General features: G+C 38.0%; 1 protein-coding gene, 1 non-coding gene and 2 pseudogenes across 2 annotated transcripts; 1 reads left to right on the forward strand and 3 right to left on the reverse strand.

The window, feature by feature from the left end:
• Positions 1-3,774: 3,774 nt before the first annotated feature.
• Positions 3,775-6,727, forward strand: LOC120291738. The gene is made up of 3 exons (XM_039309445.1): positions 3,775-3,792; positions 5,013-5,721; positions 6,413-6,727. The coding sequence occupies exons 1-3, from the start codon at positions 3,775-3,777 to the stop codon at positions 6,658-6,660; spliced, it is 975 nt and encodes a 324-aa protein (XP_039165379.1). The 3' UTR covers positions 6,661-6,727.
• An 870-nt stretch (positions 6,728-7,597) lies between these two features.
• On the reverse strand, positions 7,598-10,921 carry LOC120292248 (annotated as a pseudogene).
• Positions 10,922-11,965: 1,044 nt separating this feature from the next.
• LOC104445396 lies at positions 11,966-14,380 on the reverse strand (annotated as a pseudogene).
• A 20,941-nt stretch (positions 14,381-35,321) lies between these two features.
• On the reverse strand, positions 35,322-35,426 carry LOC120292354. Its single transcript, XR_005550149.1, has one exon. It is a non-coding gene; the product is annotated as a small nucleolar RNA R71 (small nucleolar RNA).
• Between the last annotated feature and the right edge of the window lie 36,663 nt (positions 35,427-72,089).

Genomic DNA, 72,089 nt, shown 5'->3' on the forward strand with positions numbered 1-72,089 from the left:
TCGAAGTAATCAAAGTCCTGTTTTACTCTACCTTTTAGCCATTAGTCCTGCCTTGCCTATGGTACAATCCGGTTATCGATTTTTTTTTTTTTTTTTCTGTTAGCGTTCATGTCGATCCTATAGTTCTAATGTTAGGAGGAATACTTTTCTCTTCTTCTCCTTTTACTCTGTCTAAGTAATTGTTTCACTTTATTTGAAAAAGATGCTTTAGAAAGAGAACCATCTTGTTCAATTTTTACTCGCCTTCCTTTATCTTAAGAAACAATTTATTTTCCTATTTTTTTCTATTTCGAGAGAGTTAGTATCTTTCATTGTTAAACGCTCAAACATTCAGCGTCAATTGCTTCAAAAATAGTATCAGCATTGAGATTTGAAAATATATATGCTTTACCATTTAATGCATAATCCATAAAAAGAAAAAAGGTCTTTTCGCGCTTCATGTTGAATTCACTGTTCACCATCTACATACCTGTCCCTCCAAGCATGTTGTCGTTCTAATGGTCCATCTACGCCTTAAGGAACCTCTACAACTCATTCACCCATCTAGCCTTAGATACTCTTCACGTCAAATATCTTATTCACATTCTATGGAAGTAGAGCACTACTAACCCTTGGACATACTTGTTCCACACTCCATCTGTATATTGGTTTGTGCACCGACAAATTGATTCTACACAACCAATACTCATATTAATAGCCTTTGATTATTTTGTCATCTTTAAAACTTCATAAAGGGAATTTTTCACAAATCTAAAAGCAGATATTTTATTTGCTTTTCATAATCAGAAAAATGATATTGATTGCTCTTACATTTTCTTTCTTAGCCACAAAACTGATAATTAGGTCTCAGAGCCTTTGAAATTTTTGTGCAATTTCAATGACAACTGCATCTCATTATATCCATGACCGTCCCTCTCATGTCCTGTGATAAGAGGTAAGCCTTTCAAAACTGTCCTTCAGCAATTGGTATTTGCTTACGTCTATTAAACTAGTGGCGTTTTTACTACTTTCGTTAGTTCTAGCTAATTGACATCTATTTTAACTATAAAAATCACTTGTGAAAGTAATCATGGAACAATAAAATAAATAAAGTTTTAAGGAGCATCTGGACATGAAAAATGTTGCTCACTAAAAATGGTGTCAAATAAATATGGATAATTTGGCATAACAAAAAAATTCTAAAGAAAACGTTTAAATAAATTAAAAGCGAGATGAATGTTTTTTTCTTTTTTTTTTTATAAATGATAGCAAAAATACTTGAATCCTAGCAGCACTCTATGCGCCGTTTGAATATGTTTATTATTGTTTTTCAATTATAAACAATAAAATCATTTAACTTGTTTTAAGAAAATCATTCAACTTATTTCTAGCTATTTAAATGTTTCTTAATTAAAAAAAAACCTGTAATCGCACTTGATAATATATCTTTATTTAACATCATTTTCATTAAACGATGGGTTGTCCCTTGTCACCATGCATATTTGCGCACTTGCGTACTTGAAATCTGGCTAACCCATTGGATTAAAAAAACATCAAGATTGTAATCGCTAATTTCTCCTTCACGGGTAAAGTATGTCGTTTCTCATCTTCGCATCACGGGCCGTTTTTGCATCATACACCCGACGCAGCCCCAGCACAAGTGAACCATAGAGCACGCGAGCCTCATGCGAGACTCATCGAATCTGATGCTTCACCATTATCAGGCGCATGCGAGAATTTCCCTTGAAGCATTGCCGTTGCCAGAGCATCTTTAGGTACTTTAATGTCTTCACTCCGTTTACGCAATGGTCTCATCCAAACGCTCTCAGGATCTTCGTACCCGTGAATCGTTACGACGTCAGTCTCTTCGTCCCTCGTCGTAAAAGCAAAAACGAGAAGAAAAGGGCACCTCTGCGAAAACATTCTACAGACATAGCGATGATACCAAGCATAGGATAATACGAACACCACTAAAAGCCAAGCAATTTACATTTCGCAAAAATGAGATCAGAACAGCAAGACATAGTTTCCGCTACTGAAGAAGAGTTCCTCTAATGTACACACACCTGTACAAACTTACTCATCCAATCTTAACCGACAAGTACATCTTCCGAAGATAACATAGCCCATTGCGACGACGGCATGCTCAAAATCAAAAGCCAGTCATCATGCCAGATTGAAAATCCAAGTAATTTGGTAATTCGCCGAATGGACGTTGAAACTAATTGATGATTTCATACTAAAGGCGCGAATGCTAATCATTCTACTCCTAGAAATAATTTCTAGGTAAATTTAGATTTTTCAATTTATATTCCTTAAACAAGTTTTTGAGTAAAGATACGCATTTGATAACAATACAAAATTTCCGTTCTCGTTTGATAAGCCTTTTTCTAGGCAATGGCTGGCAGGCAACGGCAACGGCGAGCGATAATAAGAGTTTTTATTTCTATTTCTATTCAAGAAATAGAAAAGTAAAAATTTGTAATTCCCATTTTTGTGCCAAACCTATTTTCAGGGCTAAAAATTTGTCGTGGAAATAAAAAAAATTATCAAACAAGTTTTTTTCCAAACTTGTTTTTGAGAATAGAAAAGTAAAGAAACAAAATGGTTATTATTCACTCCCTTAGTATCTTTTTATTGTTAAACATTAAAAAATTCAGCATCAACTGCTTCAAAAAATTGTATTAGTACTAAGATTAGAAAATCTATATGCTTCACTATTTAATGCATAATCCAAATATAAAAAAGTCTTTTCACCCTTCACTTGAATTGACTGTTCACATTCTACATACTAGTCCCTCCAAGCATGTTGTCAGGCTTCTAGTTCCACAAAACTAATCACCTTCTACTAGTCCATCCAAGCTTTAAGGAACCTCACAACTTGTTCACCCATCTAGCCTTAGATACTCTTCACATCTCATATCTTATTCATCTTCTATGGAAGCAGAGCACTACTAACCTTTAGAGATACCTGTTCCACACTCCATCTACATATTAATTTGTGCGTCGACAAGTTGATTCTACATAATCAATACACATATTAGTAGGCTATGATTATTTTATCATTTTCAAAACCTCATAAGGGAATTTCTCACCAATCACAAAGGAGAGATATATATTTATTTTTTTTGCTTTGCATAAGCAGAAAAATTATTGATTGTTCTTATAGTTTCTTTCTTAGCCACAAAACTAATAATTAGGTTTCAGAGCCTTTGAAACTTTTGTGCAATTTCAATGACAATTGCATCTCATTATATTCATGATGATCCCATTCATATCATGTGATAAGAGGTGAGTTTTTGAAAATTGTCTTTCAGTAATTGGTATTTGCTTACATCTATTAAAAAGTAACGTTATTTTTTTTTATTGAAAATCGAGTAATTTGGCAATGTTATCAATGTGCTATTTTTGTTAGCTCTAGCTAATTGAAATCTATTTTAACTGTATAAGTTACGAGTGAAAGTTATCATGGAACAACAAAATATATAAAGGTTTAAGGAGCATTTAAACATTGAAAATGTTGCTCCCTAGAAATGGTGTTAAATAAATATGGATAATGTGGCATAAAAAAAAGTCAATTTTTTTAATTAATTAAAAGATTTTTAATAAACGAAGGTAAAAGTACTTGAATCCACCACCGCCTATGGTGGCCTAACTGGATAAGAGCCCCATGACATCTACCCAAGATGGAGGGGTTCAAATCCCTTGAGACGCACGGGATTTTAAGCGCGACGTCGGGGTGGTGGGTCATCCGCTAGCGTCGCTCCCGGGGTTTACCCGCCGGTTGCCCGACCCATGTACGGGGTTCCACAGGTATAAAAAAAAAAAAAAAAGTACTTGAATCCTATATTATTGTTTTTCAATTATAAACAAGAAAATCATTTAACTTATTTTAAGAAAATCATTCAACTTATTTTTAGTTTTAAATGTTTCTTAATTAAACACAACCTTTCATCACCACTTTGCGGAAAATTGTTAAATGTGAATATATTAGATACTTGTGACTCAATTGGTGAAACTTGTAATTGCGCCTGATAATATATCGTTATTTAAGATCATTTTCATTAAACAATGAGTTGTCATCATGCACATTTGGGCACTTGCGTACTTAAAATTTGGCTAACCCATTGGATTAAAAAAACGTCGAGATTCTAACAGTTACTATCTCCTTCACGGGTAAAGTATGTCGTTTATCATCTTCGCATCACGGGCCACTTTTGCATCATACACCCGATGCACCCCCAGCACATATGAACCATAGAGCAAGCAAGCCTCATGCGAGACTCATCGAATCCGATACTTTGCACTATCGGGCGCATGGGAGAATTTCCCTTGAAGCATCGCCGTTGCCGGAGCATCTTTAGGTACTTTAATGTCTTCACTCCGTTTACGCAATGGTCTCATCCAAACGCTCTCAGGATCTTTGTACCCGTGAATCCCTATGAAGTCATTCTCCTCGTACCTGGTCGTGAAAGCAAAAACGAGAAGAAAGGGTCACCTCTGCAGTGAAGTCAGTCCCTGCTCTGATCATGGGAGAATCACCGCTCATCTTGAAGTGAATGTCGTGGGTCAAACTGGAAGGTCTATCTAGCCACTATCATGAAAGTTTGAAGTACCATTGATGGAAAACAACACCCATGTTTCTTTCCAGGGCAATTTAAAAATATATATATAGACAGCAGCCCCAGGAAAGGTCTTGTACCGTAAACTTTGCCGAGGATTGCTAAATCCAAGATTACATAAAATCTAAGAAAAACGACGGAGCTTCACTTTCGGCGAAAACATTCTACAAATATAGCGATGATACCAAGTATAGGATAATAAGAACACCACTAAAAGCCAAGCAATTTACATTTCACAAAAATGAGATCAGAACAGCAAGACATAGTTTCCCCTACTGAAGAAGAGTTCCTCTAATGTACACACCTACAAACTCACTCATCCAATCTTCACTGACAAGTACATCTTCTGAAGATAAGAGAGCTCATTGCGACGACGGCATGCTCAAAATCAAAAGCCAATCATCCTGCTAGATTGAAAATCCAAGTATCATCCTGATTGGGAACCAGGAACCGGAGAACCGCACCGGAGGGTCCGGTTCGGTTTCCGGTTCTAAGGGACCGGTTCCAGTTTCCGGTTCCTTTTTTTTGGGAACCGGAACCGGAACTGGAACCGGAACCGGTTACTTAAGGCAAGGAAGAAAAGAACCGGACACCGCAGGCCACGCCCCAAAACCTGTACACCTCTCGCTTCGCACGTTGCCGCCCCCTCTCTCTCTATCTCTCACCGCCCTCCGTTTTCCGCGATCTGGCCGGCGGAGACGGCGGCGCCACTTGCCTCGGCCAGGCTGCCCACCCACTGGGGCGTCGACTTGGCTTAGCCCAACCCGTGGTCTTGGTCCTTGGCTGGGCCGTCACTCCTCAGTCGGCATCCCTGATCGCCCGAGCTCCCACGGCGGCGGCAACGGGACCACCCAGAACAAACAAAAGAGAAGCCGAGCAAGACGTGAAGGGGGAGAAGGAAGGGGTGGCCGGTGGTGCCCCACCTGGTACGGCGGCGACGCAGGCACGGCGGTCTCGCTCTTTCCTCTAATCTCGGCGCTCAAGTTTCGCTCTCTCTCCCCTACCTCTCGCTCTCACAGGCACGCACGCAGCGCCCGTTCCCGCCCGCCTCCGGCCGCCGCCGCTTCCGCCGAGCCTCCCCTCGCTCGCCCCGCAGCAACCCAGCCCCAACTCTCTCTCGGTACCTCATCTCCTCCTCTCGCGATCAAATTCTTGATTCCTTATGAATGACGGTGTTCGATTAAATGTGATTCTAGAAGATCATCTGTTTTGAGCAAACTGTGAGGAATTTGTAGATGCTTTGATAGGAATGCTTTATATGATGATTCTCAAGGGAAGAAAAAGGGGTAATTTTTGCAGCGGCTGTACTGGTTTTGTGCGTAGTTGCTGGGTCAAAATACTAGCTTTTGTGTTTTGGATTGGGATTGTTTGATGGGAAGGGGTTTCCGGTCGAGATTGGCTGATGTATGTTGTGAATCCGAGTGACAAGAATACTCCTCTGGGAGATTATACTGTTTGGAGCGAGCGATTAGCTAGGACTGAGAAATTTGAGGGTTCTGTAGATGCTTTGATAGCAATGCTTTATAATGTAATCCTCAAAGGAAGAAAAAATGAGAAATTTCGTCATGACTGTAGTAGTTTTGTGTGTAGTTGCCAGGTCAAAATACTAGCTTTTCGTGTTTTCGATTGGGATTGCTCGACGGGAAGGACGTTTTTTCTTGTCATTGGAAAGACGTTTCCTCTTGTATGCATTTGCTAGTAAAGCTTTCACTTTATTCCTTTTAGAGACAGCGAACTAATTGCTAGTTAAACTCACCGAAGGGAAGGCTAGTTTTCTTTGATTGTCTGATTATGTTTCGTCGACTCTGCAGAGGGCATTGTCGCTGGAGGTAGTGCTGCTGCTGGTGTTGCTGTTGAAGCAGCGCTTTGCCCAATTGACACCATCAAAACTAGACTTCAGGCAATATTAAATCCTTGTGTGCCCAATAAATCCAATTGTTTTCCTGTCCTCCGATTGCCATGCTGCACGAACTTGGAGTGTAAATTGATAGTTGGGAGGCTGTTGCAACAGACAATGTTGTTTAGCTCTTATTGCTGCAACTCTAGTGACTGGAAATGAATTTTCTTTTGATGAATATTGGGCTGTTTGCTGCCACCCACCGAGAAGCACATGTTTATCTGGAATACTGCCTTTTATTGCCTTTTTTCTCCCCATTTTACTTGCATGACCAGACATTAAAGCAATGGTAGTTTCAGACAAATACAGTTTTGTTTGATTACAGCTGTGTGCTTCAAGTTTCTTAACTCTTGAAGCCTTTCTATGTCAATAATCTCAACAGAAACAGCTTTGGTAAATCATATAGATAACCTTTTTGATTGAAAAATGTATGTTTCATCCTTTTTAAAGCTATCGCTGAACGAAGTTTGTGATTCATCTTGTTTTGGAGCGTATATGAGCTAATTTTGTGCACCATAACTCTATTGTGTTATATATGTAGAGAAGTTGTATATGAGCCGGAGCGCCTCTTCTCCAATATGCGCGTACGTTATATGTAGACAAATACAGTTTTGTTGGCACTGGTATGTTAAGATGTGGGAAGTTACTGTAAAATATGCGCTTACGTTATAGTCCAAATCTAAAAAAAAAAAAACTGTTGGAACCTGGAACTGATCCTAGAACCTGAGGGTAGGTTTCAGGTTCTTGGTTTTGACGTGGTAGGTTTCGGTTTCAAAAAATAAGGAACCTGTACCCAAGGTAGGTTCTAGGTTCCAGACGGAACCGAATCAGAAGTTGGAACCGCTCATCAAGATTCTTGACAAATTCTTCTCTCAGCACACTCAAATTCTCATAAAAATCTGCTGTAGCACCGACTCTAACTACAAAATTCTATAAGAATTATATCGACTTAATGACGTGCACTTATTAACGGTTCTGCCCCGATAAGAGATAGAAGGTCGAGGAGATTTCCTTTTCTTTCCCTTTACGAAGAATGTACATGATCTCAATGCCAAACAAGTAATGCCAAACAAGTAGTGCCAATACACGGCCACAAACAGAAGAAACTGCCAAATATGTATAATAGAAAATTTTGAAATAAGAAAATCAAAAGAAATCAGCTTAACAAGCAAAACATTGTTGGCAAATACTACTGCTACATGCTACCAGCTCTGCTTGGAGTAGATTTTGCAGACGATTTCACTTTAGCCATATCAACGAGATCTCCAAATAGCTTGTCCTCCGGCTTCGAAGGCTTCATGGGGAGCACATATGGTGAAGTGGACACCTGGTATGAAGAGTTCCTTAAGCTACTGTCATCTCTAACCGATAGCCCATACATCCGCTGGTCAAGGTACTGAGCACCTTGTTGGCCATAGCCGTAGGCTGCCACTTGGCTGCCATACATTTGCGGGGATATAAATAAGCCATCTGACCTACTTGCATTGGCTGAGGAACCATCCCCATATAAGGACCTCCTTGGATGGGCTGAGGTGGTAAGTCCTACCATTTGGTTTATCCGAACAACCTGGCTATTCAGCAATGGCATGTGGCCACCTGCGACTGGTTGCAAGTACATGCCCATCGCTTGCTCATTCCCCATTGGATAAGGTACCTGGAGATGCAATCCACTCAGTGCAGGTTGTGCATGCAGGATGACCACCTGTGAACCTTGCATTGGTTGGGGGTACTGAGTGCCCATCACCTGACTGTTTTCCACTGACTGAGCTTCCCAAGGGGGTGGTGGTAGCGAATCGCTAGTTTGAGCACCTTCGAAACACCACAAAACTGTAGGCTCAACAGATTGTAAGATTGTTTGTTAGGAGTTCAGCTATGTCCACAAAGAAGAGGTCAACGCTTGCCAAAAGGACTTAAGTCTCATAGCAACTCAGTAATCTGTAAAAGAATACCAAGCATGCCCCTAGTACATGCCAAATAAGGTTGTACAGTACAAGCCAACCGACAAAATATGCATCACTAAGAAAGTAATGTCAGGTACTGATGAAGAAGCAGAAGTGCACCATAGACAGGAGAGGGAGGCCATTGCTGCTGCGCAATATGGCCATTCCAAACAGGAACAGAGCTTTGAGAATAAGGTGGTTGATCATGCTCGTTTGATCCCATGTTTGGCATGTTGCCATTAGCATAAACCCCAAGTTGTGGAGCTTGCAGATTCTGCTGCTGTTGGAATTGAGGAGTAGAATGATTGCTTTGTGTAGTTGGATAGCCACTCTGGGTATTGATAGTATTGGGCTTGTTGTTACTGTCCGAAAACACATCGAAAAGAACAAGTGCATTCTGCTGTGACTGAGATGCAGTTGACTGTGGGTGTCCAACAGGCACTAGTGCTAGTGAAGTCTCTGCCTTAGGAGAGCTGTAGTCCTCTCCACTGAGAAGGTCCATTTTTGGATCAAGTTTAGCTGGATCCTGTACCGGCACTTGATGTTGATCTGCAGAAAATCCCACTTCTTATGGCTCAATTGGCCAGAAACTGGTGTTCAATAGTTAAAAATTTAAATCAAGATCATCACCGATCCTCTAATAGTAAATTACTGGTACTTTTAGGTAAAATGCACATATGTACATGATTTTCAGTTTTACTTCCCTCTCCTGGGTGTTTGCTGAACTTGGAACTTATTTTGTATCTTATTATTAGTCTATTAAGGATATAACATGCCAATTATCAATAAGTGATTATATAGTATCACATCCACAAGAACAAGTATAATATTCATATTAACTTTCATAAGATAGCACAAAAATATAACAAAATTCAATTATTAAATATAATATTTTTACAAAGTCTGTAATTTAAATGGTCTTATTCTACCACGTAAAGCTTTTCCGTTAGAATAGAATTTGTGTGATGTCGTGATAACTTCATTTTACACTCTATTATAGTAAATCCGAATTCTTATGTATACTCATGCTTATCCTGTATCAAATAAATTTCTTTCTGTATAACACTAACAGAACTGATCTTTGTGTAAATCTCAAGTAATAAGTGGAGAGAGACAGCAGGTGTTTAACCCAAAAAAATGGCTGCTCTCTTGTCAATCTAGACTAGCTTTTTAAGTATGATCCCTAGCGATCCTATGAGCAAATTGGGAGACATAGAAACACTCGGAACTCAAGAACCGAATGCACAATGTTGGACAGCAATCTCCCAAAGTTTAATCAGCCTTTTAGACACAAAGTTTCAACAGCAAATATTTGAGATCTTAGATCAATTTAAGCCACAAGATAAATGTTTAGTGCAGCATGCTTCAATCATTTTGTACTTGCATATATATAATGAGCACATGTACAAGATGCATTGGTACATTTCTCCCTTTCTCTCCTTTCTTCTTCTCTCAAGACCTAAATCACATCAATAGTACTACTAAGGATCTGCCTGGTAAAGCTGTGGGCTGCATTGTAGCACATGTGGTGGTTGTGCTGTGAAGCACTGTAACTTCTATGTTTGGAATATATCCTTTACAGCTGCAACACCTCAAAAATGGGCAAGGCAGTTTTCTCGAAACTGTTATAACTGCTGCAATTTTAAGGGCACTGCAGCAGTAAAGAATTTGACGAACAGCTCATAAAAGCTGCAGACACACCTTTTTCACAGCCAAATCTGCTGTGAAAAAGTTGCACCAGACAAGGTCTTGACAACTGGAGGATCAAAAGACAGATGATAAATTTCCACTACGTTTGTTTTGCGGAAAATACATGATTTGGAAAACATTTTCATCAATAGCTTGTTTTGCTTAAAATAATTAGTCAACAGAAAATGTTCTCATTGTCGACAACAATTTGTGTCTAAACATTTTTGTGGACGATGAAAATATTTTTCGTTCGTTCCTTTCTGTAAGCAATATAAATGGTTATTTTCAGCAAAAATTTTCCAAACCAGTCATTTTTCATGAAACAAACGGAGCCTCAATGTATAAATATCCACCAAGTTTTACCAAACAGCAGAAAATTAGCGAAAAATATCCATATCAACTTATCATAAGAGTAGCACTGCTCAGTTCACAGACTTCAGCTGAACTTCATAATTTGCCACAGAACAAGTATTTGGGGTTTATATATTGCAATCATGACTAATGAACCAGTTACCTTTCATCAGGCTTTGTGCTGTTATCTACAATATCAAGTAGAGGACCTTTGACATCCGTCATGGTGCCAGATGGTCCCGGCGGGGTTTTCTCAGCCTGAACTGAACTTCCAGAAGCAATGACTTCATGCTTGGCAAGTACACGCTGCAAGTCATCATTCAAAGCTAATCCTTGACGTAGAAGTGATTCATCCCTGGATTACAAGATCAAATTGGAACTAATAAGCCATCCCTTCTTATGAGATTTAGCATGTGCATTTCTAATGACTGCTAGGAAGAAGTTCCACACCTATGAGTTATGGAATTATCCTGGAGAGAGAAAGAGAGAGAGGTGGGGATATAAACTCACTTCAACCGAACCCGACATAAAGAAAATAATGTTAACTAAGAACCTCCTTCAAGTTTGGCAACCCCCAAGGGAATTTTTCTTTTAAATTTCATTCAAATTCAGGAAGATCAACTGTTGATAGTCCCTGCAATTGTGCTTTATTTATAATTCTCATCTTCTTAGCTGCACCAAATTCATTCTTTCACTGGCTGTGAACAATTCCTGTCAGATGAGTGAGAGCTTCTTTTATTTAATCTTTTATTTCCTCCCATGAGTAATCAGACAAGATATCTCACAGTTAGCCTTTCAAGGAGCCTAATTCCCATCAAAGATGATTCCAAGAGCTCAGCGGCAACATGAGCAAGAGAGCTGCCTAGAGAGAAATAAAAGGAAATGAGAGGTTTGCCTCACCACACATGGTCGAGCAGAGTGAAGAGTTGTATTAAGGACAGCAGTAGAAGAACATGACCGACACAACAGTGGATTCATGCAGAGCAGGCAGTCCTGCCCAGGGGCCCCACATTCTCATCTGAAGGATTACCTCAGGAAAACATGATCTCTCTTCTAATACACTACGACCATTACAAGCAGGACCAGGACATTAGGAAAAAATAACCATCAACTGTTACATTGAGCAAGTACAAGCATTTGTTCTTTATTACCATTCTCTATCACCTCATTATTGAAATTATCTCTTTTATGCCATATAATATCTTGGCCACCAGAAGGCAATCAACAAACCCCGAGAATGCTTGACTGCATGAATGATTAAGATGAATAGCTCTCAAGGTTCTTAACAGATAGAGTTTGAGTTGAAATCAAAGCATCATATCATACCTAATTCATCTAATCCCCAGAATCTCATGCGTAAATGACAGAATGACAGATTGTGTTTATGTGAATACTCAATCGAGGCAAAGACATCCAACTATTATCACTTGTCGCAGCACTACTGTCCTATATATCCGATCCAACAAACTGACCATTGGAAATAAAGATTTGAGATGAAGTATCGTTTGAGATAGGATTAGGAAACAAAATGTGGAAAAGGAGCATGAAAGATTCCCACTGAAATCTCACGCTCTCTCTCAATACTTGTCAAACAATTACAAAGGTCTCACCCTTGTTATTTCCAGAAAAGTTCAATCAAAGACACTCTTGCACCTCGTTCTAAAAGCAGCCTATCAAGAATCCCCACAAGATGTCAAGGGCACTCCTCTTTGGCACTGATACAACTAGTCTATGTCAATATCAAGGAGGATGGAGTATGATTGTTCTCATATGAACTACGCTATAAAGTTTTGCTCTTTTCCTGTAACCAGGTGGTATAGAGGGAATTTCATTTTTCTCTTTTTGGCTGAGGGGAGGAAATATTACTCCATAAAGTGCAATGGCTTCTTGTTCTTGTTGTGGTATTCACAAGGTGGGAAGGTGGAGGAAACCCCGAATCAAGATTTTTATACCAAGAAAGGTGACTCTACCAACTTTAGGCTCTTGGCCCTGACTCTGCATAGTTTAAATGTAAGTGAGACAACATTCAACTAGATATTATTAAGGAAGCGACACTGCCACATTTTATCATGAAACAGTGAACATGCAAGCATACGAGTATGCACTCCTTGCAAGAGGTGCAAGCAACAAATATTAAACACCAGGCCACTTAGATAATAGGCATTACAAAGACTTTAGGTAAGGAAATTTCTGGTTGAGGTTTATGTACTAATGAAAGAATAATGAGTTTTTAGATACAGATGTTATATCTTTTTTAAAAAAAAACTCATTGATACCTGAATCGCAATTTAGTGGGCTGTCAGGCTAAGGGTGGGCCATGAGAGCTATTATAGCCCTGCAAACAGACTGAAGTGTCCAGGCAGGACTCCATGCATTCTTCAGAATATCAAGGCATATCTCCCCTGTCTGTATAAAGTAAATTAAAATGTCAATCTATTAGTCAAACAAACACTTACAGCATCTCATACTTATGCATCAGGTATCTCTGTTGATTTTCCCAAGCTAGTAGTTATCAGAAAATCTATTCATGCAGAGATTCTCTGGAAACAGAATTTGGAAAAAAACAGGTCAAGATTGTTTCCTGACAAAGTGTCAAAGAAGTCTCAATTCTCAGCTTCTGCACCTCTATCTATTTTTAAGTGCCAGATAAATCAAAACCTAAAACTAGCAACTCTTTCAAGTTTCTGATTCTGAACATAATAGATATTGATGAGAAGAAACATTGATCGCCAAACAACACAGTAAATCAGTTCACCCTTTGTCCTATTCGCATGCACTGCAACTAGTTCCAACTAAGTTATCATCAATAAGCATTCCTATACAAAAAAATTATACCTTGAAGTGCACATTGGGGTGAAATATCTTAGTCAGGAAACGAACTTGAGGTGGCTGCAGTGGATACTGCTCAGGTATAGCAAATGCGAGCTGGAAAACACCACCTCAAAAGGAGTCTCCGATGGTCCCTAATGAAAGAGAGAATCACCATATCTTTTATATGAGCAACAGCACCATTTCCTTGACAATTACCCCCATCAGCCATTCAATCTCACCTTGATAAGAGCAGTCCACTTAAATATGTTTGAGTCATTGCAAACCAACTGAATGTCCGGATCAGCTCCCTTCTCTCGCTGCACCTCTTTGTATTCCTTGAACAGCCTTGCCCTCAATGTCTACAAATATAAGCACACGTCGACATTAGGATCCACAACCAACCTGGGGTCATAAAGAAAAAAGCAGAAAGCAATTCCTCCATGTATATAATTGCAGGAGATCAAATCTGCTGCTTCATGAGATAACCGGCATTGCAAAATGACTTACTCGGTACATAAATATGATAACCTAGTGTAAATTTCGCCATAAGAAAAAAAATTTCAAGAATGATCACATTCTGGGTGCATAATTTTGAAAACAATAGACTTCACTCCCCATCGTGTGTAAACAGTGGAACAAAGAGCTGGTAGCCGTAAGTAATCAGTAATACCTGCATTTCAATATATCCTCCCGAATTAAGTCTGCTACAGGAAATCTGATTTCCACCAAATTCAACTGAAAAATTGAACAACAGTGAACCAATATATCAAAAAGCTCAAAGAAAAAAGAAAATCATGCCTTATGCTGTCTAACATTTGGGTATATATCTTGCGCATTCTCGCCACTCCCAAATCACTTCTCTCTCATATCCGGGCAAATTCTCAAGAATCAAGCACGAAAATGTACCGCGAGCACAGACTCACCTACCACCGCAACGAAAGCAATCAAAGCCAATCTTTTAAGCATACCCAGATGACAAATTTGTTGCTTTTGATCAAATATCGATCGAACGATTTCTGGGTATCGAAGAACCGAACCAAGAACGAACAATTCGCAGTCAACAAAGAAATCGGAAAGCTCGTGATCGAAGAGAATATACCTCGTCTTCGACAAATTACGATTGACGTCGAAGGGGCTTCTAGCTCGGGACGAGGTCGATGGTGGCAAAGCGATTCCGCAAGACAATACACGCGAACTCGACTTTTGGTCTCGCGTCCTTCTTGAGTTTTTTAATCATATGGCTTTTTCCCACCAAAAAAAAAATAAAATAAAATTCACATGGCTTTTTCTTTTCACACTCAAAAAAAAAAAAAAAAAAAAAAAACGTCAGGTTTCGTAAATAGTTTTTTTTTTTTTTAGTCGGTAAATAGTTTTCTTGTTTTAAAAAAGAAAAGGAAATAGTTTTGGATTATTACCACAAAAATTGATACACTTATTATAAATTTATCTCTAATTAAATTTTTGATTGCCAAAGACCTTCAACTATTAAATGTGCGACAAATTCATCTTCTATAAGTTTTCATTAAATTTTATCGTCCAGTTAATAAGTTGAATGACATATAACAATTGATGGGTATATAAGTTTGGGGTCTTATCCTCCATTTGTCATACAAGCGTACTAATTTTTGATTTTTGTGATATTAATTTAATTTAATGAAAATTAATGGAGAATAAATGTATTGTTATTGTACCGATTTAGGATTTTTAATAATCAAAAAAATTATTTGGAATAAATTTGTCATAAATATATCAATTTGGAGTTTTTCGTAGTATTAATCTTTTTTTTTATCGGTACACAATTCTTATTAGTATGGATAAAATAGATTACTCCAAAGACAAAAACAAAACAAACATAATCCTCTATTCTTGAGATGACTCCTACTGTAAAACTCAAGAAGGGGCTGAATTTTAAAAGAATTATAACATCTCATAAAAGGGAGAAAATTAGCTTTTGCAAAAGAAACATAGTTATATAGATGCAGTAGTTTATATATATATGGATAATAAAAATGGTAAAGAGATGGATGATATTGTAAGATAAATTTATAGTGTTCCGGCCTTCCACTTACAGACACAACCATCTCTTACGACACTGTAATCCCCCCACTTGCAAAATTACAAGAAATACAGCATTCACAGAACAATTAAAAAAAAAAGATTTTTTGCATAAGTGAAAGCCATACTTCAGTAATTTCCCACATTTTTTTTTGGAAAACTATCTATTCGTTTTTGGAAAACTTCAGTAATTTCAACTGAAACAAATATCTATATTTCAGTAATTTCCCAGATGATCATCCTAAAAGGATTATTTAATCGCTTTTTAATAAACACGTATAGTATATAAAGAGACCGAGGTGTAAGAATATATAAAAATGACATATCAAACGTGTGTTCTTACATTAAATTTTCATACCGGACCTGTTTTTGTAAGAATAGGAATGAAAGCTGTTGTTTCCGCTCATTTAATTTCAGCTATGGTCATGAACCAGGGCCATGGACGTCGCAACCTGCGTTGATTCACTCCGACGGAGATCTGCGATCACATGAGGCTGGCGAGCTTCATAGTCATAGCCGTGGGAGGTCTGCTCCGTCGATTCACGAAGCCATTTTTTGGCATTGCCTGGGGCTTGAAGAAGCAATCCGCAATCCAGATTGAACCGCACCCGCAATTGGAATGAACGGAGGCCGATATATCGTGGAGCACCACCGCTGCCAAAAGCATTGGTCCAGCATCGGCCCACCACCAGCGTCCTAGTCCTGCGTGGGCAGGCATGTTACTTCAATTTTCATTTTGGCACGATCTATGCTGAGGCGAGGATGGGAGTACGTTTGGGCTGGAATGCCTCCATTCCTTATGTCCTATGAATTTGAGGGGTTATGGGAATCTCACCAATACCAGCCCAGGCATTCCTTAAAACATTAGCTATGCAGCTTGACTCGAGCATTCCTCCTCCGACAAAATCCTTCCATTCAAAACCATCTCAGCATCCTTATCATCAACTTGCTCCAAGTCCAATTTGATCCCCCCAGAAGATCGTCTGGCAGAGATGCTTGGGATGTTAAATGGAACCTCTGCAGCCATCCTGTAAGGAGAAAAAAAGAAATGGGTCAGCAGAGAATCGACTCAGAAATATCGTCGAACGGTTGTTAGGGGCAATGTGTAGTGATAGGAAAACTAATGGGATGAAACAATGGCGAGGGGACTAGTCAACTAAAATAGAAAGCACATGGAAATGACTCATGATAATATAGAGAGCCCGTTTGAGGAGTATGGATAATCGAGAAGCTCTCACGGAGGAGAGAAATACTTATCTATGTATGCCTTCCTGAAAAGAAATTGGATCTCATTTTTTGGAGCATAAACGCTAGAAAGCTCACGTATGAAGATAATTAAAAAAGGGTTCTCGTAATTTCTAGCTTACAGAAGCTCAGTTAGTAAATATCTCTCGATTTTAATCGCGTAAATGTACTTGTGTGGTTTATAATGAAATTCTTATGGTTTTCACACGTTCTCATTGAAGGATCATAAATTTAGAATTGAGGTGATAAAAAAATGATTGATCAGTATAGAATGAGGAATTGAAAATGATTGATGTAAATCCTTCGAGCCAAATATTTCAGCACGTTCTCTTTGAAGGATTGGGAATTTAGAATTTTTTTTTGGTCGAAAATAGATATTGCATTCATTCATGAAAATAAGCGAGCCTTACAAGGCAACGATGGGTAAAACTCTAAACATAGAATTTCCGAAAGGGAGAGAGGAGGAAAAGTCACCCAATTTGTGGGGAGATTTTTGGTTCGGTGAGAGTTAGCTAGCCAATCTGTTGCTCGATTTGCCTCACGAGGACAATATTCTACCCTTGCTGATTTGAAAAGGCATAATTCTTCTTTGCACTGTTCCACAATTTCCTTCAAGTCCCATGATGTTTCGGCCTGGCCCATCACAGCTTCCACGAAAGTTGAACCGTCACTTTCGAGCACCCATCTGCAACTTTGACCGGTTCCTGTGCCCACGTGCACGGCTTCTCTTCCTCTCAAGTACCTGAAACCTATGAAGCACGGACACGCTGTCCGTGCTCGCGTATCGTGTCCGACACGTGTCGGGCATGTCGGACACCTCGACACGCTCGGACACGCTCGGACACGCATTCAACAAGTGTCGGATTTTTTGACACGTGGTCAACCTTTTCCCGACACGTTTCGACACGCGTGTCCAGGAGGGAGCAGACCACGAGCGACGGCGAGAGATGGCCGAGCTTAGACTGAGGCGAGGGCCAGCCTTGTGAGGGAGAAAGGACCAAAGGTGAGAGGAAGAGGAGAGGAAGGCGGTCGTGCGGCGAGCGGCGGAGCGGCGAGGAAGGGGTCGTGCGTGCGGCGGCGGCGGCAGCGAGCGGCGAGGAAGGGGGTCGTGCGTGTAGCGAGGAGCGGCGAGCGGCGAGCGGCGAGGAGCGGCGAGGAGCGGCGACCAGCGAGGAAGGAGGTCGTGCGGCGAGCGGCAAGGAGGGAGGAGGAGAAGAGGAAGGGTCGCGGCGGCGAGGAGGAGGAGTAAAGGAGCTAGGGTTTTGAGAAACTCAAAAGTAATTAAAAAATGGGAGTCTATGGGTACCTATTTTGGGGGAGGGAAAGTGACGGACAAATGGGGGGGAAATGGACGATTGTGGGAGGAAAGGAAAAAAAAAAATTTGGGTGGGGGAATGGACGATGGTGGGGACTGGGGAGGGAAAGGAAAATAAATTTGGGGGTGGGGGAAATGGATAAGGAAAAGAAGAGAGTGGGGGAATTTTTTTAATCAGAAAAATAAATAAATGAGATTAAAAAATAAAAGTAAATTTGGGAGGAGGGGGATTTCGAAAAATAAATATAAATTTGGGATAATGAAATAAAAAAAAAGTGTAAGATTTATTAATATTATTAGTATAAATTCATTGTAAACTCTTTATTTATTTATTTATTTATTTATTTGTGAATTTGAATTAAATTAATTAAAAATAAATAAATTATTTAATATTTAACGTGTCGGAACGTGTCGAAATCCTCTACTTTTTGAGAAATGACGTGTCGCGTGTCGTGTCGTGTCGTATCGCGTGTCCGTGTCGCCATGTCCGTGCTACATAGCCTGAAACCATGTAGCAAAGATAGGGCTTCTGCTTGTTGAGGAGAAGACGCTCGTATACACCTGCGAAGCCCTCAACCACGAGACTGACGGATCTCGCACAATCCCAGCTGCCGAACCTAGGAAATCGCCCGGAGTCCATGAGGCATTGACGTTTAGCTTAATCTCGTCTCTGTCCGGTGGCGTCCATCTAATCGGTAGGCTTCAGGTTGTGGGTTTTTTCCCTTTTTGATTCTGCCATCTGCTGAAATTTTTTTGTTGTGCTATTGTGAGATCTACAAGATCAGTTGGTTGGGGTCGCTTTGCTCGAAAAATGAAATTGTTTCGGGTCTTCTAGATATTCCACAGCACAGCAGCAACTAGTTCTCTTTTAGGTGAGATGTCGCTTCTTTCGAACACTTCCGTTAGCCACTGATCACACCTTGTTATGTTGCTTGGGTTTTTAATGATGTTGATTTGTGGATCTGCCCAAATTTTTTTTGTCCATTTGCAAAGTAGAAATAGGTGTTGTGTTGTTTCCATGTGTGTAGAGCAAAGCGGACAGTAGGGGTTGGGTAGCATTTTCCTTTTATGCAGATTCTCCCTTGTTGGTAAGGCGTTTTGGCAAAGGCTCCATAGGAAAGGTCTCATTTTCGGGGGAATAGATAGACTCCAAATTCTTGTCCGAGGATCTTGGAGGCTTGTAAGAACATGTTGCTCTGTTTTGTTCTTTCTTGTGGCGTTAGAATAGGCTCTTTGTACCCACTCTTCACGGTGTATGTCCCTGATTTATTACCTATCCATACTAGATAATCATCCTTCGGGGACGGACTAATGGATATCGCAAGTATCTCATTTGCTATTTGTTCTTCAAAAATATTTAGGATTAAACTTTCCTTCCATATCCGAGAGTCTTCATTGATAAGTTCTGCCACCATAATTGGTTCATTTTGGTTAGCTGGGCCTCCAAGCACTCCAGACTTTAGCCATTTGTCTTCTTGTATGTTAATAGATTGGTCATCCCCAAATGACCATTTAACCTCTAATTCTATGGCTTCTCTCCCTGTTAAAATGCTTTGCTATCCCCAAGACAGTCGTTGCCCTTTTCTTGCCTTCCACAAGTCTCCGTTTGAAAAATAAATGCCTTTCAAAATTCTACTCCACAAAGCTGAAGGGGTTTTGGATAATCGCCAAGCTTGCTTGCCAAGCATTGCTCTGTTAAAATTTCTCAAATCTTTGAACCCCAAACCTCCCTCATCTTTCTTGGTTTTTAATGTTTCCCATTTTTTCCAATGCAAGCCCCTTTTTGAATTGCTTTTCTGCCACCGAAATGAAGCAATTCTTTTTTCTATGGCTTTGCAAATAGAGATAGGCAATTTAAAGACTGACATCGCATAATGAGGGAGGGCTTGTACAACGCTCTTTATCAGAATTTCTTTACCTACTTTGGATAGTAATTTTTCTTTCCATCCCTCTAGCTTCAAGTTTACTCTTGCTAGAATCCATGCAAACATCTCCTTCTTTGAGTGACCCCATTCTGTCGGTATTCCAAGATATTTCCCTATTTTTTCTATTATTGGGACTCTTAAGTTCTTGTGCTAAGTTTCTTTTCAGAAATAACGGACAATTGCTGCTGAAACATACCCCTGATTTGTTTAGATTAATGGCTTGGCCAGATGCAAAACAGTATTTGTTGAGAATATTTGCTAAGTTTTGGCATTCTACTATAGTCCCGTTCAAGAAAAATATGGCCTCATCAGCAAAGAGTAAATGAGACAAAGTGTAGGGTAGAACCTGTTTAGCTTTATCCCTTTAATGCTTCTATCTTCCAAGGCTTGGTCCATCATCCCAGTCAAAACATTTGCTACTAGGATGAATAAATATGGGGAAAGAGGGTCACCTTGTCTGATTCCTCTTGAAGGGGTGAAATATGGAGTAGGCTTCCCATTTATCTTCACACTTAGGGACACCATCGAAACACGTTGCATGATTAGAGATACCCACCGCTCATAAAAACCCATTTTCAGCATACAATCTCTCAAAAAGTCCCATTTGATTCTGTCATAGGCTTTCTGCATATCCAGTTTCAATATCGCCTGAAACTTTTTCTTCCTTTTTGTTATTCTCAATTGATGCAAGACTTCCTGAATTATGAAAATATTATCTTGTATTTGCCTCCCTTGTACAAAGGCGTTCTGTTCAAGGTCTATGATCTCTGGAAGCCAAATCTTTAGTCTGTTTGCCATAACTTTTGAGATGATTTTGTAGTTGACATTGCACAAACTAATAGGTCTGAATTGGCCTATATTTTCTGGGTTTTTTTACTTTTGGTAGCAAGGAAATGTGTGTTTTGTTGAGGAGGGGGTCGATGATACCTGTTTCAAAGAAATTCTGCACTAGTTGGAACAAATCCAGCTTAATATCCTCCCAAGATTACTGATAAAAAAGCCCATTTAGATCGTCGGGCCCGGGGGCCTTTAAAGAGCCCAGTTGGAAAACCACGTCTTTCACCTCTTCAAGGGTAATATTTGCCATCAGATTTTCATTTATTTCCTCACTTACTGGGCTGGGACACTAGTTTAGGATTGGCTGATAGTTCCTAGGACCCACCGATTTATATAAGTTCCAATAGAAAGATCCTATATGTTTTTTGAGTGCCGCCATATCCCTACACCAGCTTTGATATTCCATTTGCAGCATTGTAATTCTATTCCTTTGTCTTCTCTGTACTGTTGTGGCATAGAAGAACTTGGTATTCCTATCTCCCCATTGCAGCCAATTGATGCGTGCTCTCATCCCCCAAAATTTTTCCTCTTGTTTCCATAGTTTGTCTATCTTGTCGATAATATTCTGTGCTTCCTTCTTGCTGGAATTTTCAGAATTCTTGTTGGTCATCTCTATTAATTCTTTGTTTAGCTCCTTGATATGACGTCATGCGTTGGCGAATTTTTCTTTGCTCCATTTAACAAGCTCCGTAGAAATATCATTGACTTTCATAGAGAAACTTATCTGGCTTAATGGCGTTTTGTTCCAAGTTCTCTTGATAATCTCTCCACACTCTTGATCTTCTGACCAGTATGCTTCAAATCTGAATTCCCTTTTCCTTTTCTTACTTTCAGGGTGCAATACCAGGAGAAGAGGGCTGTGGTCCAAGCCAATTGCTGGTAGAGCCTGTACTTCAGCTGCGGGAAAGGTAATTCTCTAGTCCAGTGTGCATAAGACTCTATCTAATCTTTTTTTAACAAGGGCCTCCCCTTCCCGGTTGTTTGCCCAAGTGTAAGCACAGCCTTTGCTGTTCATATCCATTAGGGAACACTCATTTAATAAATCTCGAAACGCTGCTATTCTATGATTATCAGCTTCTCTTTTCCCTACCTTCTCCCAAATATATTAAATTTCATTAAAATCTCCCATGCATATCCACGGTAAATGATTTGATAACTGAAAATCCTTCAACTTTTGCCATAGCTTTAGTCTCTCCCCGAAGTTCATCGATGCATGGAGAAAAGTTATCCTCATTTGATAGCTACTATCTGGATCTCTGCACTCCAAATCAATAAATTCTTTAGAGCTGTCATTTACCTTTAACACCACTTCCTCACTCCACAAAATTGCTAAACCTCCTGCAATTCCTTCCGGATTTTCTAGGAATAGATTTTGGAAGTTGAGTCACCTTTTAACACCTCCACCATCGTTGCTTTGTTCTTTGTTTCCATCAAGAAGACCAGGTTGGGCCTTTCAAGAGCTACTAGAGCTCTTAGCTCCTGGAATGTTAGGGGATTGCCCAGCCCCTGACAATTCCAGCTTATGATTTTCATATCGTCGCCGGTGGCTTATTAGGGCTAGTCACCACAGCCCATTCATTACCATCTTTGATCAACTGGATAAGGGTCTCCAAGAGCTCCATCTCATCAATCAACACGGGAGTTTGTTTTGCTATGCATTTATGTTTTTTCGCCCTCTACACCTTCATACTTTTTTTGCTGCATTTCCCAACTTTTGAGAGAATCGGCCTATTAGCTTTGAAGCACATAATCTATTTGCCATGATTTGTAATCTTCATAGTTGTGTCTGCTGGTTCTTCTGGTGCCTCCTGCACATTTGAGTTTTCAGCCCTTTTCTTGTTGCGATTTGGGGATGCCAAGTTGTCGATTTCATCTCTGGCCACTAGGTCCATTTCGTAGGTTATAGGAGGAATTTCTAGTGCCGTTTCTTCCACAGTAATTTCTTCTTCTAGTTTGCCATAGATTGCTTCCCAGTGGGGGCTATGGTCTTACACTTTCGCCTTAAGCCATGGTCCATATTTTCCAGCTTTGTTTTCAGCCCATGCTGTTTGCTCATACGGGATTTCTTCGCAGTTAGTAGCATAATGACCAATTTTTCCACACGAATAGCAATAGTGCGGCAGCCGTTCATATTTAAACTCCACCCATAGCTTCTTGTTTCCAATATCTAGAATAGCCCCTGATTTTAGTGGAGCTGATAAGTCCACTTCCACTTTTACTTTTCCACTTTTCTGTAGTCCGTTTCCCTTAAAGTTCACCTGAATTTCCGAACTTCGCCTACCTTTTTGCTAGATCGGTAAACACTTCTTCTAGTATCCACCCAGGGGTATCCCTCTCATATGCACCCAAAAGCGCTTCGAGAATAATCATAACAGTGCTCTGGAATGTCAAGTTCACATTGTTTAAGTACTAATAGATTACTGGCAAAAGACCAGGGCTCGGATTTCATAACTCTCTCATTTTCTTTCAAATGAGAAAAAACCTGGTTCCTTTTGTGTGCATATCACCTATTCTGTTCTCCATGCTTTCTTCATAATTTGAAGAAAAGCTTGGAAGTTGACATTTGGTTTGGAAAATAGCTTCACCGAAAATGGTCGATTGCATTGTTCCCTTTTTTACGGGGGATTTCTTTGATCACTTCGACTACATCATTCTTCGACCACGATGGCTCGAGGCTTTTACATAAGGCAGCCGACACAACTCATTCTCTTCTTTACCTTCCATTCTTCTGATTTGCACGTATGAAGTTTGCTGTTGGCTGTAATCTTGCTGAGTGGGTTTTTGAGATTTTGGAGGGGAGGTCTATAGGAAATGCAGATTGAAGGGAGCTCTGTGATGGAAGGATGTATCGAGTAACGGGAAGACAAAAACAACCAAGGGAATGATCCACTTCCTCAGATTCAGCCTTTTATCTCAACAGAGAATAAGTAATGCTTTACAAGAGTGGAGCTCAGGCCAATAACAAGACCAACACAGATCAAACGAGGCAAGACCCTTTCTACTTACTACATAATAGTCTACTTCCATCTAGGTATTTCAAGAAAAAACGTCAAAACCCTTTCCACTACATCATAATCAGAATACCCATAAGATGACCATGAAGAGAAGGGCGACATCCCACCTTTCGCGAGGCCAGAGCTATGATTCATCAAGCGTTGATAGAATTCTCCGAAGATAGATGGCAGGATTGTTCCATTGCTTGAGATTCACCTTTTTATAGAGAAAGATAGTAGGGTTGGGTTTCTGAGGATTATGTGATGGGCTTCATTGGTTCAAAGAGGGGGATCGTGGTTTTGGGTAAAGGAAAGCTCTGAAGATTTAGGGTTTTGGGGGTAGCTACCACCATGGATAGAGGAAAACTCTCAAAGTTGAGAGAGAAAGGGATTGCTCTTCAACGGGAATTTAGAGTTGAGATGATAAAAATATGATTGTTTAGCATTGAATGTGGCATTGCAAATGATTGATGTAAATCCTTCAAGCCAAATATTTCAGCGGTCGAGTCCATTGAATTCTGTTTCTTAATTTGGCGCAAGAGTACCATGTGCACCACTTCGGTATTCAACTGAAAAAAAAAAAAAAAAAGAAATTCCTACCGAAAGCCAAGAAGCAAAATCTAATTCATCGCGACCAAATTTTTGGGTGTAAACCACCTAGGGTTTGGCTAATGGATTGTTAAGCCTAGACTTAACTCGGGCTCTCCCAAGCCCATACCAATTCGCGACTTAGGTTCAAGTTTTTTAACATGTAGATAGATTTTATCTAGGAGTCGCCACTAATCTATTTTTGGTGGGTCGATTAGAAACCCAAGTAAAGTAACGGGAGTTTTACTTTACTCCTACAAACCAGAGACTATGAGTACGGGGACTTGGTTACATTAGATTCCTTTAATGCCCTTTCGGTACCATTCTTTTATTTTCAAAAATGTTTGGCAAGCAGCTTGAATTGATTTTAAATCTATTTCCCTAACATGTGAGGTGATCATGCAGGTGCGTAATCCACCAATTTAACACCCAGATAAACAATAAATAAATTGCAAAAACTTACCTCAAAGCAACGAAAGCATATGCAATGTTAAATTAAAATCCACATCAACAACCCTAGATATGGTTTCTAATTAATACGCAATTTTTTTTTTTGTTTTCATTTAATTAATGAAAATCATGCAATATGCAATGCAATATTAACTAAATGACCTAATTCTAATGACATGTAATTTCTAATTAAATAGACCTAGCCATAATTATTAAATGACATGCATTTCATGAACCTAATGCTATATGACGTGCACATGATTTTATTTACTTAATAAGCATGCAATCTATCCTAATATGTGATGACATGCAAAGAATGCCCTAATTCTAAGTTTTCCTTTTTCCTTTTTTCTTTTTTTAAATTCGAAATTAAAATTGTTAAATAATTAAACATGCAATTTAGGTTAATGAAACGACAATCTAACATCCTCAATTTATTTTTTTATTTCGAAAATTCATGATAAATAAAATGCTTAGTCTAAATATGCAAATAACCCTAAAGTATGTAATATTCTAACTTAAACATATCTCAAGATGAATAAAGCAATCGAGACAAGATAGACCATTCAAAATCATCAAAGATATCACACACCATTCAGATTAAGTGATGATATTTCGCTAGTAAAATCGATAAATTGATCTTAAGCCTTAAAGATCAAAATATCAATTTTATTCTCGCTTGATTAATTATTTCATCTAAAGCCTTATGGATGAAATAAAAAACCCAGATGCGGTTGCAAATTGGGCAATAAATCTTAATTGGGAGATATGCCTATCATTCAAATATGCTTAATGGATATAAGATAGACAAATTAGGCAATAAAATATTCAATGGCACCGAGTAAGGAGTATTACCTAATTGTGACAATAACTTTCCAAATTTGAGTGCCGGGCAATGGATCACGAATGGTGACCGATGGTGGTTTGCAATGCTCGACGGTGTGAGCAACGGCGTGCGGCGAGCAACACAGTGTGGCGGGTGACCGGCGGCAACGAGGACGCCCAAGATTGATCATAGTGGATCGCTCATCTAAAGTCGAAGACGTCGAGGTGACGCCGCAGAGAGGAAGCTTTGACAATTTTTTCTTTTGTATTTTCACTTCTGGACAATACCTGTAGAAGACCAATTCACCACTTAGACTTATTTCATCAAAATTCTAACGACTCTTTTGACTATGGACTCCGGGCTTGCAAGTGGTGGCCACAGTATATGACGTGGTATTCATGCTGGTCAGGAGATGTTGGCCTCTTTGGACTCCGACGAAACCTGCAAAGAATGAATATGAACAAAGCGCAAAAACCTGTTTGGTGATTGTCGGTGAGTCAGAAGAAAACCCTTTAGGACATCGCTAGGCTAGATGGAACTTGCGGGAGTCCTCGCCGACTCCAAACTAGGCTGTAGTGGTTCAAGCGTCCCTGGGGTGTACTGGTTCGTGGTATAGCAAAAGTAGCAGATCATGGATCGTCGAGGATGCGAGGGCTGCTCGAGTAATTGCGGCAAGGAGAAATTACGATCCCGTTGAGGCAACAGCGAATCAAGCAACGGTTGAGTGCGAGGAAGGCGTAGCTCCATCAACGTCTCGGTTGAGCCGGGGCTCGTCGAGGCTTGGTCACGACGGTAGGAGGTTGGCACCAGATCAGCAGCTCGTTGGAAAGGCAAAGAGGTCACAAGAATGAGTCCGTCGTTCTTTGCGGGAATGCGGCAAAAGACGGTGTAGCGACGGTAACTCGGGCGGCTCGGGTGTGACGCTGCGGCAAGGGCCTCGCACAACGTGGGGCTCATCGGTTCGGCGAGAGAGTTCCTTCTCTTTTCTCTCTCTCTCACGTGTAAATCTCTCAACGTGCCTTTTAGAATAGAAGTGCCGACCCCCACAACGGTGTTAGCGTTCTCCTTATTTATAGGACAACCAAGGCCTTCAAAGGAAAGGACCCAATATAATATATTTTATTCATTCCTTTCCTCAAATGCGTGAATACTCCCAATTGACCATATATTCATGATTTTCGGCCACGAATTCTTTTCTTTTCTGCTCACGCTCCTGGATGCGTAGGACGCATGGAATTTTCTTTATCGGTGCACTCTTTCTTGTTTTAAAACAAGAAATATGTGTCCCAATCCTTAATTTGGTAGATTTTGCGTAGAAATATCACACTTCTTTGCACCAAGTTGACCGAGATTATCTTCTATTAATAAAGATATTTATTCTTCCTCAAAGATTTTTCATGCCTTGTTAAGATCCCATGTGAAAATTGTGCTCAATCTTTCCCAAATTCGTGTCAAACTTGGTTATATTATGAAGCTTACTCCAATCTTGCACTTTCTGCGGGCTTAACTTCAATAAAGCTCAAAACCATTTACCCGAGTTCATCCGCCGCCAACCCGATTCAATGCAATTATGTTCAAAACTTAAGCCCATCTGCTACCAGTCCATAAATATGCAAGTATATTGAGATATGCTCCTAATAACTATATGTAATGCGATTTATTATTTTTGTTTAGGGGCTAAAGTTTAGTCCCTAATTTTTATGCAATAAATGAATGATAAGATCGTCAAAATTTAGGTGTCAACAAATTCGGTAACCATTCATGATGAACTTCGATTGACCGGAGATGTGTGGATCCTATTAAGTCTTAGGATTGAAGGATTATATCCTTAGGTTCTGAACTAGTACCAAAAGTTGCAAGCCTTTGGTACAATCTTGTATGTTGATACAACATTCGGTTTCTGACACAGTATTACTGCATTTTCTTGTCAAAATATAATTGCTTCTTAAGAACTTCTTTGTTCGTTACGATGATTTTTCTGCTGAACATAGTTCTTTTCATTGTTCACATCCGAAACCGCTCGGTTTCGCTTTTGCTTTTTATTAGTTTTTTTAGGGACTCACCTGTCGATGCATTGCTTGTGGTATAATTTGTCAAAACTTCACACTTAATGGATAATTGATGTTGGCGCGAAAATTAGCTCATTGGGCCTAGAAAAGAGGAAAGCCCATTAAGCCCAAGTCGTGAGAAGAATAGCCGGTTACAAGAGATATCGAGGAGTTGGAATTAGTAATTGCTCCGGCTCAAAGCGATAAAAATGAAGACAACTTTGAGAGTTTGGTGCCCATGACACTATGGATAAGGTGATGCAATTATTGGCGTGGTACCAAAGTCTCCAGAAGTGATTCGAAATTGAAGATAATAACTGCTAAAGAACAATTACTTGTGAGATTAACTATAAATAGCCAAAGAAACACAATTGCGATAGAGCTTGTTTTTTGAACAAAAAAGTGTTATTTTCATTTTTTTCTTGTCTCGTCATTGTTAAGCACCTTCCTATTCATTCTTTTAATTAAAAACTAGAAAAGTCAAATGGTTGATTTTTGAGTTAACTTTTTGGTCAATCCTTTCATCAAAAGTCAACTTTGGGTCAAAAATTGAGTTTTCACATAAAAAGATCATTTTTAGTCAAGTTAGTAGTACCGCAAAAATGCTAATAGAAACATTGGCGTAAATAAGTCCCCGTTCCTAGAAATCTCTGGTTGCATAGGAATCGAGACAACACTCTCGCATCTTGATTGGTTTCTAATCGACCCAAATAGGCTAGTGACGACTCCTAGAAATACATAGGTTGTTAAGAACTAAAATATAAAATCCAATGTCGTGTGAGGTATGGGCTTGGGAGAGTCTGCACTTAATCCAGGGCCGTTGGCCTGCCTCTTTAGGTGAATACTCCTAAACCTCTTCTTTTTTGCCCAAACGGCAAAAGAGAGGTCGCGACAGTGACATAGACACTCGGCAATGGGCGACCATCCTAGGTGGCATGGCTAGGTGGCATGGCTAGCACTAATGTGGATAATTTTTGCATTTTTAATAAAAAAATTTCCATTTGTTTTCTTTCTCTTTGGCTTGTGGTCAGGCAAAGGTCGAGCTCTTGTTCGATCTGATGAGGGCAGCCTTCTCCCAGGCCACGAGCAAGCCTTCTCTTGATCCATTATGGGCTGCAGCACCCTCATCGGCCCTTGCTTGTGGCCAATTGTCAGCCATCGCTAATTATCGTCCACAAGCCAAAGGGAAAGAAAAAGGAAAAAAAATAAAAAGACAAGAAGAAAATTGCAAAATTTGTCCACATTAGTATTGGCTATGCCATATAGGATGGCTGGTGGTTGGCCGACATCCACATTAGCGATTTTCAACCAAAATTGGTCAAAATGACTAGATGGGCAAGCTGTCAAAATATTTAGAATTAAATTAACAAATCATCAAAAGGTTATGACTAAATCAGCACAACTAAAAGGTTTAAAACAATATCAATAAGTTCTTAAAAGATTTAAGATTAAATTAGCACAATTGAAATGTTTAGAGCTAAATAAGCCATTGTACAATAGATCTCGGACTTTTTGGACAATTTTTCGTTTTTGAGATATGCTTCCTCTTGAGCTCCTTTGTTTTATCCAATGTCTCGATACACTGCTTTCCTTCACGAGTTCTTTGACACTTTAGATTTTCCCACCAAATCAAAGCATGCTTTTCTAAGCTTGATGGCCACAAGCTTCACCTTTCGATTCTCCACCATATTCTCATAATCAAAAACTTGCTCAATTTTGTCGAGCCAATCTATGAAGTCTTCCGATGCATAGTGCCTTGGAATTTTTTTTGTTTGATTGGAAAGGTGAAAATCTTCATACACGATCAGCAAAAATACAGGAGTTTAACGCCTCAGTACTTAGAAGATCGAAAAGAGCGGGAGGGGGGAACTTGGCCCAGTTAGAGGGGAGAAGATTTTGTCCATGGGCCTTTGCGGCCCAGTCGGCCGCAAAGTTTGTTTCTCTTCTGCAGTGTCGCATTTGTAGGTTATGGAAAAGATGAAGCAGTGCCGCAACCTCAGCAAGGAGAGCTCTGTTCTCCCACGGTGTGCGGCTAAGGTCTTGAAGTGCCTCTACCACTGCCAGACAGTCGGATTCTAGAAGGAGATGATGTTGATTCCTTCCTTTGTTGAGCAAATATTGGAGAGTAAAGTTGAGGGCTTGTATTTCTATTTGCAGGGGTGAAACAGAGATGGTGCGCCGGGCAAAGCCATCGATCAGCTTACCTGAGGAATCACGGCAAACACAAGCGATAGTACCTTCGTTTAAGGCCGTAGGGAAGGAAGTGTCAATATTTATCTTCAGCACACCAGGATCAGGGGGACGCTAGATTTGTTTCGAAGGTGGACGTCGAAGGTGTCGATTCAGTGGCGCCCTAGAACAAGGTCGAGCAGAGCCTGTGACGGTAAGGGTTTTATTAGCAGCCTGACATCGATCTCCTCTCTGGTTGCCAACTGGATACTATTTCTTTGAACTCTGTTGCAGCAAGGTCACATGGCAGCTCTGGTAAGATCAGGCATGGGTGAGAGTAGCAAATACAACTTGATTTGGGTTGGGGATTTTCCGGCAGAAAACAAAATCATTTCTGGCTTTCCAGATGTGCCACAAAACATATACAATTACCACAAGAACCTGTGAGTTGTTCTCCTTATCTAATATTTGCAGTAGCCAGACATCGAACCGATGCGCATGAACTTGCTGAACATTGAATTGTAGCTGTGGATGAGACCATACGTTAGTTGTCCAAGGGCAATGTAAGAATAGATGTTCTATAGATTCAGAGACTGTGGAAATACAACAGTCTCGACATAACCTACATATAGGATCTGTTATAACATGTCGATAGTATAGATTTTCACCAGTTGTTAGAGCGTTTTGGCATAAAGACCATAGAAAGATACGTAATTTGGGAGTAGTCAGCACCATCCAAATGTTTGTCCATAGTCGTTTTGGAGGTTGAAAGGAGGATGAAGCCAGATGTTGACTAACTCTGCTCTCTCCTGATCTAATCTGATTATAGCCACTTTTAACAATATAAATACCATTTGATTGCCCCTTCCAAATCAGTTGATCCTGTGTGTATTGCGGCTTGATATGAATTTTGAGGGTTTCGTCGATTGTTTGATCATCCAAGCTACCACGAAGCAAGGGAATGTCCCAATTTTGCCAATGTATGCCCGACTTGTTTCCTTGAGATTGCTACCAAAATCTAGCCACCTTCTGTTCAATAGATTTGCATAGCGAGATCGGAATTTAAAGATAGACATGGTGTACTGAGGAATAACTTGCACAACTGCTTTGATCAAGACTTCCTTACCTCCTTTGGAAAAGTGCCTTGGAAGTTTGAAATGTCTACTTTAACATCGAAATCATTAGAATCGCGATGCAAAGGAGCCACTTCACAAGCTGCGTAAAAAATGAACATCATGGAAGGTGTTAATCTCCTCTTCTTGGTTAGGGTGGGGATCGTCAAGCCTTAACAATCAAGATTGCTCCAATTCTTGTTGGAGATGTTGCCCTTGCCTTCTTAAATTGGCTAGACCAGCCAGATTTAGGCTCATACCAAGCGATACAATTTTACTATTGCCCAAGGAAAGACTCCGATAATGTCGATTTTCTTACCGATAGATTTAGATTATCGAAGTGATTCGACCTGCCCATGTAGGCATCATGCGTCAATTTGTCAGTCTTGAAAAAATTTCCTACGGCCAGATTTCTATTGGCAATTTGACAAGGGTACTTGGCTTATTAGTTGGCAAAGAACTCGTTTGAAAAGTTTGTAGATGCTTATGATGGAGAGTGTCAAAGCCCTCATTAATAAGTTATTGAGTTTGGATGCACATCATCTCTCAATGCATCGTCCAATTATGTCGGCAGCTGGGATTTTCAATTAGTCTCTCCAAAGAAATCTAAAGATTTGTAGAGAGACATTGCTAAAGTTAATTATACCTTCTTTGTAAGTTAACGATGAAATTTACGAACTAGTGTGCCTTTTTCATCAATAATTGCTGCCCGACAACTAAGAGTTAATGTGCATTATTAAGTTTTGGAATTGTTCAAATATAGAGTTAAACAAGAAGTCTCTTTCTTCGTGAAAGAGAGAGGTTAGGTCTTCTCCTTTCGCTATCAAATTTCAATTTTTGCATTAATCAATGCCCCGAAAGAAAATTTTCCATGTGCGAAGTAACATCCCCAATGTACCATACTATAAAAATCGATTGGGAAGGAGAAGACCAAGACTTTTTGTTTCCCACGGATTATTTGGAAAGTAAGCCACTGTTTGGTAACCATCAAAATAGTACTTGATTCTGATTTTTGTTCCCGGGATCGGTTTGGGAACAAAATCGCGTTTGGCAAAATTTTTGTTCTCGAAAGTAGATTTGGAGTAGAATTAAGATTGAAAAAAAAAAAGGTTGATTCTTATTATGGGAACAAATTTAGGAATCAAAACCAACTTTTCTTCTTCCCTTTTCTCTTTTCTTCTTTTTCATTGACCGCCATCCCGTGGTTCTTTGTCCGTCGCCATTGTCGCTAGTTGCTTTGGCAACCACACCGGCAAGCTCGCTAAAGGCAAGCCCGCCATCGGGAGCTTGCTGGTGGCCAAGTGGGCTCGCCCGGGTTGCTGGTGAGGCTCGGCCGACAAGGGCCGACCTCATCGAGGGCCGGTAACGCTGCGCGAGGTTGCTTGGCCCTCGTTCGGCCGGTTGCCGGTCCGGCGGCCGCCACCGAAAGAAGAACATGAGAGAGAAAGGAAAAAAAGAGAAGAAAAAAATGAAAAAAAAAGAAAAAAAGGAAAAAAGAAAAGAAAAAAAGGAAAAAAAGTAAAAAATTATTTAAAAATTAAAAGAAATTTATTTGGAATGCATTCAATGAGCATGGTACTAAACACAATTTTATTCCAGAATTAGAAATTTTGGACACTTTCCAAAACGGCTTAAAATGCTTAGAAATTGTTCCTGGAACGAGAATAAAAAAGAATAATTTTTGATCGAATCTGTTCTCGGGAATAGAATCGTTACCAAATGCGCCATAAGAGTAGCTCTTCGTGACAATTGTGCACCCGTCTCTAGCCCACAATGGCCTGTTTTTCCGGATGAGCGAAATGACGAAAGATTGAAGGAATATATGTCAAATAAATCATGCATTTGGAAAATTTAAATGCGCACCGTACTGTACAAAGCCTTCATCACACAAGGATTTGTAGTGGAATAGTCTCATGAAAGTCTCCAGGACCTGCCATTGTTAACTCCACAGCTTAAAATAAGCTAATAACTACTACATTCACTGGACTAGAAAAAGGAAAAGAAAAATTAAATTCTTGATGATGATAATTCTCCACAAATGCGTATCAACCACAATCGGGAAAATTATCCAAAAAGTCTTCAACCTATTACACTTTTACTAATTCAATTATAAATCTTTCAATTTTGCTAATTTAATCATAAACTTTTTCACTTCTTATCAATTCAATCTATCTAGCCAATTTTGGCTAAAAATTGCTAACTTGGATGGCCGGCACTCGACGTAGCACTTTATAAATAATATTTTAATAATATTTTGAATTTTTTTATGATTCTTCTTTTTTTTTTTTTTTATTAATTTTTTTATGGGGTTCAAATTTGGCTGGCCGCAGCCACGGCGAGGGCCAACGTCGGCCACAAGGGAGGGTTGGCGACCCTCACTAGCCATAGGCGAGGCCAATCGACCCTCGCCAACTCTAGGCGAGGGCGTTGTGCCCTTCGCAAGCTTTGGGTGAGGGTCGCAATGCCCTCGCTAGCGAAGGTGAGGGCGTGCCGGGCAAAGGCCTCGAGTGAGGTTGCTGCCCTTGCTAGATCTAGCCGGGCAAAGGCCCTAACGAGGTCACCCCTTTGCTTGGAGCTAGTGAGGGTTGCCAAGCCCTCGCCTGGCTAGATTTGGCGAGGGCATCACGGACTTTGCTATTTCTAGGCGAGGGCTTGTGCGCCCTCACCTAGAACCCAGTGAGGGTTGGCCAGCTCTCACTCGTTGGCCCTTACTTGTTTAATAACTCTATTTTTATAAAGTTATTCGACCTATTTTAGGCAACAATTAATACGATATTTATAAGAAAATATTTGGATTTCCTTCTGATTATTTGAATTTTTCTTGTTTATGCAGAATAATGAGATATGGAGAATATAAGGAAAATAATGGCAAAAAAATCAGGAATTCAAATCAAGAAGCATGGAAGATAGATATCAAATTAAAATCCTCTGATTTACTCCCTGATTTTATGTGCAATTGCTTGGAGCTTGGATAAATCCTCGAAATGGGAGAACATTGAGAGCCATTGAGAGAGAAGTTAGGTTTTTTGTTAGATCATTTTTTTATTATTTTGAGAGTTTTTCAAGTATTTTGAAGAGAAGACAAAAGTGGTGATAGATTCTCGTTCTTTGATTCAAGATGCTGAGTTTAATTTATATTTTTATTTCTTGTTCTACTATGTTCTAATTTTATTTTGTTAGGACTACGATGTAGCCTAACCATGATAATATGAATTTTATAATTTTTATGTTTTGCAATTGATTTCATTCATGTGAGTTATATATTATTATGCTTAATGCTTTTGAGTGACTGACCACCACTTGAACGATCTAATGTGCATATTTGAGACTGAGAAGTGATAATATGCAATTGCTCATTATAATATATAACCATGAATTAAACGTGGATAGGTGTAACTTTCGGGATAAGGTGATCCAAAAGACTCATTGTAAGCTGGGAATATTAATAGTTTTTAATGCACTCATGTTTATTTTAATTCACATGGAAATATAGTGGATTAATAAGTTGAGTAGGTTTGCTATACCTAGAGATAGGATAATAAATAGATTAGGAAATTCTGCTATCACATATTTGATATCGTTCTTGTACCCACAACAATCTGAAATTCATATCTGGTGGTTATGGTGAAATCAGATGCTCTAACATATTTATCTGATTGACTTACTGCATTTAGTCTTCAAATTTTGTTTTTAATTTATTCTAAATTATATTTTGATCTGTTAGATAAATTTTAGAATTAATCTATTTTAGTATTTAATTACTTTATTAATCATCGATCTTCGTGGGACGATACTTCTTCTTATCATTATATTACTTGTTCGACACGTTCACTTGCGTTTATAATTTTACGAACAAGTTTTTGGCGTCGTTGTCAGGGATTGTTTGTTTAATACTAATTAATATTGATACGAGATAATTCTAAGTTTAATCTAACTTTTGTTTTGTTTTATTTTTCAGGGTGTACATCAGTTTATGACACGTAGCCAACAAGGGAAACTTGTTGAGCTTGATTTAAAAATCGAGCGTACATTCAAAAGGCGACTAAGAGAACAGAGAAATCACGCTAAGAAGATGGCAGGCGGTTATAATGAAAATCCACGTAGACTCTTAAGAGATTATGCTGTATCAACAGTTCAAGGCGCCATATCAAGTATTAGAAGACCTGCAATTCAAGCAAACAACTTTGAGATCAAGCCGTCACTCATTTAGATGCTTCAACAATCAGTGCAATTCAATGGGCTACCAAGCGATGCTCTAAATGCTCATATCGATGCTTTTCTTGAAATCTGTGATACCATTAAATATAATGGAGTTACATATGACGCTATTAGATTGAAATTATTTCCATTATCTCTTAGAGACAAAGCTAAGAGTTGGTTTTCTTCTCTTCCTGCAGGATCAATTACTACATAGAATGATATGGCTAAGAAATTTCTTGGTAAGTTCTTTCCACCTGCAAAGTCTGCGAAGATGCGTAACGATATTACTAATTTTATGCAAATGGATAATGAATCATTATATGAAGCATGTGAAAGTTCAAAGAATTTCTTAGGAGATGCCCACATCACGGACTACCCATATGGATGCAGGTACAAACTTTTTATAATGGCTCTAGTACAAATTTTCATTTTATGATTGATGCAGCTGTAAAAGGAACTCTAAATAATAAAACACTAGAAGAAGCCTACAATCTATTGAGGGGATGGCGTCCAATAGTTACCATTTGCCTACTGAGAGACTAGTAATGCAAAAAGTTAGCGGAGTTCACGAAGTGGATGCTTTTGTTGCAATTGCTACACAATTTGAAGCACTCAACAAAAAGCTAGATAATATGAGTGTTTCAGTCATGAAAATTCAAAATTTGACATGTGCTTTTTGTGGTGGAGGACATGTTAGCACAGCGTGTTAGGTAGGTAATACTTTTAAACAATCTAGTGAAAATTCTAATTTTGTTGGGAATTTTAACAGGTCATAGAATAATCCCTACTCCAATACGTACAATCTGGGATGGTGCAATCATCCAAATTTTTCATGGAATAATCAGAATGTGATGAGACCACTGGAATTCAAACAATTAGAAGATACAAAGTCAAATTTGGAAGATATAGTCACCAAACTTGCTAACACAACTTATGACTTCATCAAAAGCACGGATGTGAGATTTCAAAACCAAGAGGCCTCAATTAGAAATTTGGAGATGCAAGCAGGTCAGTTAGCAAGCATGATGTCAGGGAGACAGTAAGGTTCTTTGCCGAGCAACACAGAGAAAAATCCAGTTGAAAACATAAAGGCTATTACCTTGAGAAGTGGTAAACAAGTGGGAGAAGAAGATGTCAAACAAGAGATTATTAGAGACAAGGAAGATGTGATCAATAAACAATCAAAGGAGACAAGCAAGAGTAAACTTTTTCCAGATAATCCCAAGCCATATGTGCTGCTAATTCCATTCCCTCGGCGACTCCAGCAGAGACAAAATAGATAAGCAATTTTCTAAATTTCTTAATGTATTTAAAAAATTGCACATTAACATTCCTTTTGTAGATGCCTTAGCGCAAATGCCTAGTTATGCAAAATTTTTGAAGGAGATTTTGGCAAACAAAAGGAAACTGGAGGATTATGAAACTGTGAAGTTAAACGAGGAGTGGTCAGCCATCCTACAAAACAAATTGCCTCCAAAATTAAAAGATCTAGGGAGTTTTACTATTCCTTGCACTATTGTGGATTCTTACTTTGAAAAAACATTATGTGATTTAAGTGCAAGTATTAATTTGATGCCTTATTCAGTTTTCAAGAAATTAGGATTGGGTGAGGTAAAAACAACCACGGTGTCACTTCAATTGGCTGATCGATCAATTAAATATTCGAGAGGTATTGTGGAAGATGTTTTGGTAAAAATTGACAAATTTATCTTTCCTGCAGATTTCATAGTTCTTGACATGGAGGAAGATTTTAAGGTACCACTTATCTTAGGTCGACCTTTTCTAGCAACAGGAAGAGCTCTTATTGATGTACAACAAGGGAAGTTGATTCTTAGAGTTCAAGATGATATCGTTTCATTAAATGTTTTTAAAGCAATGAAATATCCATATGATGATAATTCTTGTTTTAGAATTGAGACAGTTGACAAGTTAGTGAATAAGGTTTTTCAAGAAAATATTTTTAAAGATCCACTTGAAGTATGTCTGATTCAACCAAGGGACGAAGATATTCAGAATGGGGAGATAAAGGAGCATGCAAATTTCATGGAGGCAATTTCACCATATTCAAGGTAAAAGGCAATTAAATTTGAAGAGTTAGGATAACACATTACAAAGTTTAAACCATCAATTGAAGAGCCTCTAATTTTTGAATTCAAACCCTTACATTCTCATTTAAAATATGCTTATTTAGATGGAGTTTCTTCATTATCAGTAATTATATCTTCTTTTTTGACATATTTGATGGAGGAGAAATTGCTTAGATTATTAAGAGAACATAAGGGTGCAATTGGATGGAAAATAGCTGATATCAAGGGAATTAGTCATTCAATTTGCATGCACAAAATTTTGATGGAGGAACAATATAAACCTATTATCCAACCTCAGAGGCGTTTGAACCCGAAGATGCAAGAAGTAGTGAAAGCTGAGGTAATTAAGCTACTTGATGCAGGTATCATCTATCATATTTCTGATAGTTCTTAGGTAAGTCCTGTACAAGTTGTGCCAAAGAAATGTGGTATGACTGTTCAGAAAAATGACAATAATGAATTGATTCCAACTAGAACAGTTACTGGGTGGTGTGTGTGTATATATTATAGAAAATTAAATGATGTCACTAGAAAAGATTAATTTCCTTTATCATTTATTGATAAGATGTTAGAAAGACATGCGGGACATAAGTTTTATTGCTTTCTTAATGAATATTTGGGGTATAATCAGATTCCTATTGCACCAGAAGATCAAGAAAAAACTACTTTCACTTATTCCTATGGTACTTTGGCTTTTAGAATAATGCCCTTTGGTATTTGTAATGCACCAGCTACTTTTCAGAGATGTATGATGGCTATTTTTCTAATATGGTTGAAAAATATATTGAGATTTTCATGGATAATTTTTCCGCTTTTGGCTTATTATTTGATTCGTGTTTAAATAATTTGGCTTTGGTCTTACAAAGATGTGAGGAGACTAACCTTGTTTTGAATTGGGAGAAGTGTCACTTTATGGTGCAAGAAGGAATAGTGCTCGGGTATAAAATTTCTCAAAACGAAATAGAAGTTGATTGAGCCAAAGTGGAGGTCATTGTAAAATTGCCTCCGCCAACATCTGTGAAACTTGTCAGAGGATTTTGGGGCATGTAGGATTTTATAGGCGGTTTATAAAAGATTTTTCAAAAATTGCTAAACCTCTTTCTAATCTTTTGGAAAAAGATGCTACTTTTAATTTTTCTTTTGAATGCATGCAGGCTTTTAACACTTTAAAGGAGAAGTTAATATCAGCACCAATTATGGCAGCACCAAATTGGGATTTACTTTTTGAACTGATGTGTGATGCTAGCGATTCTGCAATAGGAGCTGTTTTGGGATAAAGGAAGAATAAAATTTTTTGAACCATATACTATGCTAGTCGAACCTTATGCAGTGCACAATTGAATTATTCAATAACTAGAAAAGGAACTTTTGGCGGTAGTTTTTACTTTTGACAAATTTCGTTCTTATTTAATTAGCTCAAAAGTTATAATTTATTCGATCACTTTGCTCTTAAGTATCTGCTTGAAAAGAAAGAATCAAAATCCAAGTTGATCGGTGGATTCTATTGCTGCAAGAATTTGATTTGAAAATCAAAGATAAGAAGGGGATTGAAAATCTAATTGTAGATTACTTATCAATAATTCCAAATTCAAAGGAAGAGGTAAGACCAATTTTGGAAGAGTTCCCTAATGAGGTTTTTTTTTTCATTAAGTCCACAAAAATTCCCTGGTACGCTGACTTTGTAAATTATTTAGTAAGTAATGTTCTTCCTCCTGAATTATCATATCAATAGAAGAAAAAAAATTCTTTTCTGATGTTAAAAATTATTTTTGGGAAGAACCCTTCTTGTTTAAAGTATGTGCAGACCAAGTCATAAGGAGATGTGTTCTAGGCAAATAGAAGACAAACATTCTAGATCATTGTCATGATGGAGAGGCAGGTGGCCATTTTGGTGCCAACAAAACTACAGCTAAGATTTTACAATATGGATTTTATTGGCCTATACTTTTTAAAGATGCATACTCTTATGTAGCTTCATGTGATAGGTGTCAGAGAACTGGAAATATTTCAAGAAAAAATGAGATGCCTTTAAACAACATTATTGTGTGTGAATTATTTGATATTTTGGGTATTGATTTTATGGGACCCTTTATACCTTCTTATGGAAATTTATACATTTTAGTGGCTATGGAGTATGTGTCTACGTGGGTAGAAGCTGTAACATTACCAACAAATAATGCTAAGGTTGTGGTCAAATTTTTGAAGAAAAATATTTTTACCCAATTTGGCACTCCTAAGGCAATTATAAGTGATAAGTGAATACATTTGTACAACAAACAATTTGAAGCACTTTTGAGTAAGTATGTAGTCACGCATAAGGTTGCAACCCCTTATCATCCTCAGACTAGTGGTTAAGTAGAGCTTTTAAATAGGGAAATCAAGAGAATTTTAGAAAAAAACAGTGAATGCCTCTAGGAAAGATTGATCAATAAAACTTGATGATGTACTTTGGGCCTATAGGACAATGTTTAAAACTCCAATTGGGATGTCTCCTTTTAGGCTAGTGTTTGGGAATGCTTGTCATTTACCAGTGGAATTAGAGCATAAAGCATATTGGGCATTGAAATTCCTGAATTTTGACATGCAATCTGCAGGTGAAGAAAAATTATTGCAACTGAATGAATTGGAGGAATTTCGCAATGAGGCTTGTGAAAATTCTAAGTTGTACAAGGAGCGTACAAAAAGATGGCATGACAAGCACATACTCAGAAGAGAGTTTAAAATTGATCAAAAGTCTTACTTTATAACTCTCATTTTAAACTTTTTCCAGGAAAGTTGCGGTCTCGATGGTCTGGTTCTTTCACAGTTACAGGTATTCCCATACGGAACAGTTAAAGTTGAGCATGACACTGAGGGCACAGATCAAGGTGAACGGTCAACGTTTGAAACCCTACTTTGAAGGTGGTTACAACAAGCATAAGACCACCATTGAACTTCATTTTCTAGAATAGCGACATCGAGATAGTTTGGTTGAAAACTATAAAGCAAGCGCTTCTTGAGAGGCAACCCAAGCATTTTAATTATTTTTTATTTTTATTTATTGTTAAGTTTATGTTTTGCAAAAAAAAAAAAAAAAAGATTAACTTTTCTCTATTTTATCCAAATTAATTTTTTAGGGATCACCTTTCAAGAGTTTAATCATCAAGGTTATCTATGAAGTTATCCTACAACCAGGGGAGTTTTCTTCATCCTATTTCTATTATTCGCATTGAAGACACTACTTCATTCAAGTTTTTTGGGGGAGACAATTTTTTTTTGGCTATTTTTTTTTTTTTTTTATCATGATTGCATTTCTAGTTATGAGTTTTTGCGATTCTTAGAAACTTGCAATTGATGTGTGAGTTAATTTTAATTTTGATTATGTTGATTTACTTACTGAGCACTAAAAGTCCTTTATTTTTTAATTATGTGTAAATCTAGAGAACATTCATGTGAAGTATGTGATTTTCTTAAATTTCACCCAAATTTTAGAATTTGTTTGATTTTCTCTTGAGGTGAAATCCTAAGCTAAATCTAACTGAGAAAATGATTTAGGCAATTTTGGATCAATTGAGCCTTTCAAGCTAACCTATTTATTTATCCCCAGTTACCCGTTGAGCTTTAATTATTACCCAATTTTTCATTGGCACCCATATATATTTAACCTAGTAGTTATCAAGTTATATCATTGTCCCATGCCCTATGAACACGTTGATTTTTTTTTTTTGGATAAAAAATTATTTGAGCTTAATAGAAATTTGGGAGGAAGGATGGAGTATAAAAAAGAAGCAAAAAAAAAAAAAAAAAAAAAAAAGGAGAAGTGATTGCTATGGTTGTTTGGGGTGTATTGTCAAAAGAAAATTTGCTTTTATGTTTCTTATCCAACTTTCAATTGAGTAAGCCTTTTGAAGACTTATTGTGTTGGAAATTTTCATGTTACATTAGGAAGGTCTTTGGGAGAAACTCCACCATAAAACAATTAAAAAAAAAGATAGAGAAGGAAAAAAAAAGAATAATGATATATGATGGTAGAAAAATTATCTTGAAGGAATGAAATTGGATAGTGACATTGGCTCTAATTAGATCCTAGAAATCAACGTGTTGATGGGTGATTTGAGCTTAAAATTACCGTTATCTCATCTTTAGCCCATCTTTACATTACAAATAGAGAAAAGTCCTATTGATTCTTGGTTGGATAATTAACTTACATTAGTGGAGAGAGGAATGAGAAGCAAACCTATGAGATTTGGTCATAATTATTGAGAATTTTTTAGAGGTTGCATGTCAATGTGAATTTATCTAGATTGCATATAATTCAAAAAAAAGAAAAAAGATGAGACTCTCACACACACATTTGGATCACATAGTTAGAACCGGTCTTAACTTATAAATCAATTTCAATGTTTGGATGAAATTTGTGTTTTCCTTTGAATTGCGAATTTGAGCAATTATGAAAAGATGTCATGAAGGAGGTTGTTAGCTTGAGTATGTGTTATGTCTTGATTTTGCTCGAGGACTAGCAAAATGTTAAGTTTGAGGGTTTGATAACTCTATAAAAATAGAGTTATTTTACCTATTTTAGGCAACAATTAATGCGATATCTATAAGAAAATATTTGGATTTTCTTCTGATTATTTGAATTTTCTTTGTTTATGTAAAATAATGAGATATGGAGAATATAAGGAAGAGAATGGCAAAAAAATCAGGAATTCAAATAAAGAAGCAGTGGAAGATAGATATCAAATCAGAATCCTCTGATCTACTCCCTGATTTTATGTGCAATTGCTTGGAGCTTGGATATATCCTCAAAATGGGAGAACATTGAGAGCCATTGAGAGAGAAGTTAGGTTTTTTGTTCAATCGTTTTTTATTATTCTGAGAGTTTTTCAAGTATTTCGAAGAAAAGACAAAAGTGGTGACAGAATTCTCGTTCTTTGATTCAAGATGCTGAGTTTAATTTATATTTTTATTTCTTGTTCTACTATGTTCTAGTTTTCTTTTGCTAGGGCTATGTTGTAGCCTAACCAGGATGATGTGAATTTCATGATTTTTATGTTTTGCAATTGATTTCATTCATGTGAGTTATATATTATTGTGCTTAATGTTTTTGAGTGACTGGCCACCACTTGAATAATTTGATGTGTATATTTGAGACTGAGAAGTGATAATATGCAATTGCTCATTATAATATATAACCATGAATTAAATGTGGATAGAGATATACCGCATTATTTGTGTAACTTTCGGTGATAAGGTGATCTAAAAGACTCACTGTAAGCTAGGAATATTCATAGTTTTTAATGCACTCAGGTTTATTTTAATTCACATGGAGATATAATGGATTAATAAGCTGAGTAGGTTTGCTAAATAGATTAGAAATTCCGCTATCACATGTTTGATATTGTTCTTGAACCCACAACAATCTGAAATTCATATCTAGTGGTTATGGTGAAATCAGATACTTTAACATATTTATCTGATTGATTTACTGCATTTAGTCTTCAAATTTTGTTTTTAATTTATTCTAAATTATATTTTGATATGTTAGATAAATTTTAGAATTAATTTATTTTAGTATTTAATTAGTTTATTAATCGTCGATCTTTGTGGGACGATACTTTTTCTTATCATTATATTACTTGTTCGACATGTTCATTTGCGTTTAGAATTTTACGAACACTTGTGGCTGGCGAGTGTTGGCCGACAACCTTTGCCGACTAGATCCCAAAAAAAAAAAAAAAGAGTAAAAAAACCATAAAAATATTTAAAAATATTATTAAAAAGTGCCACGTCAGCGCCGGTTATCCACATCAGTAATTTTTGGCCAAAATTGGTTGAATGGACTCCATTGGCAAGAAGTGAAAAGGTTTTTGACTGAATTGGCAAAATGTGAAAATGTTTAGAACTCAATTGGCAAAATTGAAAAGTTTAGAACTAAATTGACAAAAGTGCAATAGGTTTATAACTATTTGGACAATTTTCCTTCACAATCCACATTAGTTGGAAATGTTAGCCTAGAAAAAGGAAAAAAAAAAATCCACATGCGACGTATCGTTTCTTTGTTTAAAAGTATATAACAGAATCTTATTTCAACATCTTAATTTTGTAACACGACAATTAAAAAAGTTGATATTTTACCTCTTTGAAGCTAGTTGGTTAATTATTTTGAAGCTACCGGTTACTCCTTTTTAGAATGCATATATACAGTCCAGAAACAGGAAAATACAAATTTTCAGATTATAAAATCCATCCACCTTGAAACACATTTCATGCAGACAATCCCCAGCTCAAACCACTATGCTCTTGTTGATTTTTCTTCTTTCTCGTTCTCTTGTTTTGGGGTTGTGATCTCTCCCCCACTGCATACGCTTACCGTTGATTTGCTAGACTTCTCAAGTCTTGGCAATGTAATGAAAGCGCCCTGCATCTATCAATGACGCAGTCAAAGTTGGCGGGCAATAACAAATCTTCAACAATCTCCCCTTCATTTTTGATGGTGACAAAACTTTCCTGCAGATTTGAATAACTTTGACCACGCAAAACAATACTCAAGTAAACATGGATATCTCACAAAAGATAATTGACATAGTAAAGGTAACATTAAAATCTGCATCCACAGAAAGTAGGTTAGTCCTGTAAATGAGCAACTATCTTTGTCATGAAATACCGGTAGTGCTTAAGATAAACAAACGTTTAAACAAAACACTCAAATCCAAATCCGATGTCCAAATCCAAACAGCCAAACACAAAAGTAAAGTTAATCAACCACAAAAGTCACAAAAGTCACAAAAGTCAAGAGTTCAAGAGTTTAAATCTCAAATCTACACACATCTCTCCTCCTTTTTGTCGGCATTAAAAAGGTAGAGATGAAAAGAGAATGGAATTATGATTGCTTGGGAATCCAAATAAGCTGGAAATCTCCCATTGACTAGACAATCCCTTCCAGCTTTTTGGATCCTCTTGTGAGCCACATCTTCACCCTTGGCATTGGCTTGGACTTGAAGAGCAAGGGCATGAAGTTGATCATGCAAAGAAATTGAAGAGGCTTGTCCTGCATTTTGCAAATTACGTACTTCGCATCCCCGGAGCATAAATTTGGCCTCGCATCTCCAAGAGAACATCAAGCATTTTGCGAAAGTCTCGCTGAATTGTCGGTTTAGTGCGGCTTACGCTCGATCATATGGTGTATTGGCAGATGATGGCAAATCAGCATGATCACGCAGATTGGGCGATGAAACCTCATGTCCTTCCTCAAGAAATTGAGAGGCATAGATGTCCTCTAGATCTACTGGAGAACGACTTACTCCTTTACTGGTGGCAGCAATTGAGGACGTACCTCTTTTCTCAGGCGGTGAGAAGTACTCCTCATGCTCAGCTTCTTCTTATTCTTCTCTGACCTCTTCTTCTTCTTCCTTAATCCTTTCCTCCTCTGCTTCTTTCTCCAATTCTTCTCTCTCTCCAGTCCTCTGTTCGATCTCGGCCTTGTCTTGTTCCTGTCTCTCCTTTGTCTCTGGAATAGAACGACTTAAGTTCTTCAATGCAAGCATAGAAATGGTGATATCGTCCTCATCCTCTTCATCTTCCAAGATGAGTGCTCTTCTTTTCTTCGATGGAGCAACCATGGGCTCCTTCCCTTTCCGCTTTGCAACCGAAGAGACTGGGTGAGTCTTAACAGGGGTTTTAACCTTGAATTGCTCCAAAGCCTTGTTAAGTTCCTTTAGACACATTTTAGAGACCATCTTCAGTCCCACCACCATTTGATTGCATGTTCGAACACAAAGAATCTGGGGAGGCTGAATGTTCAAATGTCTGAATAACTTGGTCACAAGTGCTGAGTAAGGAAGTTGACCCTGGTGCTTCACCATCGTTCTGTACATGTGGAACATAATAGTGTGTGGAAGAGAGAACTTTTTGCCAGCATTAATGGCATACATCAGCTTTGCCTCCGAGTTTGAAACGTCAGTCTTTGAAGTTGATTTTGGTCTGAGGCAGTTGATCACTATCTTGTGAAGCAAGATGTTGGATGCATTCATCCTCGAATAGGAAATCTTTCCTTCCGTTGTTCTATCCTGAACAAGCTCTATCGTCACTCAACCAATAGACACACTGATTGGTTGATATCTCCCTCTTTTAACCCCAATCACATCAGCTAATGTATTCATGTCAACCACATAGTCTTGAGCTTGAACACTGAAAGAGTATTTATTCGCATCCAAGAAACTTAGATTCGAATAGAAGTAAGCAGTGAGTTCAGCATGAGCCTCTGTCGATTCAGAACAAAACCGTTCCAGTTGAAGAAGATTGAATTTCTCTCTCAGCTTGACATTCAGAGAATCAAGAAAATCAAAATCCACGCTTCTAGGGTTAATCACACCACGCTTTAGCAATTTAGAGTACAATTGCTTGTATTCCTCCGAACGAAACAGATCTGTCCTCTTGCTTCGGATTTTTCTCTGCAACACCCATTCTAGGTTTAAATTGAGAGTACATCCTATCATCATCGTTCCCATCAGGTTGACTCATCCCTCCAACACGTGGATCGCTTGGGATATTGGCAAATGCTTCTACTGCTGACCCCACAGGGGCAATTCCCAATCGTTCCATTGTGCGTAAAAAGTAGGTTTCATTTCTATACCCTTTGTCTTTCAAAAATTCATCAATGTAGTTCAAAGGAGTACCACCCCTTTTCAAAGCATGGTAAAACTTATATGTGAAAGCGGGCTTTTGAGTTCTTACAGGTTCTGCATCTTCGATGATTTCTTCCTCTTCCCAATGTTCAATATTCTGAGGTCTAGAAGGAGAAGATGGACGCTGCTGAGAATGTTGTGGGCTCTGCCGCTGTTGAGGAGATTCTTCTTCCTCGATGAGATCAAAATGCGTAGGTCCCTCTCGCATTTGCTGTGGTCCCCCGTCACGATCCTCGAAGACTTTCTTTGGGACGACATTTTTCACATCTTTGAGAGATTCCAAGCTTGTTTCGCAAGAAAGATGAAATCTTTTTGAGGATTAAACAGGAGAAGAAGACAGAAGTGGAAGATCTGTGCTCTCTTAGGGTTTTTGTGAGTAAAATGAAGAAGAACCAACAATATATAAGATAGTCGAAGCGAGGCATATAGAACGCCGTAAAAAAAAAGGAAATATAAAAATGCCTTTAAAAAATAACTGCTTTTTCAAAAATTAGATAACTGTCATTTCAAAAATGACTTCTTTTTCGAAAAGGAAAGATTGCAATAATCACGGAAACGGGAAGTAACACCAATCAATTACGGATAGATGATCGTACCTTTTCGAGATTTGATCCGAGAGAGAATTTTCTACAATAAAAGTAACTTATAGTCGTAAATCTTGATCGTCTGAGTCTGAGTGTCTTTAGACTTTCAGTCCTGGGTCTGAACTTCCTCAGACTTTAAGATATTGAGTTTGGAACGAATGACTTCAAATTGATTTTTCCCCAAAGGTTTTGTGAATATATCCACAAGTTGATTTTTGAATCAATAAAATGAATCAAAACTTCTCTATTTTGAACATGATCTCTAATGAAATAATGTCGAATCTCTATATATTTTGCTCTTGAGTGAAGAATCGGATTCTTGGTGAGATTGATTGCGCTGGTGTTGTCACATTTAATCTGAGTGTATGAATCTTCAATTCCAAAGTCTCTTAGCTGTTGTTTTATCCACATAATTTGTGAACAACAACTTCTAAGAGCTACATATTCTGCTTCTGCCGTAGAAAGAGCTACGGTACTTTGCTTCCTTGAAAACCAAGACACTATCCTGTTTCCAAGTAGTTGACAGGTGCCTGAGGTGCTCTTTCTATCAACTCTGCATCCTGTTAGATCAGCGTCTGAGTATCCAAGAAGAGTGAAGTCTCCTTTAGGATATCAAAGACCTAAATTTGAAGTTGAGGCAATGTATTTGATAATACGCTTTGCAGCACTTAAATGAGATTCTTTAAAGTCTGATTGAAATCTAGCACAAATACAAACACTAAACAAAATGTTAGGTCTAGAAGCAGTAAGATAAAGAAGTGAACCAATAATGCTTTTGTATAGCTTCTGGTCAACTTTCTTTCCTCCTTCATCTTTGTCCAGCTTCGAAGAACTTGACATTGGTATATCAGTCTTTTTGCAATTCTCAAGTCCAAACTTTTTGACAAGTTATTTAGCATATTTTTCTTGATGAATAAAGGTTCCCTCCTTCAGTTGTTTTACTTGAAGCCTGAGAAAGAAGATTAGTTCACTCATCATGCTCATTTCAAATTCATCCTGCATAGACTTAGAGAATTTCTTGCACAGATTTTCATTAGAAGATCCAAAGATAATATCATCAACATAAATTTGAACAAGTAAAAAACTTTTGCTTTCTCTTTTGATAAACAATATAGTATCTACTTTACCTTTGACAAAACCATTTTGAATTAAAAACTTACTTAGTCTGTCGTACCAAGCTCGAGGTGCTTGCTTTAAACCACATAGAGCCTTTTTTAGTCTGAATACAGAGTTTAGTTTCCTTAGGTCTTCAAAACCGGGTGGTTGTTCCACATGGACTTCCTCTTGGATAAATCAATATAGGAAAGCACTTTTGACGTCCATTTGGAATAACCTGAAATTCTTATGACAAGCAAAAGTAAGTAATAATCTAATTGCTTCTAACCTTGCTTTTGGCACGTAAGTCTCATCATAGTCTATCCCTTCTTCTTGTGTGTATCCCTTAGCCACGAGTCTTGCTTTATTTCTTACGACTTTTCCTTTCTCGTTCATCTTGTTCCTGAAAACCCATTTAGCTCCAATGATGGATTTTCCTTTTGGTTTAGGAGTCAATACCCAGACATCATTGATACTGAATTGCCTGAGTTCTTCTTGCATAGCTTCAATCCAGCTTTCATCAGTTAGAGCTTCTTCTATGCTTTTAGGTTCTATTTCAGAAATAAGAGCCACAGCACTAGACTCATCACGCCTTTTGGATCTTGTGCGAATTTCTTCATTAATATCACCAATAATGAGATCTTTGGGATGATTGGACTTAGGCTTCCAGTTGTTGGTTGATTTGTCAGATTGTTGATCATGTTTCTCATTTGAATCTTCGATGATCATTTGTTGCTTCTTTGGTCTTCCAAGTCCGAGTCGCATACGGAGATTTAGACTTTGTAGAGTCTCGGTAGGTTCAGATTCTTCAAGTTGAGTCTGAATCGATTCATTTTGCATAAAGTCTTGAAATTTGACATTCATCGATTCCTCCACAGATTGAGTCTTTTTGTTGTATACTCTGTAAGCTTTGCTTGTAACAGAATATTAGAGGAAGATACATTCATTTGATTTTTCTTCAAACTTACCAACTCGATCATTTGTATTTTTCAAAATAAAACATTTACATCCAAATACATGAAAATATGAAACAATTGGCTTTTTTCTTTTGAATAACTCATAAGGAGTTTTCTCGAATATGCTTTAGAAAGACTCTATTAATAATATAGCACGCTGAAGAAAATGCTTCAGCCCAAAAACGAGAAGAGATGTTACCTTCAATTAAAAGAGTTCTAGCCATTTCCTGAAGCGACCTATTTTTTCTTTTCACGACTCCATTTTGCTTTAGAGTATATGGAGAAGAGAAAACATGCTGAAAACCAGATTCATCACAGAATTTTGTAGAGTCTTGATTTTCAAATTCGCCTCCATGGTTTGTCCATATACTTGAAATAACATATCCTTTATCATTTTGGACCTTTTTAGCAAACTTTATAAAATAGGAAAATGTTTCAGACTTACTTGCCAGGAAATATACCCAAGTGAATCGTGAGTAGTCATCCACAATTACTAGGTAGTGTTTCTTACCTCCAATGCTCTGAGTTCTGGTTGGTCCAAAGAGATCCATGTGCAAGAGCTGCAGTACACGATTAGTGGATATTTGATTTATTGGTTTGAATGAATTTTTTACCTGTTTTCCCAACACACATGGTGTGCATAGATCAGACTTTTGGTATGTCAGTTTGGGTAGTCCACGGACAAGCTTCTTTGTTGAGATTTTGGCTATTTGCTTCATGTTGATGTGCCCAAGTTTTCTGTGCCATAAGTTTGCTTCCTCTTGAATTGAGACATTGGATTTCATCTGGTTTGATAACCAAGAGGTAGATATTCCCATGTCTTCGCCCCGTGAAAGACTCGTGAGGAATCTTTTACTTGGTTCTGAACATATTCCTTCTTAAAAGTTGATTTTGAAACCAGTGTCTCACAAAATTGACGATGCTCAGCAAGTTGTAGTTGAGTCATTCTACTAAGGAAACATTATTGATCGTGAGCCTTCCAATCTTTATAGTTCCGTATCCCACAATTCTTCCTTTGCTATTTCCTCCAAAAGAAACTTTTCTACCACTAACTTGTACAAGTTTTATGAAGCAATTTGAGTCTTCTGTCATATGTCTTGAGCATCCACTATCCAAGTACCATTTAACATTTTTCTTGATAGTGACTTGCATTTAGAAAAGAGACTCAAGCTTTCTTTGGTACCCATATTTTCTTGCGTCCATTGGTGTTAGTGTAATATACGATCTTTGCCCATACATTCTTAACAGGTTTCCAAACCATAGGACATTCTTTCTCAAAATGATCTGAGTTATTGCACTTAGAACATTTAAGAGCACTGCGACCTACTGGTTTTATGAAAACTTTTTGAAAATGATTTTTGTAAGAATCTCTTGTAGGTCTTTGCTTAATTCTTTCATTTACTTTAGGAAAATCAATTAGAAGAATGGTTTCAGCAATCATTCCTAAGCCTGATTTGTTGAAGTAATGTCTTTGTGCTTTGAAAGAATTTTTCAAGTTTCTCGAGATCTTATAGAAAATCTTTTAGAAAATACTTGAGATATCATTTTTCAAGAATGCATTTTCTTTTGAAAGATTGTCTGCATTTTTTTCTAAACTTTTGACATTTTCTTTCCAAACATTTTCTTGTTGTTTTAGTGCAGAATTTTCTCTTTTAAGTTCAGAAATCATTTTGAGAGAGGTTTTGAGACTAAGACACAATTTATCAATGTATCTAGAAACTTTAGTAGGGATTTTTAAATTATTTACCTTGATTTCACTGTTTGAGTCTGAGTCTATCTCGTAGTCTGAATTTGAGTTTGATTTTGCCATGAGACAGATATTGTCATAATCATCATCACTTTCTTTACATTCCGTATCACTCAAAGTTTCTGCTTTAAGTGCCTTTCGATATTTCTCAGCTTTTCCTTTCTTTTTCTTCAGAAGGGGACAGTTGGGTCTCATGTGTCCCTTTTTCTTGCATTCAAAGTAGACTACATCTTTATTGGATTCATCATCCTCAATTGACTTAGTCTGTTGCTTTTGAAAACTTTGTTTCTTTGGATTGAATCTTCTCCCATTTATGTTTAGTTTTATGAATCTTCTTATCATGAAAGTAAGCTCTTCATCATCTACATCATCTTCAGAATCTGTGACATCAGAATCATCATTAGATTTTAATGCAATGTATATCTTACCTTTGGGATCTTCATCTTCGTTGATTTGTTTCACTTCATAAGACTGAAGAATCCCAACCAATTCATCAATAGAGAGTGGCATGATTCTTTGTCTCCCTTATTGAGGTCTTTATATGATTCCAATCCTTGGACAGGTCCACGCAAAGAGCTTGTTTACATTCATGGGTCCGAAATTGGTTGATCTTGATATTCAAGACCATTCACGATTTCTGTAAAACGACTAAACATGTCAGTGATAGATTCTCCTGATTTCATTTTGAATGCTTCATATTGACCAAGTAGAATATTGATTCTAGTTTCTTTCACTCGATTTGTTCCTTCATAGGTGATGTATAATCTATCCCAGACTTCTTTAGCTGTTTTACAAGAAGATATTCTGTTATATTCAGTAGGAGATAATGCATAATATAAAAAATAAATTGCTTTTGCATCAAGAGCTTGTCTCTTGGTTATCTCTTCTTGAGTTATTTCACTAGACTCAACAGTTTCTTTTCCTCTTTCTGAGATTGGTGCAGTTTTAGGAATGATTCATTTTTCCACCACATCCCATTCCAGAGAATCCTTTGATCTTAGGAATGCCTTCATCTTGTTTTTCCATATGTTGTATTCCTTTCCATCAAAATAAGGCGGTCTGGTATTGCTTTGCCCTTCAACCAGTCCTAGAGCCAACATACTAGCCATGGATCTTTAACTCTGAAGTAAAACGCTTCAACTTAAGTGAGTACACATGCTCTGATATCAATTATGAAAGCTAGTACGAGCACCTAGAAGGGGGTGAATAGGTGAAAAAACAAATTTCCCGAGATAAGTGTTCAACACTAATCAATAATAGATTATGAAAAGGAAATTAGACTCTTGTAGACAAAATGAATTACGATCAAAGTAAAAGAGCGTAGAGAAGAGAATAAGAACACAGGGTTTATAGTGGTTCGGCTTAATCCATGCCTATGTCCACTCTTCCGCACTAACAGCCCACTGGCTGGATTTCACTATGAATCAAAGGAGTTGTTACAGTAAAGCTCTTTCTTGATTCCACAGTGTAGAGACTCTGCTACACTTCCTCAAGGTCTCACAAAGATATAGACTCTCTTTTGAGTATAAGATTTCGCTCAACAATTGACTAAGAACAAGAAGCTTCAAACTTTGGAATTCTTCTATCGTGCACACACTCGAACAACTGGAATGTCTTCCTTATATACTCCTTCATGCCATCACACCCGTTGGCACTTACCAAAGGAGTTCTTCCAATCTACCCGTTGGACAGAATCAATTAGGAAGATTTCGAGTTATTTAAGGAATATGACGATAGCCCACAAATCCTGCTCGCTCATACAATCAGGATCTAAGTTTCCATAAGTAGAACATCCAAGCATACTTCACCAATCAACGGATCCAAAATCCCTAAATTAATCTCAATTTGAATAATGGATTTTGACATGCTGTATCCAGCCAAGAGATCTTCTCTAGTCGATAGAATCAAATCCTTAACGAAACATTCAGTTCTGGATAAGCTTTCTTCGACGGTCTAGAAACTGTCAATGAGGATAGACTTTGGGTCTTGAGTCGCGGTTTAGAGGTCTTCACTTTGATGGAAGAGTCTGCAAGTCTTGGACTAGACTGATGGAAACGTTTTGTCAACTTCAAAACACTCAAGGAAGTTTTCTCCAACAATATGACTATAGGATTCGGGCTTGTTTGGAAAACTGGGCTTTGATACCTATTTGTTGGGGAGAGCTGGATAATAATGCACCGGGAGCTAAACCTAATCCAAGATCAATTTCTACCCGAAAACTAAATCGATCAAAATCAACTTAGCCCCATCAACAATAAGCTAATGTAACCTCAGAATAAACAAATATAACACCAAATCGATAAGGAATAAAACCAACAACACCAAGGATTTAACTACAAACCCAAGGTGCGGGAAAGACCATGGACTACCCAAAAACTTCCACTTATCACTAAAAATAGTAGGATACACAAAGTGTTCTTCTTTAATCACAAACCAGAGGCTCAACATCAACAATACAATCACAATTTCTCACCACAAAGATGGATCAACAAATTTGGAGCAAGAAAACCCTACCTGTGATTGGAGAATTTGGAGGAGATTCTCAATGAACGAAACAAATCAACTTGAAGCACTTGGTCTAACAAACAACACACTTGAATTTGAGCTAGTTCTGCCAACGTTTGACCTTCGAATCGAAATCACAAAGTTTCAACCCTCTTTAGTTTTCTTCTCCCCTCTCTCGGTGCTCTCGAGTAGGGGGCTCACTCTTTCTCTTCTCTCTCCTCCTCGACTTGCGCAAAGCCTCTTTTTCTTGTCTCTTGCTTTTTGACTTTTCTTTTATTTTCCCCGTTAATTTTAATGTTAGCCAGGCCCCACAAGAGGTGGACCTAGCCAACAATAGGCATAATGCTTAATCTTTACGTGCTTGTTTAGATTGTAGGGAAAGTTACCAAATAAATCCTAACTCTATTATGCATATGTTAATTCACTCTTAAACTTTTTAATTTTACCAATTTAGTACTAAACCTTCACCTTATATTTTAATATAGTCAATCTCGTCAATTTTCACTGTAAATCACTAATGAAGCAGCTCAATCAATATTAGTCATCCTATGGACACTTTGCCTAGTAAGCAGTGTTTGGTGAAAATTAACCAAAAGGACTATACTGAAATTTAGCACAAGTTTAAAACCAAATTGCTCAAATTGAAAAGTTTAGAATTGAACTGATATAAATATAATAAGTTTATGGCTGATTAGACAATTTCCCTTGAATTTATGACTACACATGATCTATAAAAAGGAGTCCAGGCCATATTTTCCTCCATATAGGAATAGAGAAAACATTTTCAGACTGTCTTCCTCATTGGTGGGTAGCAAGTATGAACAACACTTGCATTTAATTCGTATAAACTTTTCATGTGAAAAATGTGCAATGAGGAAGCTAGTATGAAAATGTGGCATCCCAAAATTCAATGACAAGCCATAAGGTGTGTTAAAGTCTCTAATTAGGTGATAAAATTTCCTAAGGTTTATGCTTTAGCCATTAGTCTCTTTTTTAGAATAGATGATGTGTGCATATGTTTGTGAGAATTTAAATTTGATAGATTATGATAATAATCTATGCTTGGCCATGCACCTTATAAATTAAATTTCAATAAACAAAATGCCCCAAGACTTTGGCCAAGATGAAAATTGAAATTTAAAAATATTTATAAAAGAATTTCAAAAAAAAAAAGGGGAAAAAGTCAATTTTTGGGATGGGCCTTAGGCCCATTGGCCTAAGCTTTTAATGGGCCAAGTTAGTCGGCCCAATTAGGCCCACTAAAGGGGGCTGTCGCCGGCCCAAGAAGAGGAGGCCCAAGCCCAAAAGCCCATCAAGACAAGTGGCAAGAAGTCTTCATGCATTGGCCTAGACTAGGATGCCATGCATTGGCTAATTTAAGTGGCATGCAATGATTATCAATGATGAGGATTAGGGAAATAAAAGGGAAGGAGAGAGGAGAGAGAGTGACCGGTTTCATTCGCCCAAGAGAGTGAGAGAGAGAGGGAGAGTGATCGTGCGAGAGAGAGGGGGAGCGGCCGAGAGAGAGGAGGAGGAACCACCATCCGTCCGCCGTATGCCGCCGTGCTCGCTGCCTTACGCCGTCGACCGACCGGTCTAGAGGCAAGTGGGAGTCCTCTAGCTTCTCTTGCATGTGTGTATGATGCTTGCATGTTAAATTCTTGGGTATTAGGTGAGAAAAACCGAATCATGGTCGATTTATGTGTGAATGGTGTGGCTGTTCTTGCTCGTACCCTGTGTGTCAGAATGTTGTTTGAGCTTGCATGTGTGTTTAGAGTCCGATTTTGGCTTCGATTTCTTCATGAAAGTTGTAGCTAAAAGCTTGTAATACAACATACTGAAATTTCGTGGAAAATGATCGAGATTTGAGGGGTTGAAGTTTCATCCTACGGAGACCCCAGATCTGGAAAGATTTTACTGACCTCTTGTTGGATTTGTGGTTGCATGTTGGTTTGTATTGAGAGTCTCTCTTCGATTTATGCATGAAAGTTATAGGGGACATCTTAAAATACAACATAATCAAATTTGAAGTGAAATGAACAAGAATAGCCTAGTAAATCAACTAGATCTTGAAGACGGTGATTCTGGTGATGTATTCCGAGACACCCGAGACTTCATGGACATAGATGATGACTATACTCTGGTTATTTGACTTAGATATCTTCATGAAACATGTAGAGAAAATCTTTATGTATAACATATCCAAATTTCAGAGAAAACGAAAGAGAATAGGTAGGTTAAAACTCAATGTTTCGGAGAAGTACACACTGTATGATGCGGTAATGGATCCAGAAGCTTCGTGAGACTGTATAAAATAATATAAAAAGAATATGGCTTGGAGTTCTGCATGAAAGTTGTACGAAAATGTCTTGGCTATAACTCAGTAAAATTTCATAATTTTTGGAGGCCATATGGATATTTTAATTGAATTTCTTCGAAAACTGTGCGTTCTGGTTTCGTCCGAGAATCATAGGATGTTTTGTGAAAATGGTGAGATTGTGTAAAATTCAATTTGGCCATGAATTTTGCATGATATTGTCATCCTATTGGTTTGTTTAATGATTGCTTGAATTTTGACAATTTTGGGAATTTATAGATATTGAATTTAATATTTATAAAAAAATATGCATAATAATAATAATAATAATAATAATAATAATAATAATAATAATAATAATAATAATAATAATAATAATAATAATAATAAAATGGATTATTTTATTGGCCATAAATTCCATAAATGATTACACCATGTGGCATGTATAATAAGATATTGGTGTATGTATGACATTGAATTGTGATGCATGTGTGAATCCTATGCCAAGTATGACTTGTTTGATGTCACGCCATATGCCATGTTAAATTGAGATCAAAATAATGGTAAATGTGGATAATGATAAGTGAGGAGGTGATTGTGGTGGAGGATAATGCCCGGAATGTATAGAGATGCATTGCCGGATGGCCTTGGGAGATTCAGGATGCCCGGAATGTGGGGATGCCGGAAGCCCTGTTGGAGGTTTTTGCCCGAAGGGAATGCCTCGCGATGCCAGGATTGGGGTGCGGGATGCCCGGCCGGGAGTGTAAATGCCGGAAGCCTGTCGGAGGTTTCGCCGAGGGGAATGCCTCGTGATGCTAGTTGGGATGCGAGATGCCCGGAATGTGGGGGCCGGATGCCGTGGCCCGGGATGGCCGAATGCCTAAGCCTCGGAGGTCTTTGCCCGAGGGGATGATGAAATTGATGATTTGAGGAATGGGTGATGTGGTGATCAAATTGAAAGCTAAAAGTGGAAATTAAACCATGGCATGACATGCATGATATGCATGATGATGATAATGATGATGATATATGATATGCATGATGAGGATGATGATGATGATATGACATGATGATATACACGATGATGATAATGATGATGATATATGATATGGCATGATGACATGTGTAATGTGGTGATGTCATAATGATGATGAAATGTATGATATAATGATGCCATGATGATGATGACACGCATGATATGATGATGCAATGTTAGTATGCGCATGGCTTCAAGGTAAGTAATGCCTGCAATGCATGTATGATTTGCATGATGCATTGAGTTGTTATTGGATTTCTTTACCTGCTGAGTGGTTGTACTCACCCCTTTTGGGGACCAATATTTCAGATTAGCAAAAGTATCTTTGCTTCCCCGCCGTCACGCGGGGTGCATTTACGGGTTACCGTCCGACGTCGAGTAGAGTGTGAGGAGTTCAGCTGTCCTTCTGTACCTGGACTCACCTACATACGTGTGCGCTGTTTTGTCTCGTATGACATAGGTCTGGCTGGGGGCCCGATTGTCCAGGAGTTTGTCTCCGTCCACCTTCGCTGCGATGGGGTGATGAGAGGGATGCTGCCATCGCCGCTGCCTGACGCACTGGACTGGGTGTGAGGCTTGTGTGTGACGAGTAGGGGCTATGTTTTTTTTTTGGGATAGTTAGCCGACACTTATGATGGGGGTTGTGCGCGTGTGATGTAGAGGGTCGAGGATCCTTTTTGAGGTTTTAGGCTGGACATGGCTGAGTCCTAGCTTTTCCTTTTGATGTACTGACCCAAAAGAAGTCCCATCTTGAAAATATATGTAAATAAAGTGTCGTGGCTTGTCTATAAAATCATGATGATTAGTGGTGTGTATTTGTATCATGGTTGGTAGGGGGAGAGATGGTGATGTTTTAATTTGCTTCCGCTAGTAAGTCGCGCTGGGACCGTTTTGTTTTAAAAAAAAATGTGTCTATGAATTACGACGCTTCTTCTAAGGAGAAAGGTAATAAGATGTAACATCGGTGCTTGTGGCGACTGCGAAGGGTTCGGGGTGCTACAGAAAATACCCATTTGCTTTATTATAAGAGAAATGTACATGATTTTTCCATTAACATCTGTATAGATATATAAAGGACAAAAATGATATGCAACCACCAATAATGAAACTCCATAGAAATGTAACTATGAGTACAGGACAACTACAACCCAATGTTACTTAAGTGGTAAGCATAGTCTTTCTCACTCAAAGCTAGGTCCCGTTTGTTTCATAAAAAATGAATGATTTGAAAAGGCTCGCACTATTTCCACCCCATTTTCGACTCTCAACATCCCTTTTCATATTGAATTGACTATATTATTCCTTGCCCCTTGACGGTCCCACTCTTGACTTAAGATAATTTCTTACATTTTCTCTTCTTTTTCTTTTGTTTCAAATATACTAAAAGACAAAACTATTCACATCCCTTTCAAACAACTTTTTTGTTTTTCTCACTCTAGTCGCTTCTTCCACATCCATTATATTCAACATTTGCTTCATCTTTGTTTTCTTCTAACCTTATTCTCCATGTTTCTCATATGAGCAAGCATTAATTATCTGTCATAGTAAAGAAATGTTAGTTCCATTTGCACATTTGCCTCACAATCGTGAATTTTTCGACTTTGATATTATGGTTAATGTATGTATTATACACAATTTACTCATTTTTCATTAAATTATTTTGTAGTACAGTCACTATCAGAGACAATATTTTTTTTTTCTTAAACGTATTTGTTGATGATGAAACTATGAATGGAGGAAAATAATTAATCATGTCAACAAGTTCATTTGAAGGTTTACTAGGTAATTTTCTAAAACGAGAGGATCCTTTGAGTAGTGTGCAGACACATCTTCTTGCTCAAGGTTATGTTGTCTCTATAAAAAGGTCAAAGAGAGACAAATATGCTCTTCTTGGTTGCAATAAGGGAGATAATTATTGTGATTGACAAATATTTTCATTGAATGCCAAAGAAGAAAGATTAGACTCATTTGATTGACGGGATAAGCACACTAGAAGTGCTTAAAAAACTGTGTATGGTGCTCACTTTGGTATCAAAAGTTTCCGCCAGATCACATAAGTGCTAAATCAGAGAAAAATGATCACTTAAGTGCCTCCAGCTATAAAGTCTGGCCAAAATATTACGTGACTTTTTATTATTTAAAAACAAGTCCAACATGGATTATAACATGGCTATACTCTTCATAAACGATGCTGTATGGGAAAGAATCCTTCAATACGCTCTTCCATTTTTCGGGAAAATTTGCAGAGAGAAGGAAAAAGAGAGGGAAAGAAGAAAAGGAGGGAGATTGAAGAATGCCTGAGTCAAATCGAAGCCGAGGAGAGAGAGAGAGAGAGAGAGAGAGAGAGAGAGAGAGAGAGAGAGAGAGAGAGAGAGAGATCAACTTGAGGAAGCCTTCAAATTAGGTCTTCATAATCTTTGTCGGAGCCTCAGTGTCTTTTCTCGAGCTCGGTCAAGACCTTCACTTGTTCCTCTTATGTACAGAAACCTAAAAATTGTCTTTGTGGATGGAAGCTTGGGCTTTAAGCTCGATTTGGCGTGTGAGTTGGGATCAAAGGACATCAGCTCAGCTTGGTGGTGCTCTCGCAATGCGGGGCGGCGTTATGAGCTTGAGGGTGTGGCGACACGGCTGGCGAGTCTCTCGTGGCAAGGGACTCTTGGCCAAACTTGGTCGAGCACTCTATCTCTATGTTTTGGAATTGTGAATTTTTGACTCAATGTGACCATAGATATCAATTGTTTGACCCCCTTTTGAGGTTCACCACTTTGTAGAAAACGCCAAAAGAGGTTTTCACAAAGGTGCGGGGAGGCATCTTTCACAGGAAAGGCAAAGGAGAGTGTAGAAGAAAAAAAAAGAGGAAAAATTGAAAAGTGATATTCTTCTTCTTCCTTGGTGTTTCATCTACTTTAACGAAGGACTTGACTACAACCTTGACTACAACCTTGTGCCGCTGCCAATCTTCTTTCAACAGCCACCATCTGAGATGCCGTCCGCACTTGTTCTTAATAGCTTGAGGTTCTAGATTTGAGCATTTCCAGGGTAGAGGCAAGCAAGACCACTCAACTATGATGTTGGCGGCGATGGAGCTTCTCCCCCCCATGACGATGATAGCAGCAATGGAGCATGGTCACGACTCAAGCAACCACATTCTTCTGAAGCAACTGGCTTCATCATCTTCATCCCTCATCATCTTCCACTTTCCTTCTTTAATCTTTTGTAAATTGATAATGAGAAAACCTAATTTGGACAAAAACCTTAAATTGCAAATAAAATTATGGTTTATAATTGAGGCAAACATATAAACGATGTCGTTTTGGACAATTAATGCTGTTTGTACTCTCTAGCGAGTCACGTCGGCTTCAAAATTTAATAAAAAGGTGTAACATCAGATTTCCGATCAATTAGATTGACGTTGGCATTGAAATGATCGTTTTTCAAATTTTTTGGTACTTAAGTGATCCAAAATAAACTTTTAGCACCAAAGTGAAAGCCGTACACAATTTTTAGCACTTCTAGTATACTTACTCCTTTGATTGACTATCGTTTTGAAGTATGTTGTCATAAACAAAAGAATGAATCAATCACTCAAAATATTTAATGCGTCATACGATAAATAATTAAAAATTTGACTATTGGATTCACTAAACAAAATGAAAATTGAGTAGTTAAATTACACAAATTACAACATAATGACACATTCTAAAGTCATAATTAAACCAAATGTGTACTAAGTCCTAGTTAAAAAAGAAGAAGAAATATACAATTCATTAACACAAAATTAGCTTTTTTTGGTTGAATAATTAGTTAGCTATCCACCACATAAATCTTTTTGAAAAGGGGTACACAAATTTGGTTTCGAATGGAGAAAGCAAATGAAGAAAACCAAAAAAGAAGAAAAGAAATAAAGCAATAATCTTAAATCAAGAGTAGGCCCCATATTTAACCTTAAAAATGTTGGTTGAGAGGAGTATAGGTAGTTTCATTTTTAGTAAAATTGAAATAAAAGAAAAAGAAGGAAAAAAAATAATAATCTTAAGTCAAGAGTGGGCCTAATCAATTTGACTTGAAAGGAAGTGTCAAGGCCTAAAAATGGGTGGAAATAGGTCGAGCTTTTGAAAAACATTTTTCTAAAAATAATTGCTTGTATTCCTTACAAAAATGAATGAGTGAAAAATATTTTCATCGTCCATGAAAATATTTGACAAAGTTGTTGTCAATAATACAAACATTTTTCATTAGCTAATTATTTTACAGGATACAAGCAATTTAAAGAAATTTCCAAGAGCAATTTTACTCTCTCAAGCATTCTCAAGAAAGCCATGGACGTGTGTTCGGTACTTATCCAAATCGAGTAGGAGTGGGGACTATCGTACTCATTAGGGAGTTCATTGCGTGGCCCAATATCTTCAGAGTTCCCACATGAGTCTAAAGAAAAGGTATGTGACGAACACAAAATAGGTTTTTCCTCTAAATTTGTAAATCGAGATATGTATCGTGAATTAAACATTTGAATGTATGATCGAAAATCAAACCGATGAACATAGAAAATAACAGTATAATATGTCCTGCTAGTAAGATTTATCTCTGTGAACTGGAAATCCTAATTTTCCAATCCATTTGATAATTCCTATGCGTAAGAAGATGTAATTTCCCATCGTTCTACTAACATAAAGATTACATTCAAATGTAAGCCACAGATATTTAAATTTCATTTCATTTATCATTGTATCGTGAAGTGCAAAGTTTGCTTCCAACTACTTTATAACTATCAAAATTCAGCATATGGAATATAAGGGTTATCAATTGAGTCGAACTAAGACGGAATGAATATATGGTCCGTAATTTTAGTAAGGGCAGAAGTTCAAACGATCTCTTGGTAAAATTTGGAGATGAAAGTGTCAGTGGATCAACTTTGTAGATATCTTGAATTCATTCTAGAAAGATACAGGAAAATTAGATGGAGATCTTACCCAAAGAGTACTTGCGGTATGTATGAAGTAGACAAGTGCATCTATGATTTTGTACGACCATCAAATAGTATTCAAGCTTAAGAGAAAATTTTACATGATGGCAATTAGTGAAAAGCGCAAGTGTTACTCTAATTGGGAATAAGGTGAGAGAAGGTCGTCTAAGATGATTTGGCCTTGTTGAACAAAGGCCTTATGACGTCCTAGTGACTAGTGAGGCGATGTGAACAAGGATTTGAGGCATTGGTTAAAAGGAGTAGAGGAAGGGTAGGAGGACGCGAAGTGAGATGATAAGGAAGAACATGAAACTTCTAGAGCTCAAACGGAATCTAACAAAATATCGAGTGCAATGACGTAATATGAGGCATTCAATCGATCCCACTTAGTGAAATAAGGCTAGTTGCCATTATGGATGTGTCAAAATATGACATATACGGTAAAATTCGATAAATAGCATGCAATTTGATAGATAAACATACATCAGATTGAATCGATTCAATTCATAATTAACATATTGAATCAGACATTCATTAGCGAATCATGGATTTGCATCTATGGCATTCCTTAGACGTCGAATTGAACCGAGCCGTACAATGCGATTTGACAATCAACCCAGCAAGTATGTCACTTCAAGATTGGGAGCAGAATTGACTCAGAGTTTGGTTCAAATCTCTTCATCCTTTGGTTTTAGTCAATTATAGGATGTTCAACTACCTTCGTAAAACTGTTTTGACGAGTCCAAAAGCAATAAGGATCGAGTTGGACACAATGAACGACTCGCTTATTCTCCTCCATCAAATTCAGTAGATGTTGCCATGCATGATACATATGATCATTTTAGTCAATTTTCGTAGAAATTGCTGACGTGGCAGCGTGCTCATAGGATGGCCAGTGATGATTAGACTGCCACATCAACAATCTTCAGTAGAAATTGACTGAAAACAATATATTGGAAATTTGTACAAAGAGTTAGGACTAAATTGAAAAATGGAAAAGAACCAAATTGATATCCTTACAATACGTATAGAGCTGATTGGGTAATTTTCCCCATCCTTAAAGATCGCGCAAGAAAGTAGACAGGTCAAGACACATGAAAACTGGTTCGGACACCCCATGACCGACAAAAATGAAAATCACAAAATTCCCCCGTTTTGATACTGTTTGGATTAACTAATTCCCCCAAAACCGGATTTGACACTAAATCGAACCCCTAAAACGAATGCGGAAGAAAAGCCCGGGAAAATCACGTATCACCGATCGTAAAGCACACCACGGATTCGAGCGTATCTTGTTAGCCACATATTAAACACCAACGCCGATAAGAGGAAGAGAAATCCGATCCTGTTTGATCCTATGACGTCAATTGGCCTTGAAGGGAAGACGGCGTCGCCTTTAGCATTCGATTTCTTTTTGGAGGGAGAGAGGGAGAGTAACGTACATCAAAAAATGCCAAAGGGTGTCTACGTCTCTCTCTTTCATCCCTTATATACATTCCCTCCAAAATAGAAACTTACCCCTTCATCCATGGGCCCTAATCTTGTGGGCCGGGCTTTTAGGCCCAACATCAGCGGACGGGCCTTAAGCCCATCACATAAAACCATCATCTCCCACTTGCACATGGTGGGCCGAACGGAATTCTCTTTACCTCTCTTCAACATTCATACCGGCGAATAATCCGTGCGACCAGCATACTTTGAGAGCTCGTTGCCATACATCTGTTAGGAATATATAACAGCTCATAATGGGCATCACATCCTGAGTAGATTTAGTATGCAGTACCCTAGATCGATCGATTACATTTATATCTCTCTTGATCTCTTTTAAACAATGATATATATATATATATATATATATATATATATTGTATTCACAATTATGATTATCCCAAAGACAGTCATAATTGGTTAACCAGTGAATACAAAACAACAATGTGATTCTCCAAATTCGATCTTCCTCTTTCCTTCAAACTCTCAATTTCAGTTCAGATTGATTTTCTAGAAATGTCCCATTAGATCGAATCAACTCATGACCATTGGCAACATCCTAAGATAGCAAACACTAAATAGAAATCTTGAGAATAAGTAAGAGTCATGAGGGGACTAAAAAATTGAGGAACTCTTTTTCTCAAGAGTCTCATACGACATAAAAGTTGAGATCAAACTTTTGCCACTCTTATTGGTCGTCTCATGCATACGTAGTATGAAATACGTATTACGGTAATAACTCCTTTCCCATGGAGTGTATGTCTACACCTTCAATACCATACAGATGATAGTTCAGACATACCCAATGTCTAACTTGAGTTCACGTATCTACTCATTCACAAAATTCATCAGAACTCACATCTGACATCATAGACAGATAAAGTAAAATATGTGGAGTATTTTACTTTCGAACATAGTAAGTATTATGTCCTCATCTTAACACTCAGTTAAGGTGACATACGTATTTTAAGCTTGAGCTCTCGATTATCACCTAGATAATAAGCTTAAAAATAGTCCCATCTCTATTTATCACACAGTAAATAGAGGCGATTACTCGTGTGAGTGGGCTAATCTTATAACTGTCCGACATACTTTCTCAACTTAAAATAATGCACTAAGCATTAAGATGCATACAGATCAAACAAAGATTCATGGGCATTAATGATGAAAAACACAAATTCATCAAATGTGAACACTTCAGGGAAATTACAATCCAGTACATCAAACTCTACGCAATTTTAGAGATTTCATATGGCCACAAAACACATCTCTAGGTATTGGCTTTGTCATAGGATCTGCTACCATTCTATGCGTAGATATGTACTGTAAGTTCGCATCATTTTTTGCAACCATATCTTTGACAAAATTATACTTGGTATCTATATGTTTGGTCTTGCCATGATATTTTAGATATTTGGTGTACGCTTTTGCTGCTTGGCTATCACAGTTAACCAATAATGAATTTGTAGCACTTCTAATAACACCTAAATGATCCAATAATCTCTTAAGCTAAACATCTTCTTATATTGTTGCTAATAATGCCACGAACTCAATTTCCATCGTGGACAAGGCTATACACTTTTGTTTCTTACTGCTCCAACATATGGTGCCATTATTCGGTAAGAAAACAAACCCAGAGGTAGATTTTCTTTCATCTAAATCTCCTCTCCAATCAGCATCATAATAGCCTTAGAGTTGCAGATCCTTTCCATAATAACTCAGCGTATAATCAGCAGTCCCCTTTAGATACCTTATTATTCATTTAACGGCTTTCCAACGTGCTTGACCTGGATTGGATTGGTATCTGCTCACCATTCCAACTACAAAACATATGTCAAGTCTTGTACACATCATAGCGTACATCAAGCTCCCAACAGCAGTAGCATAAGGAACATGTTTCATTTGTTCCTTCTCTTGTGGAGTCCTTGGACATAGTCTATTGCTCAATCCTTCACCTTTTGCAATAGGAGTGTCTATAGGTTTACAATCCCATATCATTCATCTCAAAGTTGGAAGACAACCAACTTTTGACAGTATTGACAAGTTCCATATTGCTTCCGGCAATTAGTATATCATCAACATATAATGATATGATCACAAATTGATCCTTGAATCTTTTGATATATATATATATATATATATATATATATACAATGATCCTCATCTATCATTGTAAATTCATATGCCATTATGGCATTATAAAATTGTATATACCATTGTCTTGACGACTGCTTAAGGCCATATATCGACCTCAAAAGTCGACATACCTTTTCTTCTTGGCCTTTCACTATGAAACCAGCATGTTGTTCCATATATGTTCCTTCCTCTAATTCTCCATTGAGGAAAGCAGTCTTTACATCCATTTGATGTAACTCAAGATCCATACTAACCACTATTGCCAGAATTATGCGAATCGAGGTAAATCTCACTACAGGAGAAAATGTTTCTTCATAATCAATTCCTTCATGTTGATTATACACATTCGCCACAAGGCGAGCCTTATGCCTTTATATCGAGCCATCAGCTTTACGCTTTATTTTGAGAACCCACTTATTCCCAATAGCTTTGCGTCCTATTGAAAGATCAACCAGTTCCAAACTTGGTTTGACTTCATTGACTCTATCTCCTCTTTCATTGCAAAAATCCATTTTTCCTTACTAGGGCAATTCAGAGCCTCATTAATATTTCTTGGCTCATCCTCATCTTGCGAAGCAATCATAAAAGTTTCCCCTTCAATGTCAAAACGTCGACGGGGAATACTTTGGCGACTTGTTCGCCGTATGTGAGATTGTACACTTTGCACATCATTTCCCATTATGCTCCCACTTGGATTAGATAATGATAACGTTGTCTCATCATGTGGTTGCAATTGAGAATGAGTTAAATTCAATTCATCACTTCTCATATTACTCCCACTTGGACGAACTCCACTAATATCATTATCTTGATCCAAGGTTTCAAATAGGGATAATCTTCGCCTATTTCGCCCTTCTTAGGAAATTCATCCTCTAAGAATGTGACATCCCATGATTCAAATTCAGTTATACTCCCACTTTCTTGCTCACCTATGAACACATACCCTTTCAAGTGTTCAGAGTATCTCATTAAAATACTCTTCTTTCATTTGGGACCCAATTTCCCAAACTTGTGAGAGGACTCATGGGTATAGGCAGCACAGACCTATGGCTTAAGAAAACTTAAGTCTAGTTTTCTACCTGTCCATAACTCATATGGAGTGGAAGTAACTGATTTGGAAGGCACCCAGTTAAGTATATAGGCAGCAGTTAACAACGCATCACTCCAAAAAGTAATAGGTAAGTTAGCATGTGCCATCATGGACCTAACCATTTCCAGTAGGGTTCTGTTTATTCTCTCTGCAACACCATTTTGTTGAGGAGTATATGGAATAGACAACTGTCTTTCTATTCCTTTTTCATCACATAATTTTCTGAACTCATCAGATAAATATTCTCGACCTTGATCGGATCTTAATATTTTTTATTTTCTTGTCTAATTGATTTTCTTCCAAGTTCATAAACCTTTTGAAACAACTTAATGCTTCGGATTTATGAGAAATCAAATAGACATATCCGAATCGAGTATAATCATCTATAAAAGTGATGAAATAAACAGCCCCATGCCTTCCTCTCACATTCATTGCACCACAGACGTCAGAATGGATTAAATGCAGAGGAAATTCGGCTCTTTTACCTTTTCAAATGGTTTCCTTGTCGTTTTCTCTACTAGGCAATGCTCATATATGGGCAAATCGCCTTTTTCAATGTTGCCCAACAAGCCCTCTTTGGCCAGTCTATTCATACGTTGTTGGCCAATATGACCAACTCTAGCATGCCACACATTCACATCATTATCATATGAATTAGGAGATGTGAAAATGGAATAACAAACATTTGCATTAACATAGTCAATATCTAATACAATGAAACCATCCAGTAGTTTGTATTCAAATACAAATCTACACCTTTATTATAGAAGTTCATATTAAAATCAAGCTTAACCAACACCAAAACAGACACTAAATTTCGACGAATCTCCGGAGCATATAGAACATCATGTAGGAACAAGGTGCGTCCACCACGCAAGTTCAATTGGCAGGTGCCAATCCCTTTAACTTCATCTCTGGAGTTATATCCCACATAGATCCACTTAGTTCCAGTTGTTACTCGTCGGAATTCCACGAAGGATTCTCTATCCTTCGCTACATGGTCTGTCTCTCTTGAATCTACAGTCCACAAAGGATTGGATTCAGCCAATAATGTAGAACTTGACACATAAGCAAAGTTCTCAAATGTACAAGAGGTGTTTACCTTTTTCGGCTCACAACAGTTGCGAGCATAGTGACCTTTCTTGTCACAATTGTAACACCTCACCCTTGACATTTTCTTCACTTGAGGACGTTTTCCTCTCTTGTGTTGGTTAACTCTTGATCTCTTGCAATAAGGACTTGATCCTTGCATTCCCACATATTGAACGAATCAATACGCTTGCGCTTAGAGCTCAAAGCCCTTTCTGAGCTAGAACCAGCATTGCAAATATCTATTTTCGGCTCACATGCCGTTAAACGGTCCTCTACCAGCTCAAGGTGGCGTACGGCATCCTCAAGATCTTCCATAACATGGTCAAGAGCTTCTAGTGCTTTTTGCTTTTCCAGCACATATTGAATCTTCATATTCAATATTTCACAATTGTTGCCGTTCATTTCAGCAATTACGTTCTTAGTTGTTGAAACCATCGATCTAAACACATCGAGACATATATGCATGAATAAATTAATGCCTATCATTTATGCATCCACTTTGCACAGACCCATCATATCAATGAATAATTTCAAGTAAGGTTTCAGAATCAAAAGGTCACTACGTTTCCAATCATCCTCCAAAAATCCTACCTTAAAACTATTATTAATGTAATTGTCTTATGCAAAATAAATTCTATGAAGTTACAAAAACTTCTATGAACTACCCACAGCAGTCAACAATAGAATAATAATGCTTTCACATAATACAACAATCAATTACACTAAGTAATATATTCAAAGAAGAAATATCAACATAGAAAGAGATATTCACACTTAAAAAACATCTCAAACTAATCTAAGAAATAAATAGGGAATGTCTCTTCTAATCTATCAGTCAAAATATCTAAGAAATTTGTAGGCACATTTGCCAACCATGAAAAAACTTTTGGAGAGCTCTCATGTCGCCTCCAAACCGCATTCACTCTGCGCCATGTGACGCTCAATCTAAGGATTGAATTTTTGGTTAACTCAACCCTATAGTACTCTCTAACAAAAGCTACCATTAGCCTCCTATAACCCGGGACCACGTTGACCTCCCATAGCCGATCTAATACTGCTTGCCATTCAGGTGGAAGAGTGTTCATCAAAGCCGGCACCTTCTCAAAATCCGGCATAAGATAACCATTCCAGATGATTTCCTGTATCATCTGATTAACCCTGACCACGTGTGATACTAAATCACCGTCATGCCACCGATAATCAGCTAACTCTGTCATCAGCCTTTTAAGTCTTGCTTTTCCTTCGTCCGTTCTCGGGATTGCAGGTATCCGTGCATAACGCATCACAGTTCCTGCAACAAATGCAGAACTAAATATGGATCACTTATAATCCACAATAAACAAAATGAAAAATACATAATTTTTCATGATTCATGCAACAAATGCAGAATAAAAAATGGATTACCTCTAACCCACACAGACATAATTGAAAAAGAAACAAATTCATTTTTTTTTTCAGGTCAACGGTCGTCGGTCAACTGGTCAACGGGTCAACACAGGTCAACGGTCAACGGTCGCCAGTCGTCGGGCTTGCCGGTCGGACCGGGTCGGACGAACCGACTGGCACGTGCCGCGCGCGTGCGCGAGCTAACGTCACGCAGATGTCAGCCAGCACGTGCGTGGCACGTGCCAGGCTTCCGCACATGTCGGGTCGGGTCGGGTCGCCAATTGGGTCGCCGGCCGGCAAACGGTCGTCGGCGATGACGTCATCCCGGCGGTTACCGTGACATCACGGTGACGTCAGCACGTGTCGGTTCGCCGACCGGCGCGTGCCGGTTCGCCGGTCGTTAGCGCGCACGTGCCGGTTCGCCGACCGGCGCGTGTGGCGCACACGCTGGCCGAGCCAGCGCTTTGGGCGCGTTGCGCCCACGCGGCGGCCCGGCGCGCGGTTGGCGCGTCCGACGTCACCCAGCGGCGCACGGCATATCGACGGACTCGTCTCGACGAGCTCTTTCACCCTATGCCTTCAGAAATTGATTTCGACTTATGGAAACTCGAAAAAATGGATGAACATTGCTCGGGTGTTGGGATTTCTCGCCCCGATCCGTGTCGGCCGAATATTTTCGCGAAAAATCAATCATAAAACATCAAAGGGGTCGGGAAAACATGAACTAGGGCTCTGATACCAATGTTTGGATTAACTGATTCCCCAAAAATCGGATTTGACACTAAATCGAACCCCTAAAACGAATGCGGAAGAAAAGCCCGGGAAAATCACGTATCACCGATTGTAAAGCACACCACGGATTCGAGTGTACCTTGTTAGCCACAGATTAAACACCAACGCTGATAAGAGGAAGAGAAATCCGATCCCGTTCGATCCGATGACGTCAATTGGCCTTGAAGGGAAGATGGCGTCGCCTTTAGCGTTCGATTTCTTTTTGGAGGGAGAGAGGGAGAGTAACGTACGTCAAAAAATGCCAAAGGGTGTCTACGTCTCTCTCTTTCATCCCTTATATACGTTCTCTCCAAAATAGAAACTTACCCCTTCATCCATGGGCCCTAATCCTGCGGGCTGGGCTTTTTGGCCCAACATGGGCGGACGGGCCTTAAGCCCATCACATAAAACCATCAGATACTATCCTAATTAATTAGGTGCTATATATGGAGTAGAGTGGTCGTACATATATCACCGTCGAGCTTCGTTCATATAAGAATATTGTTCTTGTCCATCACTTCCAAATTCGATGTCCGCCTTTGGAAAGGGATATTTCAGTGTTGTGGTCAAATGCTATCTTGGATTATTCTTTGGCATATCGTAGACTAAGCCCACCATATCGAGTCGGCTAAAAGCAGGTCGTTCACATCGAGCATAGGCGATTGATGAGATCTTGATGTTCTAGCGATACCGCCCAAAGGAGCCTAATTTAATCCTTGGTTCTCTGAACTACCATTTCAAGAATGGTAGTTTGGAAATTCTGTGAGTGCATGTCATCGTCGATCGGGAAGACCTTTCATCCACTTGACCATTTTCCTTAGAATTTTCCATTTTGATTGCTGACAGAAACAACAACAATTTCGGGAGAAAAATTTGTGACAGCAACTGTTGTGTTCTTTTCCTTTTTTTGGGTCCTCTGGAGAATTTAATATGCAAATTTCAATAAACTAGTTCTAATTTGGAAAATTCATCTCCTTTCTCCTCCTTTGCTTCATCCTAAATTTTCAGTTTATATTTTGGAGATGTCTTTAAGGCTGCGCATGATAAAATTTCTGTATCTTGATTTCTCTATTTCTCTGTTCCTTGAAATAGGTTTGGAACAGAAATCCGTTTGGTAACGCAATTTGATTTCTCTATTTCTGAAACAGATTTCTATTCCAGAAATAGATTTGAAGAATAAATCAGAAGCTAAAATTTTTAGCTTCTTAGTTTCTGAAATAGAAATTGAGAAATCAATTTCTGGCCATAAATCAATTTCTATTCTAGAAATTTTGTCATGCGCACCCTAAACGTCCCCATAATTTGTTTATTTCTCAATTATGTTTGTTCTATTCTTTATGCTTTGTCCTATATATGTATTATCTCCAATAAAATTAACAGCTCGGTTTACAATGCTAGAGTCAGAAATTGGAAATGGGCAATCCCTTCATTCGAGTTTTGTAAATGGGGCAATCCCTTTATTCGAGTTTTGTGGACCAAAATTTATTGTTCACATGCTTTGCTCTGGAATAATTACGTTAGCCTAAACTTATTGTATTGAAACCAATTAAATTTTAAACCTGTTAATTGAATCAATGCAATCTTAAATATTTGAGAGAGAATGCAATCAACTCCTCGTGGCCAAGTCTTACATAATATCTTTGACGTGGCAATCCAGTCATTGCCGGTCATTTTACTGTTGGAAGAAAGTCGATGGAAGAAACGACTAACCTCTTTGATGCGCAATGAACAATTTACCCCAGAACGAATGTTGAATTACAGATGAACAATGAACAATATGACTTCACGATGGTTTGAATGCAATCACAAGGAAAACATCTAATTTCCACAGCGTTATGCTGATTGTCTTCATAAAGGAGTGATGGAATTTTTATTTTTATTTTCCTTTTGATGGAAATAGAGGAAGAAGAGAGAACATTTTCTTTCAAAATGTTTTTCTACAAACCAACCCGGTGGTTATCTTTTGAATTTATATATATATATATATATATATATATATGACTCTCTCATACCATTTCAAAAGGTGTCTCTTCACCATAACATATCAAGACGAAACAGTCTGTCTTAATTGCACCCCATCATGGATGTACTAATAAAGTACATCTCTCCCACTCAAATATGATGGGCTCGATAGTGCTCTATCAAGAATATAAGGCATTCAACATTCATCAACTTTAGAAACAATTCATACTGGCAAGAAAGCCATGAGACCGATGAATATACCTGCACTTGGGAGCTCAAATTATACACCTATTAGGGATGATATAATGGCTACAACACTAAAAATAAATAAACAATTGATGTCTCACAATACCTAGACATATTTTGCTACATTAATCCAAGCATACATATCCCTTAAAGGCTATACTTGACTATTCTCATAACACTATGTATTTACAATTTAGCCAAAACCACATAAGACGATTTAATTGGTTGACCAGTAAATATATGTGATAGATGTAAAACAATAATAGTCTTCTTTCACACTCATATCTTTCTCCATTTTTGAACAACTGCTTTCCTAGACATGTCTCATAAAGCCATATTTATTCAAGACCGCCGGTAACATGCAAAAGTAGCAACATTGATTTTTCACTTCAAGAACATTGTCAGAAGTAACATAGGGCACGCAATGAGATAAATTATAAATTATCTCAAGGGCTCACATGAGTAAATATGGATAATTTCACTCACATTCCCTTGTCGGTCATACAATGCACATCTAGTTGAATTTCATGCTATAGCACGTAACTATATTGATCTTAGCCTAAACATAGTTACGTGCTTCTCACGTACTCAAGTTTAGCTCAATTGCTATATTGGTTTGCTTTCTACAACGCCCAATTAAGTACTTGCATTCGGCATCTTTTAGGCATACATGATTGTGGAAATATCATGTTCAATCTTATCATATACAAATCACAGACCTAATCCTGATTCCAATCAATGCGACATATTATTTTATATACTAAATTTGTTTTTTTAGCAATTATTTGTACATAACATCTCATCTCAATGTGCTAACTATAACACTTGAGGTGATTGTTTATGTGAGTAAGCCAATCATTACTTGCTGACATACTTTTCAATAATATATGTGTGTTGGTGCTGGTCTCAT

The sequence above is a fragment of the Eucalyptus grandis genome, chromosome 3 (assembly GCF_016545825.1).
Source record: "Eucalyptus grandis isolate ANBG69807.140 chromosome 3, ASM1654582v1, whole genome shotgun sequence".
Lineage (NCBI taxonomy): Eukaryota > Viridiplantae > Streptophyta > Magnoliopsida > Myrtales > Myrtaceae > Eucalyptus > Eucalyptus grandis.

Bases quoted from the DNA above. Each gene is read 5' to 3' on its own strand.
- LOC120291738 (XM_039309445.1), top strand. The intron at 5,722-6,412 runs GTACCTCATCTC...TCGACTCTGCAG, and splicing joins CCAGCCCCAACTCTCTCTCG to AGGGCATTGTCGCTGGAGGT.